This window comes from Myiozetetes cayanensis, unplaced genomic scaffold (assembly GCF_022539395.1).
Source record: "Myiozetetes cayanensis isolate MyiCay16 unplaced genomic scaffold, myiCay2020 scf1, whole genome shotgun sequence".
Taxonomy (NCBI): Eukaryota; Metazoa; Chordata; class Aves; order Passeriformes; family Tyrannidae; genus Myiozetetes; species Myiozetetes cayanensis.
Window position 1 is genome coordinate 38,615,262 of NW_026086604.1, and position 72,089 is coordinate 38,687,350.

The 72,089-nt window shown below is 38.1% G+C and overlaps 1 protein-coding gene across 1 annotated transcript; it reads left to right on the forward strand.

Moving 5' to 3' along the window:
* Positions 1 to 7,583: 7,583 nt before the first annotated feature.
* OPRK1 (opioid receptor kappa 1) lies at positions 7,584 to 39,799 on the forward strand. Its single transcript, XM_050328415.1, has 5 exons — positions 7,584 to 8,181; positions 17,443 to 17,812; positions 18,299 to 18,625; positions 32,649 to 33,001; positions 37,476 to 39,799. Exons 3-5 carry the CDS (start codon positions 18,366 to 18,368, stop codon positions 38,006 to 38,008), a joined length of 1,146 nt encoding a protein of 381 aa, XP_050184372.1. The 5' UTR covers positions 7,584 to 8,181; positions 17,443 to 17,812; positions 18,299 to 18,365; the 3' UTR covers positions 38,009 to 39,799.
* Positions 39,800 to 72,089: the final 32,290 nt, after the last annotated feature.

The window sequence follows — 72,089 nt, forward strand, 5'->3', positions numbered from 1 at the left end:
CCTTTAGATAACATATTTGATTTATATTTGATTTCATTATTAAGCTAGACTTGCATGGGATAAAAATGATAGGATTGTAGAATCATAGAATGACTTGGGTTGGAAGGCCCAAAAGGCTCTAAACATCATCTAGTCCAACCCTCCTGCTGAGGGTGACAGGGACATATTTTGCTAGACTAGGTTTGCTCAAAGTCCTGTCCAACCTGCCCTTGAACACCTCCAGCAGTGGGGCATCCACAGTTTCTCTGGGCAACTTGTTCCAGTGCCTCACCACTCTCACCATAAAAAATTCCTTCCAATTTAAACCTACTCTCAGTTTACAACTGTTGCCACTTGTACTGTCATTACAGGCCCTAAAGAAAAGCCTTTCTCCATCTTTCTTATAAGTCCCCTTCAAGCATGGAAAGGCTGCAATGTGATCTCACTCAATGAGGTCTCCTTGGAGCCTTCTCTTCTCCAGATTGAACAACCTCAACCCTCTCAGACTTTCTTCATAGGACAGATGTCCTAATCATCTAATAATTCTCTTCACCCTCCACTGGACCTGCTTTAACAGGTTTTGTAAAAGAATTCTTATGGACCTGTTGTCCCATATAGTTATTTTTTGTTGACATTTTCCCTTGTAACTGAGCTCATCTTCAAAGTCTTTTATGAATTATGTTTTTATTTTTGTTTGTTTTATGTGTTTTTTTTTTCTTTTTCTTTTTCATCATTGACTCTCCATTTCCATTTTCCTTAATCAGACATTCTTCATGTTTTCTGGCAGTTAATTTCATCCTCCTTTTCTGGCAGGTGGATCACAATTCATGTTGTAGTCTCTGCTATTGCTTTGTACCTATACAGTCATTCCTGGAAGAGAGTTCTTTCTTTCTACTGTTGCTACAATCCAGATTTCCAATGCATTCCACTATGGGGACTCATTTTTATGCATCACATTTATCCTGAAACTGGAGAAATTTCTGTGCATCTTCAGCCTCTCTGAGGCTGGTTTCTGCTTATAAAAACCTCAACATCATTGCAACTGGAGGGTCAGAAAACACTGTTTTCAGAATTCTATCTTCTCTTAATCTCTAACCTTAGGAAATTGGTTCATTTTGAAGGTGTGCCATGACTGACAGCGACACGGTCTTTTTGTGCTACATATAAAATCCTTACATTTCAGAAGGACTCAAATTACATTACTAGGTCAAATGAAGGAAACAAAATGTCACTTGTATCTTTCTTTCTGTCTTTTTTAATGGCTTTTTAAGCTGTTGGCCAATTTTAACCCAGTTTGTGAAAGGAATAAACAAAAGAACTTAATACATGAGTTGCATTTAGTGAAACTGACTGGTTGGATGGCAAAGAGAGTGCACGTTAGGAGCCCCACATGAGGGAGAGGCTAAAGAAGGAGGTTTTAAATAGGGCAGGAATTTTTCCAGTACTTCTAGGACAGCTGAATGTAGTTTTAAAGCATCTTAAAGGTCTCCATGATGATCACTGACCTGGCTTGGCTTAGATTAGTTGTTTGGGGCACGGTGCCCTATTTTATTATTTATATCAGGAAAAGTAAAAACTGACAGAAGTGAGGTACACATATTTCCTTCCAAAACAAGTACACTTCAAAATGCACTACATGATGAAGTGTTTAATAAATTTGTGTTTTCCAAAATGCCAGTTTAAGCAACATTTATTCATCAGGAATAGTGCATTTTTGCCAATCTCTTACTGCCTCCAAGTCAGTGATTGAGTGGTTCTCAGGGAATGGCATGTTGATTAACTTCAGGAACAACATGTTCTTCGACATTTTTCTTTAGAATGGAAGTATGTCATCTCTGTAAAACATGTATAAGCTAGATAGAATATATATCAATAGATAGACTATTATTCTGGTTTTCAGCTTTCATTCTAGATTAGCCACGATGATTGCATTAGTCTCATTGCAAAACAATGTTTGGTTTTTTGTATATTTTTCCAGTATTAAAAAATGCCACTTGATATCCATACTTGGTCCTTTTTTCAAATGTTAAATGCTTTATTCAATTATGTTCATAATCAAAATAGGCTTGGAAAAAATGCTTTCATACTAAATGAATGTTATTTTTCTTAAGCACTTGTGCAAGGTGGTATTTATGTGGATTTAATTAGAAGCACTCAAATGACAGCATAACTGTCCTTTCAAGTAATTTTTTTTCTTTAACAGCAGAAAAGTGATTCACCAGATTTGTCTTTTGAAAACTTACATGCAAAGTTATCCTCATAAGAGCTAGATGATAAACTGTCTAAGGATTTTCAAAGAAGACAGAATATGCAGCTTGGAAGAATTCAGTGTAGAAAGTTTCCATCTTTCATGTACCCAAAATTTCCTTAACTATGCTTCCTAAAACTCACAGAACACTGGAAATGTCAGATACAGTCATGATGGTGATGCAATCAATGGTTACTTTTCTGTTAACTAGATAAAGATCAGGATTTTCCTTCTACTTTTATTTTATTATTACCTCAGTTTTATTAGTCCTATTGACAAGTCCTATCAGAAGTACCTAGCCTGTTTGAGAAGTAGTGTGTTTTTATTTCTCCAAATAACCTAACTCTTGGATTGAAGACTAGAGAGTTTTGAAGGGAGAAAACTAGAAGGGAAAGGCAAAAAAATGGGAAATAAGCCATCAAACCAGGATATATTTTCTGCTGTTTCAAACCATCTTTGTTTTGCTGGTTCCAAAAAAAGCAGTGGTGGATCTGAAGGCATTTACAAGCAACAAATGCTTATCAAACTGATGGTGCTGCCTGAGGCAGTGTGCTATCATGGCTGTAGAAGGTTCTCCATAGCAGACTACAGAACAGCAGGCAACAAAGGAGGGTAACAAATGGAGCAACAAAATGACTCCACCAAGTAACAAGAACAGTTCCAATTGCAGTGCTGGGTACCTGCCAACATCAGATAGTGAAATCACTGAGAAGCACAGGACTTCAGAGAATCCTCTTTCTTTTTTTATTTTTTTTTTTCAAGTTTGATGTCAATTTATTTGGGTGATTTACTTCAAAGCATTTTTTAAAAATAAACTTATTAAATGTGATTGTAAAGGAGGTTAATTTTCTCATCCACCTTGCAATGAGATGGAAAATAAGTAATTTTATGGTATTTGCTATGGACTTCCAAAGTAAAAAGGCAACATTTGGGAAAGGATGAACATAATGATTGAATGTTTTTGCTTGGGAGATGTCCTACTGAGTATGGCTTGTAGAAGAAAAGATAGATTGTAAAATGGTAGTAGTAGTAGTAGTAATTCCCTGTGCTAGTAATTCCCTGTAGTCTCACTTGGAGAGCCTTGAGTCTTGTGTTTGCTGCAGGCCAGATGAATCAAAGCTTATGAAAGTTACTGTCCTGTGGTTGGATTTTGGAAAAACATGGGAAGATAATCTATGTTATTCAATTTATATGCTGATGGGATATACTGTGAAAGAAATGTTGAAGTGGAACAGGTGGATAAAAGTATTCAAGTGCTCAGAACGATAATGTCTAGTGTCTCTGTTCAGAAGCTAAAAAATAATCACAGGCTCTTTTCCTAGACTGGACTCTCTCTATGGAGCTTATAATAAAAAATCAGTTTTCCCTTGTATGTTAGTTCCTAAAGTTACTAGGTCTTAGTCTAAGTAAAGGCAGCAGGTAAACAGCCAGCTACTTTTGTCCACCTCTACCACTTTCTTTGTCCAGTCTTCCCAGCCTTATAATCTTCCTCTCGTTCCATTCCACCCATACACCTCTTTCTTCTTTACTAATTTCTTTCAAAGTCATTAAATGATTAAGGCTGAAAATTATCATAAAGGAAAAAAAATATACAAACAGATCCAATATAAAAATTTTGCCTAAATGCTGAAAAATAATGTCTTACAGAGATCATCAGCTGAGCAATTCTACCTTACTGCAGCAGTAATTTAAAAGGTTGATTTTAAACCCTCTGGGAATAGTCCTCCACTGGGAGCTATGGAAACAGGCAAGAAGAGTCTTTCTTCGCTGGTTGTAGAAGGAGGTCACTCATTTTTCTCCAGGGGTTGCTGAAGATGCCTTTCTGTTTGCTGCTGTGTGGCAAGGCAAGTGGGGCCACAAACTTGTGCTTATTTTGCTGAACTTGGTGATTTGACAAAGTGGCTTAATTCTAACAACTAATTGTAGCTATCAAAGCCATTGGAAACATTTTTTAGAGGAAGTATATTTTCTCAGTGTTTATTCTGTTTTTTTTCAGTTATCAGGGGAAGCATATTTAGGACAGGGTAAGTTAGGCATGCTTTTCAAATAGTATTAATTCTGGAAGTTTTCTCATTGATAGTCAGGCATTACCTGTCTTTTTTGAGCTTGATGATTTTTGACTGCTGACAATTTGACTTTACATGAAAAGGGGAATGATGGTGTTGGTAAAACTATACAACTCCCAGAAGATGTTTAATATTGCGTACTAACTTTTTTTTTTTTTAATTATATAACTGTATTTATGCTGCTTAAATGAAATATTTGATGGGTGTAGAACAATTTTTTTAGTGAGGAAGAGTCATTACACTCATCAGATTGGGACAAATTTGGCACTTCAGAAAGTAGAAAAAAAATTAAATTTGAACCAGGAAAGCTATCCTACCTTATCTCATATTGCATCTTCTAAACATGTCTATGTCCATATCTCAAAAGGCAAATAGGTACATAGTTGAAATTAAGTTTGGATCTCATGATGAAGAGATTGTTCAGAAACTAGTTGCAACATAATTGATTGAAGAGGAAATATGTCTTTCTTCTTAAGTGAAAAATGATGAAAGACTAAAGAAAAAAATTTGTTAAAAACAAGAACAGGAAAGGTTTAATACCTTAATACCGTGTCTGGAGGGACTTTCATGCATAGTGTTTTAAGAGCAAAAATATGTGCATCTTCTATGGTAGAAGAATAGTTATGAAGCCAACTATTTAACGGAATAAATTGCTTCAAAGACATTTTTAAATTCTGTTTCAATATCTAATAGAATTTTAAACACCCCCTCCCCCCGAATTGAATCTTCCTCAAGAGGAGAAAATTATAATTTGGCAAATGTATCTCACACTTATGGTGATTGCACCTGATAGATTTATCTGTGTCAGAATTAAATGTATCATTGGAACAAGCTGCCCAGGGAACTGGTAGAATCACCATCCCTGTAAGTGTTTAAAAAGTGTGTAGATGTGGTTCTTCAGGACATGGCTTAATTGTGGACCTGGCAATGTCAGGTTAATGACTGGATTCAAAGATCTTAGAGGTCTTTTCCAGCCTTAATGGTACTATGATGCTATGATTCTATCCTTTCTTGTTTTTTGTTTTTCTTATTTCTTGGTTGCACTGAAAAGAACATAATGCTAAACCAATTTGAAGATCCATATATCAACTTATACTTCCTAAGAGATTTTTTTCAAAGCTCAAAGATGTACAAAGTCTTACCAAAATGAGGGTTTGATAAAATCATGTGCAATTCTTTTACCTTCTGTAAAGTACAATGAAAACCAGAAAGGCAATTGGCTTTTCTCTTTTTTTTTCAAAGTTGTTCCTTATATTTTTCAAAGGAAAGTAGCAATGCAAGTGCTAATTATCAATTATATATGTATTGAGTATACTTTTATTTGTGGAAACATTTCTTTTTTAAGATGGTGTGAAATACTAAGGATAGATGTTTCCATGGAGCATGTTGTTAGATGTTCTTCTATTTTCTATTCTTATTGATCTGGAATTCTAGAAAGGACATGGAACTGTTAGAGCAAGTCCAGAGAAGGGCCATGAAGTTGGTAAGAGGACTGGAGCACCTCCCCTACAAAGACAGGCTGAGGAAGTTGAGGTTGTTAAGCCTGGAGAAGAGAAGGTTGTGTGGAGACCTCAGAGCAACCTTCCAGTATCTGAAGGTGCCTACAGGGAATCCAGAGAGGATCTGTTCATCAGGAACTGTAGTGATAAGACAAGGATTAATGGGTATAAACTGAAAGAGGGGAAATTTAGGCAGGATATTAGGAAGAAATTCTTTACTCTGAAGGTAGTGAGATGCCGGAACAGGTTTCCCAGGGAGGCTATGGATGCCCCAGCTGGATGGGGCATCCCATGTTGGCAGTGTTCAAGGTCAGGTTGGATCAGGCCTTAAGCAACCTGGTCCAGTGGGAGGTGTCCCTGCCCATGGCAGGGGAAATGGGGCTAGATGATCTTTAAGGTCCCTTCCAACCCTTAACATTCTGTGATTCTATGGAAAATAACGCACTGTTTCAAAAGGCCTGTAGGATCTATTAGGATCCTGTAGGATCTTAATAACAGGGCTAATTCGAGCAAGTCCTGCCATACTATAGTGCATAGCTTTTGATGCACTTGGACTATTTGACTCAGAGAGGTCTGATGCATAATTAGCCAGTGATGTTAACACTGTGAAAAAGCTTTAGAAAGAGGAATGACAGGAAAGCTTGCAGAAAGGCCAGACATATGATCTGCCATAGGAGAGAAAAAGTAGAGGAAAGAAGAGACTTCTGATTCTGCTTCTGACCCCTGTCTTGACTTCCATGTGTCTAGATGCACAGCACAATCTCTAAGTGTTTTCTCCATCATACAGGTGGTGAGCCTCTGTATTTGTCTCACAGCAGTATTGTGGTTCTTAAGAAGTTTGTAAAACTCTAGAATTAAGTCAGAAGTAATGTTAGAATTAATCAGAATGTATAAAATGCAGAAACTTCCAATCTACATTTTCCTTCTTCCACACAGGGCTGGTTCAGACAATTCGCTGACAGAATTTGTTTCCTCATGTCCAATTATGCACGAAACAAGGCCCACAGGGAAATAAAAGAAGGCTTGGGGAATTTAAAAATCTTCTTCCTGCCTGGACACATAATTATGATGAAAATTGGTTTAGTGTACCCCAAAAATCCATTTGGTGCATTGCTCTAAAGCAACATTGCCAATCACAGAGAGAAAGCAGTAGCTGTATGTATATATGGTACATAGGTTCAAAAATGTTGAACTTGGATCCTTTCCCAGAAGCACCTTCTCTCCAAGAGGAATTATTAATCTGGAAATGGTAAAGTCTTACTTTTCCTTTCAAGTGACAAAATCTGTAAAAGAATAATATTCATGAACATAGTGTGCAAAATAACAAATAAAGCTGACCTTCAATTTGTTAAAACAAATTGCTGTAGAAATGGTGTAGAAAGCTCACATGATACAGATATGGTTAGTATTTCACCTGATTATCACCATCTTAATACCTTAGGCATGCAGAAGTGCTTGAATTACAACAGTTTATAGTTACATATTTATTGTATTTCTTAAAATTTTTTTCCTTAAAATACATTCGTTTCTTTTAATGTACTAAGTCATGGGGTAGATTAACAGTTATGGAGTTGGAATTACAGGGAGAACGGGTGACCAGGAAAACCAGCAGTCTGAACGTAGGGCTAACAAGTCAAGGCAAAACACAGGCTCGTAATACCAGTGTCTGCTGAAACACACCATGGGTCTTCAGATTAATCACAGTGCCGAAGAACTGTAGGCTTTTTGAGCCAAACCACCAGCTGGTAATTGCACAGCAAAGGCTTATCCGAGCTGAGTTACTAAAAAGCTTCCATGGCAACATTCGTTAAAGAGGACCTTCACCTAAAACCTGGCGTGCCTGCGTGAAGCACTTTCAGGAATGATGAGACTGATCTTGTTCATGAGGGTTGGCTGAACAGCAGGGATGCCCATGAACTCTGAAATCCCTCATTTTCTTGCGACAGACAGTCCAAAGAAGAGAAAATTTAATTATAAGAACAGCTTATCTGCTTTTTTTCCCCAACATACTTAAAGAAACCCAGGAACGTGACTCTTTGCAGCAGCCTTGGGATCATTCCATTTATTTTCTTGGAGGCAACAAAGGTACAAGAGCAAAGGCTTCAAATGGTTTATTCTTGCATTGTCCACAAGAAACCTGGAGTGTCACATTGCTGTAGAAGAATAGCTCTTCTTTCTTCTTTAATTCTGTTCGCTTCCTAGGAGCTGGTCCTGTATTTTCAGTATTTCTAATAGTGGAGGGAGAGTTAATTGCAAGAGGTGTCCTTCATTGTTCCGCAAAGCATGAAGAAGAAGATCTCATCATGATCCTTTTTACTCAGAGGACCTGTCTATATAACCCAGAGCCTCATTTTCTTGGAATGAGGATTCATTCCTGAAAATATCTAAGGTAACCTCTAAAACTCTCTACTGAAATTACATATACTGTGTGATTTTTGAAACAAGACTGTGTGGTCACTGACGTGCAGCGTGAGAAGAATTCAGAATTTGCAATTATGAAATAAATATTTTAATCTTGTTACATTCACCTGACTATTCCAGAACAGTAGGACATAATTTATCTTGAATAAGTTTTTCTTTATGACTTTTAGCCTCACACATAACAATTTTAACATCATAATTAACAGACTTGTCTTGCTAGAGAACCCATAATTGTGTCTGAATTTATTGCTGACTAGCTGACACAATACATCTTATCTGAATAGTTTTTGACACTTTCCTAATTCTTCATTAATTTAAGAGGTGGATCAAACATTCTACAATCATCATGTCTGAGTATTTTTTTTTATCTACAGTGTACCAGCTCCAAGAAGAAAGGTTGCTGGAGCTCCCTCTCTTTCTCAATCTCCCTGTATGTGTGCATATACATTCATTTTCCATCTTTGGTAGTAACAAAGCCATTGAAATAAATGGTTATTTTATTTCAGAAAGAGTTATTTGCAGATCTTAGAATCATAGAATACTTTGATATCAGTGTCTTCACTTAAAGCATGCTACTGAAACAATGGGCACTAAAATACTTTTCATTCTTGATATTTCAAAGGATCTTTCCATTTACTAAAAAAAATCTTTTGGTACATAGAGCAATTAGCAACCTAAAGCAATTAGTAATCTTTTACCACAATTGAAAAGTACTTAGGAAAATTAGCTGGTATGGGATTCTAATTCATTGAAATAAAAAGGAACTGCCTTGGTGCCATTTACTTCATGAATATACTGGTAATTTATAATAATAGGTAGTTATACTAACAGTAAAAGAGGTGAAATCAGAAAAAAGGTCAAGACAACCCAGTCATGGGGTATGCTTCTGTTTAATTCCTAAGATTTTGATGAGTTTCTTTGTTCTCCTGCCAAATTCTTAATTCTCATTTGATATTGTTCTTGATGCCACTATATTGCACAGATACTTTCCGCTTCTGTAGGTTTTGTTGAGCTTGGGTTGCTCTTGCAATTTTCTCTTATAATTCTATTGATTTTCTTTTCTTTCCCCTCCTTGTCTTTTAGAAATGAAATTTGTAGCCTGGTATTTTTATTCCATTAGCCGTATTACTGAATTTAGTGGTGCTACACACAGTAAGAGATGGGATAAAACTGGACTTTGGTATTTGATGTGTCCCGCTAAATTCCCTTCTAAGTGAAGCATGAGTTTTCCAGTTTGATACGGAAATTGGCTATAAACAATTGACAAAGTGATCCCATACTCATCTTCTTCTTGTATCCTTTATTTAAACACATCTCAAAAGGCACACTTTCATCCGCTGCAAAACATTGGCATAAGTTTTCAGATTCATTTTCACACTTAATAATCAGTGGTTTAGTAACAGTGTCAAACAAGACAGTGTTAAATGGTTGTTTCTCCTCTTTGCAACATTCTATAAATGAGCTTAAATTTCTTTTTTGACTTTATCATCTAACATGCTGAAGCAAATGACTGGAAAAGGCTTAAAATATGTACCTTGCTGTTGCTTGACACTGTTGAGTAGTTCTGGTTGCTCACTGCTTGAATGAGTGTACTCTTTGGTGGGTAAAATCTGGCTGGATGGCCAGGCTCGGAGTGGTAGTACATGGAGTTAAATCCAGATGTTGGCTGGTCACAAGTGGTGTTCTCCAGGGTTCAGTACTGGGGACAGGCCTGTTTAATTTCTTTATTGATGATCTGGACAAGGATAAGTCCGCTCTCAGTCAGTTCACAGCTGACACCAAGAAGGACAAGAGTGTTGATCTACTGGAGAGCAGGAATGCTCTGCAGAAGGATCTGGATAGGCTGGATTGATGGGTCAAGACCAATTGCATGATATTCAATGTTGGATACAAAGCCCATGAAGCACTACAGGTTTGGGGAAGAGTGTCTAGGAAGCTACTCAATGGAAAAGGAGCTGGTGCTGCATGACAACTGGCTGAACATGAGCCAGCAGTGTGCCCAGGTGGCCAAGAAGGCCAATGGCATCTGGGTTTGTATTGAAACTAATGTGGTCAGCGGGACCAGGGCAGTGATTGTTCCTCTCTACTTGGCACTGGTGAGGCCATACCTCAAATCCTGTGTTCAGTTTTGGGCCTCCTACTCCAGGAAAGACATTGATGTGCTGGAGCATGTCCAGAGAAGCAATTAAGCTGGTGAAGGGTCTGGAGTACAAGTCTCATGAGAAGTGGCTGAGGAGCTGGGGTTGTTTAGCCTATGGAAAACAAGGCTCAGGGAGGACCTTAACACTCTCTGCACCTACCTGAAGGGAGGTTTTAGCGAGATGAGTGTCAGTCTCCTCCCAATTAACAAATGACAGGACCAGAGGAAACGGCCTCAAGTTGCACAAGGAGAGGTTTAGATGGGATATTAGGAAAAATTTCTAAACGGTGGTCAAGCATTGGAACAGGGAAATGGTGGAGTCGCCATCACTGGAGGTATTTAGAAGATGTGTAGAAGTGGCACTTGGGACATGGTTTAATGGTGGGCTTGGCAGAACTGAGCTGACTGTTGGAACTGATGACCCTAGAGGTCTTTTTCAACCGTAGCGATTTTGTGATTCTCTGAAATATAAGCAGGGAGAAAAACGAGCACGGCTACACAGAAGTGCAGGCAGAGGGGAGGGGGCTGTGAGGGGGCTCACCCGGGCTGCCTGTTCCCTGTTCCCGGGTGGATCTGTGGGAGTCCCGGGGCTCCGTCCCCGCTGCTGGGCTGTGCGGGCGGTGCCGCTCCCGGCGGCTCCCGGGGCTCCGGCACCCTCTGCTGTTCCTGCCCGGCGGGACCGGCTGCCGTTCCCCTGGGAGTCCGGCTCCACCCGCCTATGGGACATGCGAGTCCTTGCCGTGTGTGCCCCTGGCTGAAGGCGCTCTTAGTGCAGTTTGACAAATTTTGGGCTTCACGCTGACTCTTGTTCTCGAGTACTTGCTTTCCAGTTCTTAACCCTTTGTTCGGTGGGACTTAAGCCCAAATAACCTCAAGTAACTGATAGTTTGTTTTTTGAGCATTAGTGGTACACGAATGTTTAAGAAATCCCTTGCTCACTTCCCTCCTGCTCCTCCAGTGAGGAAAGCTGTGTCCTCCCAACCTCGTTTTTCTTGATTCTCTCCACTCTTAGCATCACTATTAATCTACTGTTCACTCCTGCAGCCCTAGGTTCTCTGTGGCATTGACTGAATGACTAGCAGGACTCGATTAGGTGGGAAAAGGAAAGGGGAAACGGCTATGGGGGCTTTAGCTTTCCCCACTTCGTCCTGGAGTTAGCAGCCACTCCGTTCCGGAGAGATCGGTTTAGTCAGCTGGTGCAGGCACAACCCCTTATTCAGAGAGCTAAAGTCACCACTCTTTTATCACAGCACTGTTGTCTTTAAGCCATTCGTTATCTATGAATGAAGGTGCCAAAAAGAGGAGGCAGAGAAGGTGGGAGGCGCAAGGTTTAGGGGCTGTGGGTGTAAAATTTTCTTTTCTCTAGCTTCAACTACATAATTTTTCTCTTGTTTCTGCCTGGCACTAGGATAAGACAACAAGCATTCTAAGTCTGAAGCAAAGAAGATTAAGATTTAGGTATCATTGGCATATAATCAACACAGTTCTTAACCCTGCTGGAAATGAATCATCTTTCTTTTTGTGTCGAAAAGGTAAAGACAAGTCTCTGCAGGAGCTTGAGCTCTTTGGGGAAAAGTCAGTACTTATCCCACACAATCCACTGGGATCATCCTAAAATGAAACGACAAGGTTAATCTTAAAGCAACTTTTATTTATTCCCGTAAAACTCATCAATCACACCAATATCATCTCCTGTGTCAGAATCAAAGCTGGGTGGAAGCTTGTGTTGTGTTAGCAGACTCCAGTTCCCTCCCTGGAAGAGTACAAGCACTTACCGGCAGAACTGTGCTTCCACATATTGGGAAGTCAACTTGCTGTGAAAGATGATTAACTGAAAATGTCCAGAGGAAAAGTTATTGTAAATAATAATAAGAGAGACTTAATTGTTTTGGTTTGTGGTTGGTTCTTTTTGCTTGTTTGTTTGTGTGATTTGTTTAGTTGGGTTTTTTTAATTAAAAAAAAAAAATCTGTATCAGATGAACCACTCTGTAGACCAGATATCTGTATCTGTTATACAGATATAGGTGGAATACTAAAGTTTTGTCCTTTAAAGAGAAGTCTTAAAAGTTGTTCTTTAGCTCACGTTCATCTGCTCTAGGCATCCTTGTATCACCTCTGGAGTCACAGCTCTAGCCTGCTCCAGAAAAGTGAGAAGTTATAAAACTTCCAGCTGAGGACCTTGATGAGGTGAAATGAAATTCAGGGAAGATGGCAAAGTGGAGATGTGCTTTGACAATTCTGCCTCTGCTCCAAGGTGCTGGCATGTGTGCCATGGTCTACTGCCAGGGAAGTGCTGCTGAGGGGAGGCAGGGTGACAGCAGAGTGAAGCAGATGGCTTCTGAACTCTTTAATCCCAGCCACTGACTTCCTCACTGCCAGTTGGCTCTTCTCTGTATGACATCTGTCATTTTTAAAGTCCTAAAGTCAGAAACTTTTCAACACTTGCCCCAGTCCCTCCCTGCAGTTGGCAGCTTGAGGGTGACTGGTCTCTCCATACCCTCCCAAAGACATTTCTGTGGAAAGTGGACGTCTTGGGACAGGCCACAGAGACTGTCCCAAGTGCTCAGTATTTTACTGAGTTGGTTTCTGAAGGTGAAAATAGAGATCTGCACCAGTAATTTTTTATAAATGTAGCACATTTTTTTAAATGTAAACTCTGCCATCTACAAGTAAAAAAAAACCAAAAACAAACAAACCTAAGTCTTATGCTGAATATTTACTCTACTGTGAACAAAATATGTGCACAAAAGATGTTTAGGTAGCATTACATATACTTTCCTATCTCTCTTTTTCCCCTTCCTTTCCCTTGCTGGTCTTTGAAGAGAGTAAAACACACCATTTCCCAAAAGCTGTGTTCACACAGAGAGCTGACATTTCTAAAGGCAGAGAGACAGGAGAACTTTGTTTCCCTGGAAACTGGAGCCACCACAAAGTGTTTCCATTATTTTCTACCTTTACTCAGGTTCACTATCTTGTAGCTTTTGGTCAATCATGTAGCAAAACCAATTATGAGCTGAAAAAGCATCTTGATAGTGTGCTCCCCCTAACTCATCTGGTCTTCCTCCCAGCCTCTAGAATAGAAGGTGACCTCTATAAATGATCCTGTATTGAAATATTCAGTGTTACAGTTCATGGCTGAACTTCAAGGTCTGCCCTATCCTGCATATTTGACTTATACCCATAAAGTGTCGTGGTCTTCTGGGAAACAATGCCAGCACCTTAACAGCTTTCCCTCAAAACCTGCATGTCCTGCAGTGATGGAGCTGGGTCTCTGCTGCAGCTCGGTGAGTGGGTGCTGCACAGAGTCATGCCAGTGATTCAGTGTGGTTCATTCTTATCCCTGAGTCAGGGCTGAATAAATGTACCAGCACACTGCTCAAGTTTTAAAGCAGTGTGCTGATACAGGCAGCTCTTTAGCTTTTGGTAAAAAAAAAGGAAAAAAAAAGACAATGCTGAAGCCTTTTCTATCTGATATTGTTAAATATCACATATCTCCCTTTCCCCATGTTTGAAAGAATTTCACTAGGATTACAAAAGAAAACACTTTACAGATACGAAATTCCAGGTTTATGGTTGCCCTTCCATCTAAATGTAACAATATTGTGGAGCTGATTTTTGGCTGAGGTAAACAGCCTGGAGAAAATGAAATCTTGAGTAAATGCACGTGTTGTAGTTCCTAAGTATCAGACAGCTGAATGAGGGGTTTTTTTACTTTTGAGTGCTGGAATTCACAACTTAAGCAATTTTCACTAAATTTAGAATGTAGAATTTGGCATATAGTTTTGTTTTCTAAATTTAATGTAGAATTTGGCAATTTGGCATATAGTTTTGTTTTCTAAATTTAAAAAGTCAAGTGATTTCTGTTATGTTTCCCAAAGCCCAGTGAGGTGAACACTGGGTCTAAACTATCATAGCAAAAAACTGGGGGGCATGCAAAGCCACATGTTGTAAGAACAGTACTGGGGGAAAAATGCAGCTGAGTGGCGAGATTATGTTTTTATGATGTCTTTGCTCTCTAAATATTTCCTTGCTTTCCTCTGAAATAACAAGACCTTCTGTTTGATGTCAGCCCTCAGAAGGAACAGGGACTTCTGGCATCAGCATGTGGACAATCTGGGTTAGGACAATCTGCAAACACTGCCTTTTTCTTCCCTAGTGACTTCAGGGGACTCCAGCCCTTTTCCACAGGACTGTTGGGAAAAGCACAGAGGCACTGAGCAGCTGTGTGTTGAATGAGAAGATGGTGATGGATAGCGGTTCTCCCTCTGCCCTTAGTTTTTCTCTTGGTATCATTGCAGGTGTTTCCAGTATCCTGCTGATAATCCAGATCTTCAGGTTTTCATCAAGAAAGCAATCACAAGAAAGGAAAAGATTATTTTCTACTGATGCATAAAATTTTGATTTGGCTTTCAAAAGACAACACATTTGCCTAGGCCAAGTACTTGTTTTCTACTCTATTGCAAAGACCTACAGTAGCCAAGAGCCAAAGTTGAGCCTCCAACATGGAACACACACACAGTTGCATTAGGCAGCTTACATGATGCCTCTGGCTGACCTATAATTTGCAGTGCTGTGGTCAGACTCCACCTCATTCCAGTCTCATGTATTTGCAATGCAAACTCCGTTAAGGCTCAGTGACTAAAGCTGTAAGCATATCTTTTTTGTGCTAACTTTGAGATCAGTGGGCAGTTTCAGCACAGAATTTAGCTAGAGAATGAGCAGCTTACTCTCCAACCACTGGTGCTTGTAAAAACTTTAAGTCTGCTATTTATCTTGCTATTTTATGTCATCTATACTGCTGATTTATGAAGAGCGATAATAGGCTTTTCTTATCCATATACAAGTTTCTGATTCACCTGTAGCAATTGCAAATGACAAAATGATTGCTCATAAGGGCTAAATTATTAATGAGTGCTAAAATACTGCTATCTTAAAGCTCTTCTGTATATTTTAATTCCAGAATATAGAGAAGTCTGGGGAAGATGTTAACAAGAAGTTGAAAATTGTCAAGTAAAGTTATGCCTGAGAAGATATAGCAGTAGTAGTTCTCTTTACTTTCCACAACTCCATGGAGTTGTGACCTGCCCCAGAAAGGGTGTAGAGGGGTAAATCAGATTAATAAATCCCTTGGGGTGAATTAGAGTGAAACAACACTGAATAATTGGTGTTTGAAAACACATATATGTAGATTTTATTTTAGAACAATTTTGTTTCAAAGGTGAACAGGTATGTTGCCATTTTGGGTATTATCATCTGCATCTATCATCTATAGCAACATGGCATAAACACAACCTTTGGGGAAAATGCGTAAGGGAGAGAAAGGAAAAGACACGATAAGGGTAAGAGAGAGTAAGGGAAAAATGTATACAGTCACCACACACAGAGTCCAGTGATGGAACTTGGTAGTTGCAGCTTCCATGTCTGTTAGTTGAAGTGGTAATCTTGATCTGCTGGGGATGGAGGAGGGAAGCCCACACACTCAAAGAAGTTATGAGTTATTATATCCATGGATAGTGTCATGGGCCATGCCATGGGCCTCCAATGTCTCCTGGGCCTGCCCAGAGTTCCTGTGAGGGGCATGGTAAAAGGTTTTTTTCTGCATTTCAGGATTGGCAGAGTATGGGCTTTGATGGGCCATGCCATGAACCTCCAACATCTTGGACAGTCCAGCACAGAGTCCATGTGAAGGGCATGATAAACATGGCTCTTCCCCCCTTTTCAGCACTTGACACCTTCAGTACCGCTGGTGGTGGGGATGGGTCCAGCTGCCTCTCCCCAGCCTGCAATAGTCCCCTGGTAAACCTAGAATGTGTAAATCATTAACTGTTTCAGTCTTTGACACATGGGCAGGAACCAATGGATTGCAGAGGATAAAATCAGGATTGGAGTACATTTTTTGTTAGGATCTCAATTCATGTTCAAAAAAATTATTACTTTTTCATGTCTGTGTCTCTGGCTCAGGGATGTTTTTGTCACATGCTTGTTATTTTGTATTTTTATCCATCTTCATTAAGTGCGAAGCTTTTAAACAGCTCTATACAGATAATAGTGAGCAGTTGCTGATGCTCTGGAGAAAATAATGACTACAGTCAAAAGCATCATCACATTTGAACAAGCCTCTTCCTCTAACAGAGGGGATTCTGTACCTTTTAAACGTTCTACATGACTTTCGACTCCGAGCAGGCGTAATTTCTCATCTTGATTATAGGTTTAGAAAAAAATTGTTTTAGAATAGAAATAGACACTCAACAAAGGAGCATGAAGTGAAGTTTCACCACTGGGAAAGGATAAAGGAAACCCAAAGCCCCTTTCCTAACTGTCTGGGCTTCACCAAATACCCATAGAAACACATCAGTCTTCTATTCTCTTCAGAGACTGTTTTTTCTGCTACACGCTTTGAGATGCAGCCAGTCTGTTTGCTCTCAGCCTCTACCAAAGGAGTAAGAACAACTCTGGGTCTTGCCTTTCTTCCCCCAGTTTGCCATTTAGAGAGACTCCTGGTGGGGATTTCAAGGTCTGTGTGCAAATTAGGGGATATCTGGAACACATATTGGTGCCGTACCAACCACTGCTTGAGGGAGCATATTAGAGATAAGCTCTGAGGGATGTGATTTCTGCACAAACCTTCTCTCCGTTTCTGGCTGCAGCTGGAGCCTAAGGAGAATGGTGCTCTGGCAGTGCTACAGGGAATTCTTGGCTTCTCACATGGTGTAGGTTAGCTTAAATAAACTAAGGACATGGTGCCCCCTTTTGCTGTGGTAGCCAGCTTCTGACTTTCTTTCAAGTTGCAGGTGCAAAGGAATAGGGGCACAGAGACCCTGTGAAAAATATTTTGGATGCAGAATTGTGGAGCTGGGCATGAAAGAGCAGATGGATCAGTCAAGGCATTTAAATTGAATATTCCTGTTTTAGTCAGCATCTGCTAATCTGAAATCCTGTGGGGTTCAATAAGACAGAAAGGATCATTGCTTGAGGCCTGGGAAAACAGGGGGAATGAGGAAAGGCACTTTGGAGAAGTGTATTAAAAATAAGCATTTATTCATTGCAGAAAGTATTTCTTGCTTTTATTTTAATTTATCTGCCTCTCAGTGTTTAGAAAGAAGTCATGTGAGCTTCTGAGCTGCAGGGACAGAGACAGAGGAGAACGTGTGCATCAGTGCAGAGTGCTACTGGAGCCCCGGCAGAGCGGGAGGGAGGCAGAGGGAGCCTGAGAGAGAAAAGGCGAAGTGGTGGGAGCCGGAACAGCAGCAATTGCTGCTGCTACACGTTTCAGCTCATGCCCGACAACCGGCTCTGCTGCCAGCACGCCTCTCCGAGGGCACAGGTGCCTCAGGTTCAAAAGTCCTAGAAGGGCGGTAGTACTTTCAGGAGCCAAGCACAGCTGCTTTATTCTTTTCTTATCTTTTCCTGCAAAGAACATCTGTTTGAGGACTCCGCTCCTTTTTCTGGACTGAAAGAGGTATTTTTTTGTCATTGTGTCTCTTCTTTAAAAGCAGGTATGGGATCAGGAAAAAATAACTGAGGGGCAGGATGTTAAAGCAGGTGTGCAGAGAGATGGTGGGTTTTTGTCTACTTCCCCTTTATAGCAGAGCTTAGGCATTCAGGAGCCCTTGCTAGGATACACTTTGACATAAATATGGAGGATGGGAAAGACAGAGTTAAAGTGTGGGGGTGGATCTGAACTGTTCCCATCTGGTTTGCTTCTCTGTGCAATCTCTGAAAGTGGAGGAAAACTTTCCTTGTGAGCTTGGAGGAGCAGCATTACATAGCAAATGTAAAACTTGCAATTATTTAATATGAATGTGATTTGCTTAAATCTCTGCTCAGCAAATTACAGTTCCCATCACAGCAGAGCTCCCCTTAACATGTACAAGTGTCAGAGGTGTTAATGTTTGGTGGCTGTGATAGCATTTCTCTTTCTTTCTTTCTCTTCCCTCTTTTCCAGCACAGTTGCCTCCTGCTGTCTGCACTTTCCTCCTGATCTCCCTCTAGCCTGTGGGGACTGTACCCCTATGGATGCCCCTGTACAGATTTTCCGTGAAGAGCTGGACTCCACCTGCTCCCCAGGGCCCTGTCGACCCCCCAGCACCAGCAGCAGCTGGCTCCTCGGCTGGGCAGACTACGACAGCAATGCTACTGGGTCCCTTGGGGATGGCCAGCACAACCACACCAGCATCTCCCCCGCCATTCCCATCATCATCACTGCTGTCTACTCAGTGGTCTTCGTTGTCGGCTTGGTGGGAAACTCCCTGGTCATGTTTGTCATCATAAGGTAAGGGGGCTTTGTGTACTGGTTAGAAGAAGTGTAGAAGACTGTCCCTAAATTTGGCAGGGTGGAGGAGGGGTGGTTTGTGGGAGTTCTCTGGCTGAACATCCATGAAGAGCTGGAAAAAAGCAACGGGAATGACCCAAACTTTTTCAGTCGAAGTGGTTTGCCTGAACATGCAGTTATAGACAGAAGAGATAAGCTGGTTAAAAGTGATAAGTCGTGCAGCCTGAGGGAAGGCGCTTTGTGCCCCGGAGCCGTGTTCATCGGCTGCCCTCTAGGGACCACAGGCTGCTGGCGTCCGAGGGAGAAAAACTTGAGTGGAAGAAAGAAACTTCTACAAGGCAGCTTTTTTCCACTGTGAGGAGACCCCAAGGGACAGCTTATGTGTCCAGTCGTGTGGACACTGATATATTCCTCCCTTGGCACCCAGTGGTTTGTTTAACAGGGTGGGGAAAAAAGGGAGATTGAAAAGATAGGAGGAAAAGCAAGGAATGTTTTTTCTTTGTTTAGCAGTGTCTAACTCCAGTTGTTGATGTTGGATTGAAGAAAGCAGAGAAGGTGCTAAAATACCTTTCCCATTGTTTTTCAGGAAAGAGGAGAAAACTCTGTGTCTGTGTTAGTGAATTTTTCACATTAAACCACTTAGTGAAATGCACCAACACTTACACTTGTGTATTGGTGTATATTTTAGCTTTCACTAAGCTTTCTCCCTCTTTTTGTCCCTTTCATTTGCAATTTATAGGCTTGTTTGGATAGTGCAGATCAGCAGGGCAATAATGAGCAACCGAGGGAACTGAAATCATGCAAATTTTTATGACTTTTTACAGTCCGTTTGAATCCTGCTAAAAATTCTGAAAAAATCTCCCACAACTTTGGAGTATTCATTGCTCAGATGAAATCAGCTTGTACACAGAAAAAATGGGTGTATTGGAAATTTTACAAAAGATGAGTTATAACCAGTTATAGCTCCTGAATAATGAAAATAAAATTTCCTTTAATTGTGCAATAAAGAAAGATACCTGTGGTCAGTTTGAAAGAACTGGTTGACCCCAGCTTTGTGATGCTGTAATTTATATAAGCCTACATGCCTTTTTGCCCTTCCTTCGGAGTAGAGATTTAATTTCTTTCTGTATTTCTGCAAGAAGAGAGGCTCCATACTTGACAGTCACACAGCTGCAAAGGCAGAGATTTTCTAAGCCATCAACTGCTAACAATGATAGTTGATTAACTGGCCTGGGCAGTGGAAATAAATCCAAACTTTGCCCTTAAAGTTAGCATGTATAGATTATACTGGTGCATATGTATTTGCTTTTTTCTCTTCTTTTGTTACTCTCCTAAGACTATTTTTGTGAGGTTCTAGATAGCTGTGGCTTGCTTTCCTACTATTTCCTATATTAGCCTGTCCTTCAATTTCCTCTTGGTCCATCTCTTGATTGCATAATAAAAAAAAATAAACAAGAATGACAAAACACCTGTTGGTTTTTTTCTTCTTCTTCTTTTTTTTTTTTTCCCCTCAGTATCTTTCTTTCCTAGGTTTTCTCTGTGGCCAATGTTTTAACTACTTCTAGAAAATTAGCTAAAATGCAGGTTACAAGCTTACAGTTTTCAAACATTCCTTATGATTTTGAAATATTTCAAATATTCATGCAAGAGGTATATCTTTGTCCTTACCTCTCACCTTCCTCCCTTTTCCCCTCACATCCATTCTCTGCATGATTTTCTCTTAGGATGGATTTTAATGACCCATAACAATGTATCCAGCAGTGATGTCCTTTTGTGAGGAAAATCAAGGTCTGTGGGAAGCTTTTGAGAGAAGATGGTAAGGGTTAGGCAAATCGTATCCCTCAGACATCCTGCATTACCTCTCCTCCAGGTGCCACAACTCTAACGGGGAATGGGGACAGATTGTGGCTCTTCTTTACCCTCCAGCTGAGTACAGGGTCTGTGTGAGGCCCCTTGTTGCAATTTCTCAACTCTCAGTTCCAGAGCTGCTCTCCTACTCCTAAACCCTGGACCGAGCAGCCATGGCAGGCACTGCTGTTCCTCCCTTTGCTCTTTTAAACATAATCTGATATTATTAGAATAGCTCAGTTGTAACTACTACAATGATCAGCTAGCCTAACTGCCTGACCCCTTCAGGCCTGACACTGAGTCACCTTTTGAGTGATTAAAAAAAGACCTCTTACGTTCTGAGGCTTTCAGTAAAATTGTTGCAGTGTCAATGCTGTGGTAGATTTAGGAGATTCCAGAGTCTTGAGATGCCCCAGGAACAGACTCAAATTCAGCCATAGCCTGTGGTATAGGCAGGCCTTTGCCAATTTCTTGCTTTACTATGGCTACAGGACTGGTCTTACTACTTCTGCACAAGTGCTACTAGAGAAGCTCATGGAGACCAGTAAGTCAGCATCTCAGCAGCTTGTGCATAGAATACTGGGTGTCCAAAATCTTTTATAGGTGTCATGGGGTGTGTTTCTGGTGAGGGGAAAAACCATCTCAGAGTTTTCTCAGAGGGAAAAATAACGAGAATGACATTTCAATCACATGGACAAACTCCTGAACTCTGAAAAGTAGCAGAGTTTGATGCAGCTCCTGTGAGGAGAGATTTGTATTGGAAGTCTGAGTGGGAATGTTATTTTAGTGTGGTTACAGCATGGCCTGTTAAACTATTTATCAGGAGACCTGGATTCTTCTCTTGGTTTTGCTACCAAGCTTCAACACTTTTTCCTGTTTTGCAAGGTCACTTCATGGCCCTGTGAATTGGTTTCCTCACAAGTACAGTGGAGATCTGGTAATCACTTAATCACTGTCTTTAAACATCCACCAACAGTTAGATTTAAAAGCCAAATTCCAATCATTAAAAACACTAATGAAGCAAGACTAGGACTATTGTAAACACCCTGAACTCCTTAGACACACGTAGAGTGGTTATTTTTACTCTGCAGAAAAGGCTCTGTCTCAAGTATGCAGGAGACTGGCAGTCTGTTCATGCCCATGGCTGTTGGCTCTCCCTGTGGTGTGGGTGGGTGGTTTTCAGGAACTCTCCCTGTGTTGGACTGGCTGTTTGGCATGTGTATCATCCCCAGGGGTCTGCTGTCAGCCAGCAGCCAGCTGCGTGGATGGACAGCGCCTGGTTCGTGCCGAGCCATGGCACATGGGATGTAACTGTTCTCCTGTTGCTGTTGCTTTTCCTAGAGGGAGAGTATCAAGAGGGAATCACGTTGCCTCTTGCACTGGTGGGAAATGCAGATACTGTGTGGGAAGAATAGTCCTCTACTATGGAGGAGAAAAGGAACCACGGAATGGGTTTCCAGTTACCAAGTGAAGTTATCTGACCTCACCTAAGTCATATAGCTATGTGGCTCTTGGCATGACTAGGGGTCTATCTCAACCACAAACATTTTCTTTTGAGATTAGCTTTGCCTCTGAGGTCTTCAAAGATATTTCTGGTGGTGAAATAGTTGGCTGAAGATGACAAATAAAACTACTTGTCCTCGGAAGCATAAGGTCTTTTTCCTGCATTTCTCCTCCCTCATGACTTTATTTTTCTAAAATTCAGTGCTAGCTTTAAACAAAATGGTAGTTTCTTCTGACAGCTGGAGGGGAAGAAACATCTTCTGACTAAAGTTAAAACTTTGTGGATTTGCCTTTATCAGAACCATAAACATACTCTGGTAAAAACTCTGAGATGTGCTGTCTTTTACCCACTTGAGATGCACTTTTTCTATGTACGTGTCTTACCTCCACTGTTCTTGAAGTTATCTACTGAGACCCGCTGATATCAACAGGATCCTAAATAGCCAACCCTGTATTTCTTCTAAATCTATATTTCAAGCTTTCAGTGAACTAAATAATTTTATAAATTCAAAAAAAGTTTTAAGACGAGGTTTTTTCCCAGATATGTAGATTGATTCCTAAGGGAAAAGGGAAGGGTTGTAATCCTCTGCTTAGTCTAATGTTGAAGAAAAAATTTAACCACTTATACATTTTTGTTCTCATGTTCATTGAACTGAATGGCATCTTACACAATAGGAAGAGTGTATTAAGAAATGTCACATTAGATTGACTCCTTTTCAAATAGTTTTTAAAATTTCTCCACCATTCTCCACCAATCATTCTAAACAAGAATCACAAGATTTTTTTTAAAAGTACAGAAAGATACATTGATTTAAATTAATAATAGATTTTGATAACACCAAAAGATTACTATTAATTTTCTTTAAATTATTATTCTAATTTTATTAAGTTATATTTGGAAAGAATATTGTTCTGAAATGAAAAATGAAGCTTCAGAAGAGTCAATATAACTGAATTACTTGTTCCCCATTGCTGACAGTTTGGATGATTTCCTTCTTTTATGAAATCACGGGTTTGGCTGCTAAAGGCAAAGGCTGAGCTGTACTATACTTCATGAAGTTTATGAATTTTAACCTGTTTTTTCCCCAATCAAACATCTGACACCTTACTAGTAGAGAGACATCAAATGGGATTGATAGCAGTTCATGACAGGACTTCAAAGAGCATCTAGCCTTGCCTCACCGAATGGAGATAATTTTGATAAGTTCTGCAGTGTTTGTCCAAACTTGACGTAATTTCCATCACAACTCTGAAGACTGATCATTACCCAAAGCTTTTACAGATGGCACAAAGACCGAGGCAACAGGAAACGTGGAAGAGGACAATTTTATAAAAGAATATTGATAGTCTGACAAGTGCAGACCACTTAAACAAAATGTAAATTTTTCTAATACTTTTAAAACCCTGATAGGCAGTGACTAAGTGAGACCTGGAATTTATAAGCGAACAAGAAACTCATCTCATGCTGATGCTGTGATAAGAATAGCTGATACTGAAAATAAGCAGGGAGAGCAGAGGAAAGGCTTTAAAGGAATATTTACTACAGACAGTATTAAAGAGAGGCTATAGCTTATAGTGAGTAATCTGTTTGGCTTCTGAAAAGTAATTTGGTATCCATCCAGACATTTCCGCTGGGCTAACAGCCAGGTAATCATTTATTTCAGAGAAAGGCATAACTGGAATCAGTGTCTGGAAGCAAGATGAATTACAGAGAGTCTTTTTGAACTGGCAGGGAGTGAAAACTCACAAGAACTTTCTGGTTTGGCTGCTGGCAAGGCAGAAAGCTGGGGACAGCTTGCCTGTTTTCAGACAGCAGAGTGGTGGGAAGCTTATGATCTTGGATGGAGCATGGGGAGGGTGCATAGTGGGGAGATGCCTTTGGGGAGGGTAGACTGGCTAAGCCCTTCTGGTGAAGAGGACAAAATGAGAGAAGAATGAGCACTCTTCATTTAGTTTTTTTCTGAGAGAGGATTTTAAATTTGCTGAAAGGGTGTTATGGCAGGAAATTCTTAACTGTGCGATTTGGATTGCCTGGGGTCCATTAAGAAGAAGGGAGCATAATCTTCCTGTCCTGCCTACTCTCACTGTCTATTCAAACCATGATTGGTTTGTCCCTACAGTTAAATTCTCTGAAACAGATGGATTCCTAAGAAGAGTTTTGATTGTAGTTACATATTTCTTTCTAAAGAAAAAGCATCCAGAAAAACTTAGATAAACTCTACTTCCAGGAAGTTTACTTCATCTCTCCGTTTTGATCCTCCCATCTGCAAATATCAGATAATTCTTGCAAAGTGTGGAATCTATGCTTTTCTCCTCAAAGAAGACTTTGTGCTATATTTATTGTTATTTTCTTTTGTGAAGTCAGAGAGACATGAGGAAACGGATGTAGGAATGTCATTTTGTCTACAGGCAAGCATGAGTGCACAAACCGGATTAGTTGTAGGGAAGGCATCTGTATAGACAGAACAAAGATACTGGAAGAGAAATGTCTGACTGTGTTGGCATTCTACAAAATGTAAAAAGGATCTAAATAAAGAATATTTAAAATTGCACAGCATTTCCGTGGTTCTTTTGGGAAGTTGGTATGCTAGCCTGTGTATTACCTTTGAAATATTTATTTCTCCTGAAGCCAGAGGGTCCAGCTCTCATTATATTCATCTTCTAATCCCCATGGAAGTGAAAATTAATTCTAGGCAGTTTCCTATTTTCAGTTTTGAGACATTATTTGCAGTGAAATCTCTGTGGTCTCCTCAGAGAGTATGAGAACACAATTTTCTTCAGTGTATGAATTTCTGCAAGTACATGGTAAGAAAGTGAGCAGAACCTTTTTTGTTTTCTCCATTTCTTATGTCAATCCACATGTGTAATACACAGTTGCTCATCTCTGCTCCAAAAGTCTGTACCATTCAGCAGTGCATTGCATGAATATCTCATTTTCCCAAATGTAGCTGTGTTGCACATGGAAAACAGAGGGTTTTATAATTCCTGACTGACGACACAGCTAAATCCACTTTCCACTGCATTGATGGTAGTCTAGCCATTGTGGTTACTGTAGGGCAACTGATGAAAGCCTCCTTGAGTAATAACAGATGGGAAGTTACTCAATAGGAGTAATTCAGATAATCTATACAATGTTCCTTTAGTATTCTCACTCAGAATTTACCTTGCTGCTGGATGACAGACTGCATCAGGACTTCCTGTTAGACATGCCTTTCAGAATGACTGGTTTGTGAAAGTGTGTGAAAGAAGAACAAGATTTCCACCATGAAAGCTACCAGCTGTGTTGTTCAGCTGACTCTGTCCTAAGGTTTTCTGAATTTCACTTGAATAATCTCTTTTGGGAATGTGTGTGTTCAGTTGGTCTGTGCTGTGTGCTTCCCTGGAGCAGGTGAGGAAAACAGATAAATGGGTAGAGTCCAGAGAAAGTCTCCCAGCTGCCTCCTAAGAGGTACTGATGACTTTACCTTCAGTTGGCTCACTACTAATAAGTGCACTTGTTTTACCACATGATTCTATACTTGTTATAAGGCAAAGTCCCTTGTCTCCCATTCAACTTTATTATAGGAGTGTTGAACAGAGATTTGTGTCTCCACATATCCAAGTGCATAGTTGTCCTGTAAAACATTCCCAGCAGTTTCAGTTGTTATTCATACCTGTGGCAAAATGGAGACCAGGTGCCTGGTTTTGGGAACAAGAGTGATACCCATACCCCAAGACCCCAGAGTGAGAGGTTTCTGAGTTTTTTCCTCATTTCTGTCCTGCAGAAACATCTAGGGTGCAGAAACATTCTTAAGGTTTAGCTGCTTCCAACCAACTTCTGCATATATATATCTACCTATGGAGATCAGAGTCTCTTCAAAAAATAACAAGGAAAGTAAGACCCTAAGAAATCTTTTCCTGGAGCTACTATCCATGTTACCTTGAGCATGAGATTTATCTTCTTTGCCAGGCAATCTCTGTCCTACTCACTTTCCTCTCCCATGGGAAGCACTTTGCCGACAGAGATCATGTCCTTCATTTAAAAAAAAAAGTAAAAAAAATTCTTGCAAGAGATAAGAAAAATGGGAAAGGTGGGTGCTATCAGAGACATTGATTCAATACTCACTAGACCAATATACCTGGGGCAAAAAGAAGGATTATGATTCTCTGCATAACATGCTGGGAACTCCCTGTAGCATGATTGATCAATGAAAAGCATCTGTAGCAGCATAAAGTTTTTCAAGAGAAAGAGTCAGTTGCTTGAAAAGGTTAATATTCATCTCAACTTACCAAAAGAGATAAAAAACATCAGTCAAATAGTCTAAGCTAATTGTCTAGGCTCTTTAATAATAATATTAGACATAATGGTTTTAGATAAAATACTAATTTTGAGAAATTCTGCATGCCCATTAATTATTTTAAGCCACAGTATAAATCACAGCACCTTGACCTCTGAGCTCTCCTGCCAAGATCATGGAAGTGAAAATTTCACAGTTTCTAACATTTTCATATTTCTTCAAAAATAGGCTCAAGCTCACATAAAATATTAAAAGCTTTTATCATAGAAGGAGGAAAAATAGTTAATTTTTTTTAAGTAATGTAACTTTTTCTTCACTTTGACCCAGATATATGTAGACTTAAACTTCTCTAATTCAGAAGCTTGTTCTTCAGCTCAAGAAAAAAGATTCCCCATCTAATCTAAATTTACAAGATCTTGTTCATCCTCAGTTTATGGCTAGTTTAGAGGAATAATAGTAGTGGTATATTGTAAGGATTTTATGATACCTTTCGACATTCAGGTAGATTATGCTCCCTGAGGGGAGAAGAAAAGACAAGACCATGCCATTTTTTTCTTTAAGCTACTTAAAAATAAGTATTTTCAGATGCCTATTAATAAAGAGAATTCCACTTTAGGATACAATTTTGTAGAGGATGATTTTTTTCAGCTCCTAACAACTTTGACGTTAAAGACAGGAAACTTTAAATATGCGCAGTAACAATGTTTGCCTTTATTTAAAGTGTTTTCCAAGGTCCTATGTACTGATAAATTCTGACTGTTATTCAACATATATAACTCAATATGAACATGGAAACTGCAAGATATAAATTTTTATATTCTTTAAACGACCTCAATCTTCATTTCATACTGGCATAGGACTTTTATATTGAATTACGAAGATCTGAGAGGTAGCTGAGCCATCCTTTCAACACATATGGGTTTGGAGTAGATCCTCCTGAGTTGGTTTTTTTTTTCCTGTCCTGGTGCAGTATTATACTGAGTGTACTCTGATTATATCACTGAGATTTAGACCTTTTCTGACTAGGCTTTTCAGCTGCTCGATCTCCATATAATTCATTCAGAGCAACCTAGTAGAACAGAGCCTGCATCCTGCTGATAGATGTTTTGGCAATTTGTTTTTAGATGTGCTTTAGCTTTCATTTTCCTTCACTGACCCAGGTATCTGCCAAAAATACGTGTTTGCTGTACCTCATTGTATTATACGCTTTCTTATCCTCACTCTGTTACTGGAGAATGTTGTAATATATTTGTTAGCTTTGCTCACTTCCCCATCTCTCTTTTCATACTGCAGGGAACATTTCATCCTATGACAGTTACAGTGAAATGGGTTGACCAGAACCTCCTTCTCAGCTTTTATTAGCTTTTCTAATGTCACAGTGTACTTTAGAATCCCATTCCCCTCCTCTGCTTGAGATAATAACTTTAAGGGGCTTTACCAGCAGATTTTTTTTCTGAAAGCATACCAACTCCTCAATAGCATGCTTCTCTCTTCCGTTACCACAATGTCATTGATACCTTACGTTGGAGGTGTGAATTCTTATTTACTGTCCTAAAAATCATATGCAAATCAAATTCTACTCCAGAAGGAAAAGAACAGTAATGATGAGGCAACTGAGAAATAGGGAACATTTTCTAGGGGTCAGTCTAAAGGTAGTCTTAAAGAAATTTCCATTTTTGGAAAGTGAATTTAACTTAAATTATAGCAGATTTGAGAATCTTATTTTTGAGAATTTTACTTTTGACATTTAAGTAATTATAATTTTAAACTTGCTTCTTAAAAGCTTCCATCTTACATCCACCAAAAACCCCACCCAAATGAAGTGTTATGTTTGATCTTGACTATTTTTCTGCAGTTTTGATATAACTTCCAGTTGTTTAAAGTCTACAGAGGCCGATGCCTGTTTGTAGCTTAACAAACAGTCTTGAGATTCACCAGCTTAAGCGATCAGAGGTTTTGCTGCCTCTTAAAATTAGATTCCAGTGGCTGACTTAAAAGAGGGACTTTCCCTTCCTATGTAGTACTAAAAAAGTTATCATTCTGTTATGAAATCTCATTATTTATCAAACCACTTCCTAGACAAGGGATTTCATATGAACAGTTTATACAGCAATACAAATATTATAATAGTCTGTGAAACTTACATCTCAAAGACACTAAGAAAATGTCATTAATTGCCATCTATGCTGTAGTTATGTTCATGTTTCCCCTATCTGTCCTGCTAAACTAATTAAAGCAGATAGCAGTATTTTTAACTTAAATGAAAGCAGGTATTGATAAATAATTTTAATTTGGCAAAGGCAGACAAGATTTCCTTACACAATCACTGTTTTGATCTTGTTCAAGTTCCGATTTGGGTCAATGGAGGGTATGGTGGGAAAACCCCAAATCACCTGAAATACTTCCTTCTATATTTTGGTGCAATAGAATGAGTTGTAGAAAAGCAGTTAAATCCCTCACCTCGAGGACTCTGTCAGGGTCCGCTTCAAAGTGTCTTGCAGCAACAGCAGTCACTCCTTTTCTTTAACTGGACTTTTGATTAAGCCTGCAAGCACGTATCTTGAGAGGCATGAAAGCATTTAATGATTTTTTAGGTGTTTAATTAAAAACACTGAAGGCCATTTGGATGATTGAGTCCGGATTCCCAAAGACATTTCTGAATTTTATGAACTTCTAAATGAATCTATGATTTAATCTATACTAGCTTACAGCTTTAAAGGCCAATATCTCATGTATACAGAGGCCAATGTTTTCAGGTGAAAGCAGTCAAGCTCTTTACACTACCATTGTGAGATTAATGAGTTTTGAGGTTGCATCAGTAAAACGTGCTTGTACTTAGAATTGCTGAGGTTAATCAGTGCAGCCTTCATCCCTGAGTTAGGTATGCATGGTCCTTCTGCAGTGCCTGGGAGAACTAATTGCCTAAACGTAATATTTGTTGGAACAGTATTTATTGGTCTTCTGCCTTCTTGTTCAAAGTCTGTCAGAGAAGGGGTCAGGTGCCTATTCTGGTGCAGAATGAGAGGGGCAAGGAGGCATCTGGGGGATGTGAACTGGGGTGGATTAGGGCAAGGCCATCTAGTCATGAAACTGCCAGGCTGGTGAGCTGTGGGAAAGGACTAGATGCACACTCGGTAAGGTTATCAAAGCAAGGATTTTTATGTGCATATGCATCCCTGAAATGAGTCAAATCTTTCACTAAGCTGTATGGGAGAAATGGCACTCTGGGGTTTTTTTATTTTCCCCATTAAATTTTCATTCCCATATACAGCTTTGATTTGGTTACATTGAAAGTTTTCTGAATGCTGATGCTGGGATGGCTCTCTATTTCTTTCTACCTGTGAATGATAAGACATCCTTCCTGTTGTATCAATAGTAGTGGGTAAAATAGTCTTTCTTGTGCATCTGTTTCATGGTCCAAAAAAATCAAATTTGCTCAATTTACACGTAAAACATAAGCTTCAGAAATGAAGCTGAAGCTGAAGATGTCTAAAAAACTAGTCCTATGTTGCAGCAGTTCTTTCCTATTCCACTGGAAGGCTAGGAAGAAGGAAAAGGGACACTGGGAAAACATTTTATGCATGGTTGTAGTATCACATACTAGAAAGAGTTAAGGTTGCAAGGAATGGGAAATGCCAGATATAAAGACTTTCAGATATTTGACTTTTTCAAGGCTAATAAAATCTTCTTTGTGGAGCCCCTGGTGGTCTAGTGGTAAAGGCGCGGCGCTATCACCGCGGAGACCCGGGTTCGATTCCTGGTCAGGGCCACTCCCGGGCAGGTGGGGCTCGTTAGCCCTTAAAGGCAACCCACCTACGTCCTAAGGACCTCGCTGCCACCGTCCAAGCTCGCTTGGCCCCGGCAGATGAACCTTAGGATTAAAGGGTGGGCTCAGTTCCGCGCACACTGTGTCTCACCTAAAAAATCCAATGCGCAGGCTGGAAGGTGTAAAGACCTTCCCCGGATCTTCGCTCGCGAAGACTGGCCATTATTATTATTAAAATCTTCTTAGATATTTTCCCTGGTTTTCTGGGAAGAGGAAAAAAAATTCCTTGGGGAAGTTTTAAAGATTTACAGAATTAATGATTCAGAAGAATGATTATTTGTGTCATTTCTGCTTATTAAAGGTCATTGCATTTTATTTAAATATCCCTGTGTTGAGTCTAGTAACTTGTATTTGACTGAAGCAGACCCTTTGCAAAGCAACACACCTTGATTTGAAGGCAACAAAAGATGGAAAAATTATTCCTTTCTTGTGTTATTTTTTTCCAATAATAATCAACTTAGCTGTTAGGAAAAATCCAGTCATTGTTTCTAAGCTGAGTTTGTCTGTTTTAGAGTTTTTTCTATTTGTCTTTGCTGTGCTTTTCCTTGAAAACTCTTCAGTACCTGCTATCTTCTCCCTGTGAGCTCTTCAGACGCTGTAATCAGATCACCTCTTGGTGTTCTTTTTGATAAACTGAATGTGCTGAGCTCTTTAAGTTACTCACAGAAAGAATCTTCTCCACTTTCTCTTCATTTATTTTTTGGTGCTTTTTATGCAACCATTCCAACTTCCCATAGCTTTTTTTTTGGCAATATGAACAAGACAACAGTTCTGAACATCTAACAGTGATGTCCATAGAAACAGAATCATCCTTCTACTACTGCATTCCACACATTTAATGGAAATTAGTCCATTTATCAGCGATTTGCAATATGAGTGTTTACTGAAGTTTTGTTCAGTCTCACATCTGAGATACACTCGGAGATGATATTTTTTTTTTTTTTTTTTTTAACCAGGAAGAAAGTTCCTAGTCTGTTAATATGTCTTACATTTGTTTCTTCTAGCCATATTCTCTCATGCTTGTATTTGAATGGTGCCTAAAGGGCTATAATTCAACCTACAGGACAGACTACCTCCCTTGCTGGAGGGCCTGTTGAGGAGATTGATCTGGTGAGAGGGCAGAAGCCCAGCCCTGACTGATAGGTTGGTATGTAGGTGAGAAGGATTTACTCTGTTTTCCCTTGCAGTTTTCTTTTCTGTGCTTCAAGCCAGCATTTGGTATTATTTTCTCAGTAAGTCCTAATTAGAGTATTTTAGGGAAAAAAATGCTATTTTTTGACATTTCACAGTGGTAATAAAATAACATTTCTGCTGATTTTTAAAGTAATACTTAATTTACATATTGGGCACATTTTGACAGCACTGCTCAACTTTTTTAAATTATTTTTTATTTTATACATTAAAGTTTTAAAGGCAAATAGATACATTGCCCTATGTGTTAAAAGGGATCATATCTTATATTTCCACTGTAAATTATAAATGACATATAGCAAAATATAGCTATATTTATTTCTGTGTGTGTTACATGTGCATGTTCTAGTTTGGGCACACACTCAAAATATGGGACTGAAACAGTTTTAAGGCAGAAAATCTGTCACTGAATCCAATGATAAATTAACAGCAATGAGCAAACACAACTGGTTGGGGGGAAGCATTTCAGAAAGAAGTGTTAGGTGTATTTCTGTTAAGGCTCTCCTTCATCCTTTGTGTCCACCTCAGAGCTGGAAGCAGTCCCACAGGCTGTCCCCCAAAACTGTCATAGAGGCAGAACAAAGCAGGGTGCCACCTCAAAAAATAGATCCTATTCTTCTTTGCAGGCTGAGGTTCTCTACCATCTGGACAAAACAAGTGCTTCATTTTGATGAAATCAAAAGATACAGAAAAAAAATATTACTATGACAATTTTTTTTCCACTGTGGTATCATACTTAAACAATAGTCATCTTTTACATTAGCAGTCATGAAAGAGTGGACTGGGAAAAGCTGATGATAAGAGAGGAGAAAAATTGGCAAGGAAGGAACAGGGAAGGGAAATGGCTAAAACTTGTATCAGCTGGCATTGTAGTGAATTCAAGAAACTATCATACAAGAAACAGTCTGGCTCAGCAGACATCACAATTAACACGGATTCTTTTTGGAGAATGGGATAACTGCTGCTTCCACAAAGCAAACCCAGAAAGCTCGCAATCACTGATAGTTAGCTGTAAGAAAAGGAAACACAGAACATTTTGATCACTTGCAAGTGTAACAATGATATTTTCTTGTAGAAGGATTTGAAAAAATAGAATTGAAACCAGGATTGGGCTAATTAGATTAAATATATTCAAATACCTGTTTTTGCCTGTGGTGAATAGCTCTAACTGCTAATGTGGGTGCTGAGAGACTGAGAAAAATTTGTTCACTATTATTCCAAAGGTCTTGCATTTGTGTGCACTTCCATTATAGATGAGAAAAGACATTAAAAAAAACAAACAAACAAACCAAAAACCTACGGTAAAGCCTGACTGATACATAACTGAATGAGCATAATCATATTTTAAAATGATAAAACCTTACTTTTTTTTTGGCAGGTACACAAAGATGAAGACAGCAACCAACATCTACATTTTCAACCTGGCTATGGCAGATGCTCTAGTTACCACAACTATGCCTTTCCAAAGCACCGAGTACCTGATGAACTCCTGGCCCTTTGGTGATGTGCTGTGTAAAATAGTAATTTCTATTGACTATTATAACATGTTTACCAGCATATTCACACTGACCATGATGAGTGTTGATCGATACATTGCCGTGTGTCACCCTGTGAAGGCTCTGGACTTCCGTACACCTCTCAAAGCAAAGATAATCAACATCTGTATCTGGCTCTTGTCCTCATCTGTTGGTATATCTGCAATAGTTCTTGGGGGTACCAAAGTCAGAGAAGGTGAGTGTGATCATTCGAAATTCAGTCTTTTAATTTCTCAATTGACATAAAATATTCATAAAAGGTTCAAATACTGATTAAACCTGGCTGATTCCTTCTTCAAAAAGTATATATAATTTCCTGACATTTTGAAATATATTGTGGAACTTTACAGTATGGCATATAAATAATTTAAATAATTTAAGCTCAGATGCCCTGGCCAACCAAAGAACAAAATGAACTTTGGAGCATTGTCTGTACTAGTATGAGACCATCAAGAACTACTAGTAGACAGCAGGGGAAAATAATCAGTTAAGTTGAAAGATGAAATGTGGGCTTAAGGTCCTTTTTTATAGGTGTGAGAGCAGTTCTGATGAATTTCTAAGAGCAGAAACAAGAATTTTTGGGAGCTTATTATCACCAGCCATTTCACAGAATTTGAAGGCATCGTGAAGAAAGGAAAAGTCAGTAGCTGGAGAGAGACAATCAAGCTAAATTATATATGACAATATTTCAAATTTTTGCTTAAGGAAGGATGAGGGTATATGTATGGCGATGTGGAAAAGCTGAGAATAACGATCAGTAGAGGAACTGGAAATTCAGACCATGGTAGGAAAGCAACTACAAGAACATGGAGTCAATGAGATATGTATGCAGACCATGTGTAGACTTTGCTTAAAATTTTTAATCCATGAAGGACTGTGAATTTAGCACCTGTAGCTGATGACTCATTACAAAAACTGCCTTGCTATGGGGTTAATTTGATTTTGAAATCCTCCTTGAGAAGGAAAGGGTAGGAGCATTTTCACACACATACACTTCATATCCACAGGCATGACCGCAGTGCAGTAGTACCTCAGTGTTTGCAAAAGGCTGGAGACTCCTAGTGATGTCCTTGGGTTGGGATCATCCTGTTAATGGATCACTTGATAAAATACAAGGCATGCATATTTATTTGGCTCATCTGAGATGTAAATAATCTTTTGAGAAAGTGTTAATCATTTCCTGAATTAACAACCTTTGCTATTTAGAAAGGTTTCACTCCTCCCAAGCCAAACGGTAAAGTTTGTGTAAGGACACTGTTTTATCTGACAGAGACAATAATGTTACGCTGTTCGACACAGATCAATGCAAAAAAGCATTTCAGTAACAGCTGCTCAAGGGCTGATAGATTTGGCTGAATATATTTAGATTTTGTTCTTGTTGTTGGTCTCCTAGTATGTAAGTGACAAGAGAGTCATCCGGAAACCCTTCTTTCAGTCCTTTGAGGGATCAAATGTCCCGGTCTGCAGTAGTGTAATTCGTCTCCCTAGTAAAGTTTTGACAGGCTCCATAAAACAATGTCTAGCTGAGGAGACGTTAACTTGCAGGCATATTTGGGGAGAACGAGTGTCTTGCTACACGTGAGATCTTGAAGGCCGTGGGACATTGAGTCAGACAGAAGTTTTGTTGGAGCATGCCTAACAAATAGAATATTCCTGTCATTCACTGTCAGCATCACATGTAGATCAAGGGGATGCTCTGAGGCCCTCAATGATTAAATGCCTTTTCCATGCCACGTGGCAAGCAGCCCTTTTTTTTACTTATGAAACAGAGACTGGTAATACAGAGCTCAGCTGGGCTAAATGAGGTTGGAAATATTGACAAATGTTTGTCAGCCACTACTGTTTATCCCTGCTTGTCTGATCTAAGGTCTCTCTTGAGCATTTAGTGTCAATTACCTTGTCTGGTGTGTTCATGAATTGCTCTGATAAATGCTGGAGGGATCTTCCCTTTTTCTGACAGCTGGAGCTCCGGGCTGAATCTTTATGTTATGTTGGCCAAAACAGTTGTTGTTTATATGCTTCAGGGCCTCTTCTAGATTCAGATTTAAGCAACAACTGAACATCAAATGAAAAGTGATTAGTTTTAAAATTCCCTCACCGTACTCAGTCCCTTTTGTTGTCACAATACAGAATTACTCCCAGGTGTGTCCTTTGGATACATTTTTCCTGCAGAATAAATTTTACGTCTGTGTAAATTTTCCTTCTCTGTCCTTAATGGAACCTTTCTTACTGACAAACTGTTTAGCTACAAAAAAAAAAAAAAAAAAGGTATAAAATTAGAGGTATTTTTAGTATTGCCAGTAAAGGTATCAAGTTCTGTTTCAACACGGAGGAATATGGATGCCTGAAAAAGGCACAATCAATGATATATCCAATATATATATTTCCCATGTTGAGATTAAGATTAATCTTAAATGGTAGCTTACTGAACACACTAAAATATATATTTACACTAAAATACCATTTAAAATGTATTTTAGTATTTTTCCTTAAATATATTAATGTATTTGGAATATTGGGCTTTCAGGGTTGAAAAGGTCAGTATGAAATCTTAAGTACTTATTTTGTGACACTGTATGTAGTTTTTCAGCTTTCCAGGTAGTAAAAGTAAAATATAAATTGAATTTCATTCTATTCCAGTGTTCCAGAAAATTATCATGATATTGTGCATTAGGAATGTGTATTCTAGTTGATATATGTAATGTTGTGAATTGTATGGAACCCATCACTGTATAATTTTGATAAATATATGAAATTATGCCAGTAGATCTGTAGAGGCCATTTTCCCTGGGAGTGTGTTTCAGTGACTAGCTGGATGTGGTATCCAGAGCAGTCATCCATGATCACACTTTGCTTTTATCCAGACCTGCACATCTGGATGCAGCTTTACTAGATGGTATAGCTGCATCCTGATATTACTGCTGCAGCTAAGCTGTGATCTACTACAAATAATAGTAATGTAAATAGTAATAGTAATTACTAAAATAATGTAAATAGTAAATAATAATTAATGTGAAAACTTCTTTCAAGATGATTATTGACATTTCTAGATTAAAATTAAGTAAAATCAACTACACTTATGAAAACCTAGATCACAAAGGGTTTAAATAAACTGACTCTGTGCCAAGATCATAAGTCATACTTTTGCTGTCATCTTAGCATCCTGTATCAGGCTTGAAAAATATGTCTTTTCAGTTTTCATCTTTCAGAATCATCCATTAGTTATATTATTTAAAATAAAACTTCAAAATATTTATCTTTTAGCTGTAAACTATTTCTATTTGAATATTTTAGTACTTAATATCGCCCAGCAACAGCTTTCTGATATGTGATCATGGAAATGTCTGTATGACACTACAACGATAATTTCTTGCCCTAGTTGTTTTTCAAAACAAATTCTCTGCAATATTGTTTTGATTTGTGAAATGTTTCTATAGCAGGGAAATGTGGCTTGATGTTTTTTTTTTTCTGACTAGTCCTGCTAGTCAGAGTCCTGTTATCTGCTGGAGACAGATATGAAAAAAGTGATGTGCAGGAGTATATTGAATCATTCTACCCTTAGATTTGATTCAATAAAAGCCAGTACAGAATAATTTATAGAGGAATGACAAATTCAATAGGGAAAAGGATAAAAAATCTAAAGAACAATGCAGTGCTTTAGAGGATAAAATCTAAGTTACAATTCAGAGTGAAAAATCCCTACGTTACCTTTATTTGTCTTCAGTAGAGTTTAACTGCTGATAGTAGTTGTAAATTTACCCCTTCTCTTGCCTTTTCATTTATCTTATTTCTTGGTTTTCCTTGTGTTTTATATGCTGGAAGGCTCCAATGAGATCAGCAAATGAAACCTCCAATATTACATTGCTTAGATGCCTCCTTGGCACAGATGGAATATTTCTGTAACATAACATCGAGCGCCAGCCTGTGACTCTGAATCCTGGCATGGACAATCAGAGTGGGAGTGGGCTGGTCTCAGCGGCCCAGATCCTGCAGTCTCTGCACAGGCTGCATTTTCAATGACATGATCTGCAAAAAGAGTAGCTTCCTTTTCACTTCATGTGTACACATACTTTATTTGTTTCGATGTGGCAGAAAAGAAGCTGTTGCCATGAAATAAGTTCTTCTGAATGCAAATACGTGTGTTCTATTTGCGCTGAAGAAGGCACATGGGAAATGATTATTACAAAATTATCCGATATGGGCAAATTCTTCCTACAGTGAAAGCCTCCTTCAGCTTCCACCATTCATGATATCAAAAATCTGTCGCCACCCACAGAAAAAAACATACGTAGTTTGATAATAATGGTGAGATTTCTGCTCCACTGAACATGGTACTCATTCTGGCTTTAAATCTCAGTGAGATTCAAATGAAAACATCTTTACAAATTTTTGTTTTTGTGATCTGCTTTTTTAGATCCTCCCATGGGAAACAAATTTTATACAATGTTATGAATTTTAAAAAGCCCCAAACTCTCTCAGTAATTTTTAGAGAGAGCTGCATAAAACCACTTTAGATGGTAACTGAAAGCTTTCCTTAGAGTGATTTAATGATAACTCCATTCATTAATATCACATTACGTGATAATAACTTCCTAGCTAATGCTATGACAATTACACTGCTTAGAATATCTAATAATAATGTAATTTTCTCTTGCTTTCTTCATTCCCAGATACTGCTAGCACAGAATGCTCCTTGCAATTTCCAGACAAAGATTACGTGTGGTGGGACATCTTCATGAAAATCTGTGTCTTTGTCTTTGCCTTTGTTATTCCAGTTCTCATTATAATTGTTTGCTATACTCTGATGATTCTGCGCCTTAAAAGCGTACGACTCCTCTCTGGGTCTCGAGAAAAAGATCGGAACCTGCGTCGCATCACCAGGTTGGTTCTTGTGGTTGTGGCAGTTTTCATTATCTGTTGGACTCCTATTCATATTTTCGTACTGGTTGAAGCACTAGGGGACGTGTCCCATAGTACTGCTGCTATATCCAGCTATTACTTCTGTATTGCTTTGGGTTACACCAACAGCAGCCTCAATCCAATCCTTTACGCGTTTTTGGATGAAAACTTCAAGAGATGTTTCAAGGACTTCTGCTTCCCCCTTAAGATGAAGATGGACAGGCAGAGCACCAGCAGAGTTAGAAACACGGTGCAGGACCCAGCTTATATGAGGGAAGCGTGTGGAACAAACAAACCTGTATGACTAGTCGTGGAAATGTCTTCTTACTGTCCTCAAGAGAGAGAGGAGTCCAACGACCTAGGACTGACGCAGATTACCACTGCAGTTTGAATTCAACTCATCCAGACAGACATTTCTGGAATATTTCAGAGATCCTACTAGTTTGAACTAAAGAAAGTTTATTATTGACAAACAAGGAACTCACAAAAATAAGCTCAAGTGAAAAGTGCCTGGCTGATGGACTGAGGGTCAGGTTTTGGCACCAGGTTTGCTGTACCTGAGCCAGTACTAAAACACATTTTTGTGGAGAGAAGGGATAGTTGTACCAGCTGATTCTGGATTAAAAAAGTTCTGGCTCTTCTCTTTACGATGCGTAACTTTACACTGAGCAACATTTAGTCATAAAACTGAGTTATGCTAGAAACTTCTGCCACAACAGTGATTGATTCTAAAGTATGTAGTTTGACAACTTGATTTGTCTGCTCTTTTGCAGTCACGAGTGTTTAGGTTTCTGCTGAACAATACCAGAGCTATAATCAATATTGGTCTCAGCTAATATGTCTCTAACCTTTGTCTGTGCTGTGGAAATCCAATTTAAGCATGATCTACCTACACACCAAAGTGATTTTATTGTGTCTGTGTATGGTAAAGAATTTTGGCATTTAAAAATATTGGGATTTAAGGAGAATTGTTAGCATGTGTTTAATCACCTGTGTGTAATATTTTCTGTGTGTGCTTTTCCAAGGTGATTGTTTCTTTATTGAGTCTGAATAATATAATATGCACTTTCAGAATGTATTTCAAACAAGAGGCCAGAAAACTTCAAATGTTTCACTTCTTACAAAACTGATGAAAAGCTGCGATACGTTTACTACGTGGAAGAAACACTCTCATTCCATTTTCAGTAAAGGGGACAAACGGACATACTTAAAAATAGTGATGTAACTTGTTTTCCTGGGTAATTTGTGAGCAGACTGAAATAAACATAAATTAGAAACTAGTGAAGTAGTACATGAACTAACTGGGTTGATACAAAGGAAATTAAATATGACTAAACGCTTTAATGGCATTTGACTGAAAATTTCCCATTTTATTGATGCTGATACTTTTCTTTGATACAGTTCTGTGAATTCAGTTTTTGTCTCTGTTTTCCTGTGATGATGGAGATGTCAAAGCATGGCTACATAAGTTACTAGCTTGCTGAAGGTAAGATTATGTTAAAATTGAGCCTAACTATCGGTCTGTAGTCCTTTTTCTTCTTGCTATTATATATTATTACTCCTGTTTCTCCTGTTGCTGAAGTTTGGAGGAATGCTGTCATTATCTTCAATGAAAGCAGATCTGGTCACCAGACATCATCCTGTCAACTTTGTTCTTTATACAAAATAACGAACAAGGCGAGTGCCTTCATTGCATGGCAAATTTTCTCAGAAACACAATCTGATTTGGTTCTATTAGACAGAAAATACTTTATGCACACCAGTATAAATCATGAGATTTTTTTTCTTCTATTCGGCAGCTCAGTTCCTGTGGAAGTGCTGTAGAAATTCAACCTTCTGCAGAACAGTCACATATTTTATTGTTAATATAGTCATGTGTGCCAAATATTTTTGGTATCAGATTGATAAATGCAGTGCTCCTACATTCATCTTGCAGTACCAAACCAATGCTGAACAGTTAGTGGTGTTCAGAGACTTCCAGTGGTGCTGCTTCTTGGAGCAGAGCTGTGAGATTCAGACTGTGGAATGTGGTACTTTAGAACTAACCCCTCTAATGTAGTCATCTTTGTTATTGAAATATTCAAGATAACCCTTTCTGGACAAATCTAGCACTTTCTGGTTGTTTCTACATGATGAATGAATAGTTGACCTCAGGCTGCTTGATTTACCTGGGGAAATGAATGATGCTCGCACAACTGATTGAGTGAGTCTAACCTCCTGTTCTGTTCCTCTTTCTTTTTTTTTTTAACACACATAGAAAGGTCTATCTGACATTTAAATGGCCAAAAAAATTTAGAAGTTTTAAGGTAAAAATACCTTGAAAAGCCAGGGTATTTATCAAGTTAAAAGCAAGTAAAATGGGAAAGAACTAGACTCTAATGAATTATTTTCATTCAAAATAACCTGTGTTCTTGTTCACGATTTGCCATTTGCATATGCATATCTATATCTATTATCCTGCACATTATGTGCAGTGCTCTGCATTGTAATGAAAAATCAATGTTCGTAATTTGCAGAAAGGAGGTTTTTAATAACATTTTCTTTGTGATTGTGTATTTAGTAAGGAGATCATTATCCCTATTATAGTGGGAGGAAAGTATGAGATCCTAGCAACTAGGCTTGAACAGCTGTATAAGAATGTGCCCTAAAGGTTTATTTCTATCATCACAGAATCACAGAATCAGCTAGGTTAGAAAAGGCCTCTGAGACCATGGAGTCTAACCCAATACCCAACACCACCTTGTCAACTAGACCATGGCCCTAAGTGCCACATCCAGTCTTTTCTTAAACACCTCCAGGGATGGTGACTTCACCACCTTCCTGGGCAGCCCATTCCAATGCCCAATCACTCTTATCTGTGAAGAGCTTCTTCCTAATGTCTAATTTAATCATGCAACATTAACAGCCAAATTAGTCTGGCTGCAGCAGAAAACTGTCTTGGAAGTTTTCATGTCAAATTGGGCAGCTTACCACTCTTCACTGAACAACGGAAGAAAATTGGTCAAGATATTTTTAACACCTGAGAAAGTACATTAAAAATAATGCTATGTATTTTCTCGCAGAATCTGCTTCCAGATGATTAAATTCCCATTGTTTGTTCAGCAGTTTCAGACTGGAATGACTAACAGGTAAACCCAATTATGGGCCAGAGGAACATGCATGGTGACTTTGGAAACCTGTATTTAAACCTTGCAAAGCCCTTCACTTTCTGCTTCTGAGAGGCAATGAGAGGTGAACACAGGGGTGGAGCTGCCTGGCCCAGTTGTTGTAGTGCTGGGTGGGGGAACGGGGTAGCAGGGATAGGCTGTGCTGGCTCAAGGCTCCTGGAGGAAGGCAACACGGGGCAGACGCAGGCAGCTTGGGAATAAGCTGTACTTGCTGCAGCCAGTCTCCCTTCCCTTCTGTTTTGGAGGCTCCGAAAATTCAGTATTGGAAAAGTATGGTATGTGGTCATTTGATCTGCTTGTGGGGTTAAATTTCAATCAACTAGTGTGGATAATTAATGTATGTGTTCCCTGCTTGTCTTAATTTAGAAATGTTTCATATGGAAAATATACCATGTCTTTTTGTCTCTGCTTTGGGGAGCAGAGGAGAAGAGCATTACCACCGAGTTATTGAAGTTTGGAAATCAAGTTCTTCCCATAAACCTCAGACTTCTGCATTGTAAAGGTTAAAAATTAACTAGGGAGTGGAGGGCTATTTCAGATTCACCTCTCTTTCCTTAAATTTAAATTCTCTACAGCTGCCACTGGGTAACCCCTACAGAATGCAAAAGAACAATTAAGTGTTAAAAAACAACCAGGAACACTGTTCAAACTTCTGTTCTTGAGGATTTCACTCACTCTACACTTTTCTGTATTAAACTTGCACCACAAGGAATAGCAGTGGTTTTGGTTTTCTTTTTTTTTATTTTTATAAATTTGTTGAAAACCCCCAACAAAATCTGTGTGCGTCAAATGTTCTTCACTTTCCTTAGTGCTAAATATCTTCAACACTACATAGAAGAGTGAACTGCATTGCATATGGTCACAGAACTAAGACTAGTATAAGATAGTTAAGGTGTTTCAAGGAAAACATCTGAGTCTTAAGTGTCAGAGGGGAAAAATGATGTCACACAAACACCACAATTATTTATCACCTTATACTCTAATAGGAAGTCTAAGGATGTATAAAGAATTTTTTCAAACAGATGTTTTTATTTGAATTTCATATTTTGGCAGGAGAAAGCAATGAGGGTCAGCTAGTAATTTCAGTAATTTCTTAAGTTTTCAACTGTGACATTCAGAGGATGTCCTAAAGGGCAAAGAAACTGCTTTCAAAAATGCAAGGTTTTCCCCTTCAGTATCTACAACAGTGCTTTGCATGTGTGAATTGGGATAATTGACAAAGTATTTTCAAAAGGTAAAAGTTTTGTCCATAGCTTCAAAATCAATATAAATATTAGTCATAAATTACTAATGTGACTGCAAAAATAAACTGCTTCTTCCCTCCTGTGGCATTCTTGCCACATGCAGACAGCAGGGTATATTGTTCAGCATCACTAGATACTGTACTTGATAAAAATATCTTAAGAGGTGAAGTTTTTTTATTGGGATTGCAAGAAAAATGCTAAGGCTGAAGCTTTCTCAGAAAGCATGTACTTAGTTTTTTTGTCTGTATGATTTACCATATTTTTGGGCCTAATGAGAAATTATGGAAATGTTACACCTGATGCCTCCTAAATGGCAATTTCATGGCTTCGAGCACATCCTTGGGGTAGACCAGGACTGAGAGTCAACTGATAATTGGAAAGCTAAGATTTAGCACTAATTTCAGATCTTCTGTTCACGTTAACATTTGGGATCTGAGTCTCTGCTTTGCTAGAAAGGAAAAAAATATTCTCTTTCTCTGAAGTGTAAAATTCTGAGCCAAGGTGCAGCAGTTTGGGTATTTCACAGGTAAAATTGTATCTTTCTTCATAAATGATTGATTGTAGTGACAATGTTGTTTTGTAGCTGTCCAGAAACCAATGAGCTTTACCTGCCTCTTCATGTACCTGAGTGAGCTGGCTGACGGACAGCTTGGGAGTGTTTTCTGCATAAAGCACTGATGTGCAAGGTGGTAGTTATCTCAGACAGCAGATTTTCATCACTCAAAGTGTTTTGATGTCCAAAAATCATCCGTTTGGCTAATGCAAAAGAGATGGTATGCAAGCACTGAGAGATGTTTGCTGGAGGGAAGGGGTTGAGCACAGGAACTGCTTCCCCTGCTGCCTTGGGTAAAACCTGTCACACTCTGTATGCAAGGACTGCTCAGCTTTAGTTTACACCACTGGAGCTTAACACCATATGGCAACAAAGTACTGAGCAGTCAATCTCTCACTGCCCACCCCTGCCCCCTCCAAGAAACATGTGGGTGCAGATAAGAATAGTTTAAGAATGGAAACAAAGTAAAATATAATAATATTAATGCTAATACTATTAGAAATAAAAGAGGAGAGAGAGAGAGAGAAAAAATAAAACCAAGACAGACAAATGATGCCCAATACAATCGCTTGCCCCCTGCCTACTGATGTCCAGCCCATCCCATGCAGTGACTGGCTCCTCCTGGCAAACTCCTCCCAGTTTATATACTGAGCATAACATTCTGCAGTATGGAATATCTCTTTGGCCAGTTCAGATCAGCTATCTTGGCTGTGCTCCCTCCTGGCTTCTTGTGCACCTGCTTGCTGGCAAAGCCTGGGAAACTGAAAAGATCTTGACTTGTGCTAATCACTACTGAGCAACAACTAAAACACCAGTGTATTATCAACATTATTCTCATACTAAATCCAAAACACAGCACTGTACCAGCTGCTAGGAATAAAATGAACTCTAACTCAGCTGCAGCCAGGACAGCCACTGAAGGAAAACAATCATAGCAGTAACCAGCCTGTTCATTCTGCTTTCCCTTCAATTCTGATTTTAACTTGGCAGTTCTCCTATTCAGTTCCCAAATTTGATTATATCTATGGCAACATCTTAGATGGGCTTAGGGATCTTCAAAAGGGAAATATCTATCTCCTTCATAAGTAAACTAGCCCTGGGGCAGGCTGGTGGTTGTAGGGATTTAGGTTGCTGCTTCCCTGCTAGAAGAAATACCAAAATATCTGCTGCTTTTTACTCCACTGCAAAGTTGAGGCAAACTCTGTAGTAAACTTTTTGGAGGTGCTAGTGTCTATTAGTGATTTAATGGTGTGAAGACTTGATAGCGGGTACAAGGCATGAGAAAATTGTATTGACAGTGACAGCAGTTGCTTAGGAAAAGTGTATGAAAGCTAGGAGATCTGAGAAATAGGAGGTGTGAACACGTGTACCCATCTACAGAGTCATAAGATCTCTTATTACTTTTAATTTATAAACCCCAATGATATATACATATTATAAAGCAATCTATATCTCTTCACATTATCTGAAATATGTTCTAAAATGTTTGAAAACAAACAATTTAGAAGGCCTAAGTGTATGGAGATAAAGTAGACAAGATGGGTACTGACATACAAAAAATTTGTTATGGTGGGAAAAAGGTGCAAGGTAAAAAGGGAGTTTGGAAGCTTCTCTGAAATGCTGCAGACTTTCTTGGTAGAGGTCATCTTGAAGAAGAGTTTTTATTACTACTGATGCATTTCCTTCCAGACTGTCTCTCATCAAAGCAAATACTTAGCTGTCTGTCTCCAAAACAGCCATTACAATTTTTAAAATACTCTGCTGTACAGGAAGGTTTTCAAAAAGCAACACCAGGAAGAAGTCATGAAGGCAGTCTGATGATAGACCTGCAACTAAATCTTGCTCTTTAGTTAATGCTTAGTATGGGCAGAAAATCTGTTGACTGTATTTATCTTCTATTTCTAAAAATCTGAAACACAGCTTTGAAAGTCTGCATCTTTTAGACAATTATTTGATTGATATGTGAAAATAACCCTGTACTGTGAAGTTTTAATGTACTTGGCAAAACCACTGTTAATTAGCCCAGGAAATGGCAGGATGCATTTTAGGGATACATACCTCCCTCTGTTTTTTCTTTCTTCTAGAAGAAGAAATTTTTATGGTCAAAAATGCCCTAATTCAAAAATGCCTTTATTCAATTGAAAATTAGCGCTAATATGCTGCCATTTGTAGTAGGTGAGCTGATATTTCGTGCTCTCAGAGCACTTTTTTCCTCATTCTGGTGATATTTCTTATCTGTGGTTTGTGTCACAGTGAAAGAAGTGTCTGGAGCGGGACAGCTCCTGCATAGAAATTAGGCTTACCTAGTGTATCATGCCTTCCTCTTCTTGCCACTCTTGCTTGAGCTCTTCTTTGCTGAAAAAATAAGACTTAGAAATTATGTAGTCATAAAGCTTTTATTTGTGTATCCATAAATCCATATAACTTTTTTTTTTTTTTTTTTTTCCTTATATGTGCCTAAAACTCAGGGATTACCTCCAGCTATATGAATATCATTAAAATATAGTGCTTTGGCCTTATGGGAGCTGTCAGATGTTACAATTCTGCCCCATATGTAAATACACACATACGGTACTCCCTGACAGATGTTTCTTGGTATGGAATTTCTCTTTTCTTGTCTAGCAGGGCAAAGTAAAATTTAGCCACTCTGTCCCACCTTGCAGGTGGTTCTTAACTGTGTCTGTGCATTCTAAAAATGTTTTGTTGCTGGTTGTGCCATAACGCAGAAGTACACACAGATTGATTCCTCAGTGTGGCCACCATAAAAGTGAGGAGCAATAATAATAATAAAAGGATCATACAGAATGTTATGAAATGAGACATTTGAGACATTTAGTTCATTTAATGACAAAAAAAATGTACTGTCTCTGGGATCAGGGAGAGAACAGAAGCCTTTCTCATCCCAAGAGAACACTTCAGTTATGGCCAAGGGCATTATTTTCACAGTGTATATACAGTGGAAAATGAAAGCTTTTCCATATAAAACTGCAACTTCCACATTCAACAAACCTGCAACACAGAGGAGTTTCCACGTGCATTTTGAGGGTGTTTTCAGCTAAACAAGGGATACAAATGTAAACCTTATAGACTCAGATTTGTGTCCTGGTTCCAGCCTGCACAGAGTTAATTTTTGCAGTAGCTGGGAGGGGGCATGTCCAGGACCTGGACATTGTTCTATCCCACCTCATATCATTGTGGAGGCTGGGGAAACGGAGTCTCTTTCAGGGAGAAGTTTCCTCCAGTCAAGGAAACATGGAGAAGGAAGTTGTCCAGTCTTGCCTATTATCAGGGAGCCTTTCCGTGTGAGTAATTTCTTCTCTTATACCTTTTCTTGTTAATATTGTTGTTGTTCCTGTTCCTTTTCATTTCTCATTGCTGTTTCCAGTAAACTCTTCTTACTTGACCCATGATCTTTGCCTTTTGTGCCTCCAATTGAAGGGGGAAGGGAAGGGCATATGGTTTTAGTGGGAGTACTAAATTGGACAATTCCATTCCTAAACCATAAGAGTTTGGCACAGGCTTGGCATAAAAAGAGCAAAAATTTGGATATGTCCAAAACTTCAGGAACAAGTATATACCTACAGGTTTCTGTAGTGTTAATGGCAGCTGGGCAAGACATAGAAAGAACGCTGCTGGTGTAGAAAATTATTTTTTATTCTACCTGCTCTTTAAAGATCAGTAGATCTTTCTCTCCACAGGCTTTGTAGTGAAAGTAGTTGCTCTGTGTGTGACCAAAACCACATTTCTGATTTCACTCTGATAAACGAGTTTTAAACAGAAAATAAAATGCAGTTAAGTCACATAGACCTAATGATAACCCTGTGAGCATCACAGCTGCAACTCCAATCCCATTAACATCAGATGACTAATATAGAACTCTTTTTATGAACTTACATGATTGACTCTTCATACCAGTTCGGGCCAGGAGCACAGTTCCTACCTCTCTGAGTAATATTAACTGGTGACATATATGTAATGTGTTACATTTTTATTCATTTCTTAATTAGTATAGTAAAAGGTAGAAAGGTTTATAAAGTGATATTTATCATTTATGTGGCTTAAAAATGTCGGACAAGCATCATACTGTTCTGTAAAAAGCATTTTGTCTAACCAAAGAGCACAGAACTTACAAATAAATAAAAATTAAAAAATTATATCTTTTTATAGCCCTTTTCATTTGGATGGATCCCAAGGTAGTTTAAAAAATGCATATAATGAGTAGAAAATTTTTCGTGCTGAAGAAATACAGCAAGATATTTAGTTATGGAGAGAAGTAAAAAGAACATTTAAGTGTAAAACCAGAGAATTTAATGTAGATTCATTTTAAGGAATTTTAGCTCCTTTCAGGCAAAGCACTGATATTGATGATGATATGTATTGGATTTGTGTGGTCAGGTTTTGGCAGTGGGGGTCTACAGGGGTGGCTTCTGTGAGAAGCTTCCCCCATGACCAATAGAGCCAGTGCCAACCAGCTCCAAGATGGACCTGCTGCTGGCCAGTGCCAAGCCCATCAGCAACAGTGGTAGTGCCTCTGAAATAATGTGCTTAAGAAGGAGAAGAAGAAAACTGCAAAACTGCAGCTGGTGAAAGGAGGGAGAATATGTGAGAGAGATGGCTCTGCAAGCACCAAGGTCAGTGAAGAAGGAGGCAGAGGAGGTGCTCCAGTCAGCAGAGCAGAGATTTCCTTGTGGCCTGTGGAGAAGACCATGGTGAGGCAGGTTGTTCAGGTTGTTCCCCTGCAGCCCACAGAGGTCCATGGTGGAGCAGATATCCACCAGCAGCCCATGGAGGACCCCACACAGGAGCAGGCGCATGCCTGAGGGAGGCTGTGACCCTGTGGGAAGCTCACACTGGAACAATTTGTGAAAAACTGCAGTCTGTGGGAAGCAATCATGTTGGGAAAGCTCATGAAGGACTGCCTCCTGTGGGAAGGACCCAGTGCTGGAGCATGGGAAGAGTGTGAGGAATCCTCCTCTAGAGGAGGAGGGCACGGCATGTACAGCATGTGATGAACTGACCACAGCCCACATTCCCTGTCCCCTCGTGCCATTGCAGGGGAGGAGGTAGAGAAAATTTGGACTGAAGTTGAGCCCTGGAAGAAGGGATGGGTGGGAAAAGGTATTCTAAGATTTGGGTTTATTTCTCATTGCCTTGTTCTGATTAGATTGGTAATATATTCAACTAATTTCCCCAAGTCTAATCTGTTTTGCCTGTGATGATAACTGCTGAGTGATCTCTCCCTGTCCTTATCTTGACACACAAGCCTTTTTTTATATTTTCTCTGCCCTGCCCAGCTGAGGAGAGGAGTGATAGAGAGGCTTTGGTGGGCATCTGGTGTCCAGCCAGGGTCAACACACTACAGGACACTATGTAGTTTGCCAGATATGACACTGCATGTTTGAGAGCTTATGCCACGCCAGAAGATGCTATAGGAGAGATTAGGACAGGTCACAGACTTTGAATATCTCTTCTGTTGATCTATATTCATTATTTGCTAGAATTTTTTTCTCCAGAATAAAACACAAAATATGTTTAATTTTAGCTCTGCCACCTATGTTTTTTGCATTGAAAGGCTTTAAAAAAACCTCAGGCGTGGCCTAGAAAGTCATATTTTTAAAGTGTTTTCTTGGGGAAAGAGGTCTTTGTGAGATGAGCATTGTGGAATGCGTTTCCTTCTCTCCCCCAAACACAAACAGGGGTCAAACTCAGTGAGAAAAAGATTTATGGATTAGTGACTTTTTATGAATTTGTGAGCTGTTTTGTGCCTCAGTTTGATATGAACGTTTCACACATTCTGGGTGTTTCAGCCTTACAGTAACCCTCTGAGATATACAATGAGTCATTGCCTTAATAAATGGAGGAAAGAAATGGAAATTTGCTACTTAGCAGGGAAGGAGTTGGTAGCTGCAGTAAGTTGCCTTGTTTATTAACAGAACTGATCTGAATATGGAATTCCTTTCAGAAAAACCTTATGATGGATGGAGGGGAAAAAGGAGGACAGGAAACCAATGGTTTTTTCTTATTTTCTGATGGAAAATTGTGTCTTGGCTGGTGGCCTTTGCAGCCTCTGAGAAGGGGAGCCTGTCCTTGATGTGCCTTTGGAAACCTCAGTATTGCCTGTATCTTTAAAGTTAAATCTGAAAAGCCTTTCAATCTAGCCTCTGAGGAATAGTGGTATTATTTGGAAAGTCAGAGAAGAGCACATATATTAGCAGGGTGAGATAACCAGTCTTTTCTGTGTTGATGCTTTCCACAAGAAACACCCACACTGCAAACTAAATGCACTACCCAGGAAATTTCTGCTTTATGGTGTTAATCTGGCATGAGTTTGCCAGAGGGTTCCCTCCATACTTTGGACAGGTGTGCTCACAGCCCAGACAGCCAACTGTATCCACAGCTTCATCGAAAGGAGTGTGGCCAAGGGAGGTGATTCTCACCCTCTGCTCTGCTTTTGTGAGACCCCACCTGAAGTACTGCTTCCAGCTCTGGGGCACTCAAGAAGGATATAGACCTGTTGGACAGAGTCCAGAAGAGCACCATGAAGGTGATCAGAGGGCTGGAGCATCTCTCTGATGAGGACAGGCTGAGAGAGCTGGGGCTGTTCAGGCTCAAGAAGAGAAGGCTGTGGGGAGACCTTGGGATAGCCTTCCAGTACATAAAGGGGGCCTACAAGAGAGCTGGAGAGGGACAAGAGCATGTAGTGACAGGGCAAGAGGCAATGGCTTTAAGCTGAAGGAAGATAGGTTTAGATTACATATTAAAAAGAAATTCACTATGAGAGTGGTGAAGCACTGGAATAGGTTACCCAGAAAAGTTGTGGATACCTCATCCCTCAAAGTGTTCAAGACCAGGTTTGATGAACAACCCAGTTTAGTAGAACATGTCCCTGCCCCTGGCAGGGGATTTGGAATTAATGATCTTTAAGTTTCCTTCCAACCCAAACCATTCTATGATTCTATTTTTCCATGACATTGAAGAAGGATTAATATGGGAATAAAGAGGGAATTTTTCTCTAAATGGTCCTAGATTGTTTTTAACTGTATTTTTATTTGTAAACCTTGCGTATATTCCTAACATGTTCCGTACTCTCAGTGTCAAGGCTCTTCATATCTGTTTTCCTCAGTAACATGTCCTTGCTGTAGTTACATATGCTAGAAAAGTATTATCCAATATCATGCTTCAAAACACATCTGGTGTTAAAAGTCAGTGAGAAATTAGGAGGTTAAATGTGAGTTTGATATGTAGTTGTTCCATTAAATCTCTGTTCAGAAGTGTGGCGGTTTTCCCTCTGCAGAGTCATTTGTCACTGCCTCTGTGGTAGAAAGGCATTGATCTTGCTAGAGCAACACTCCAGTTTTGACATGGTGCATTCTACAAAGTTTTGTAGGTTTTGCTTAAATCTTTTCCAGTTCAGCATTCTTCGTTTTCCTCAGTGGAGACAAATACACTTATGTAGCAAGTGTAATGTGAATTCCCTTGTAGATATGCAAAAAAGGTCAGATAAGAAAGGGAGTCTACTGGGAGCCATATCCAGAATTTTCAAACTTAATAAACAAGTTTAACTGCATGCTTTATTTAAACCTTTCTGCAAATTCCCACAACACTTTCCTCCTTGTCAGCTAATCTCTTCCCTCCCTTCTCTCTCTACAGATTCTCATTTCTGTTTGTTTCCTCTCCACATGGATGAGCTGTATGCAGTGAAATCAAGACTTGCATTAAGCAAGTCTTGCATTGCTTAAATGCTACACTTGTTTTTCAAGTCTGATAAATGTTCTCTTTCTGATTTTCGATTTTCTGGTTGACAGTTTGCCAGAAACTTTCTTCAGTGAACACTAGCTTATTGCTAATTATGACAGCTGACAGAAAGAGTTCCTGCCTATGCTTTTATTTTCATAAACAGCGAACAAAGCTCACCCCATCCTAGTAATTAGCATACATTGATGCCCTAGGATGCAACCATGAGAGCTATACTCATCACTGGGAAGTACTTTTTGTCAGAACTGAAATTCTTTGTAAATGTCTTTCCTCTGATAAAACTGTTCTTGGGGAGATTTCTTAGGGAAAGGTGTAATTTTTAGTGAAAACAAACACAACAGCCTCCAGAAGGGCTGCAGTTCAGATGCCCTGTGCTTACTGAGGATGAGCAAGATGAGGAGAGGATGTTTAGTACAGCTGAAAAGGGGTGTTCAGGGACTGTAACATGGATTGTCCATGTCCTAGATGGCGGCTTCATCCCTGGTTGAAACGAAATCTCTTGGCAGTCACCTTCCAGTGGCACAGACCTCACTTCTGGATAGATGTGAGACCCAGGAAAGGCACAGTAGAGATTACCTGCACTGAGGGCTTCAGGCAAACTATGTTACTACAAGAGGCTGTGAAGCACAACCTTTTAGGGCTGGGCTTCTTGGAAAGTGGGCCCTGGCCAAGCAGGGTCAGACCTACTGTGTTAGATTCTGATACCCAAGGCCACATCTGGCATGAAGCAGGAGTGAGCCTGTCACATAGCTCTGCAAAAAAGTGGGATACAGCTCTACTGGAAGAGGAACTCAAGAAGGGAACCAGCTGCATGAGTGTCTCTCCAAGTGTGGGAAGCTTTTCAGGTCTGTATTTGAGGATATTTCTCTCCTTCCCTGAATATTTTGAAGTGGTCTCGGTTTTGTTGCTACAAATTGAATTCTTGTTTTTCAGACAGCCTGAGCAGCTGCTTTCAGCTGAAGAGGTATCCTCTCTTTACAGTTCTTTATTTCCTTACTCTCATTAATAAGAGTTCATGTAGACAAGGGCTTTGATTGATCCGAGGTTTGATCATGTAAGAATTCACATTTCAACATATCATATGCCAAAGCACAGGGTGTTCGGCATAAGTGATTGTGCAAATGCACTCTGTTCCACCCACATTGTTACTTTGCTTTCAGTAATGAAGATAAATAGTATCCATGGGAAGACTGCATTGATGGAAACTGGCTGTTAATTTCAAATTTCCTTTTATCAGAAGCTATTATGTTTGTGGCACTTACAAGGAAAAAAAAAGAAGAAAAAGAAAAAGCTGGTAATGTTTTCTCCCTTACAAAACTTACAATCAAACCCTTCTATTAACAGCTCCAAGAGTAGAAAGATGGTCCTGCATGTACCCTGAGCCAGCATTTGGAAAACTGGAGCTTGCTCCCAGACGTTGTCACAGGTACTTGTTAGAAGATCAAAGAAATCAGGTGGACAAAATTTGCAAGGTAGTTTCAAGCAAGATTAATGCTAACTCCCTGAAGGAGCTGGTGCCAGTAGGTTTTAAAAATAACACTGAGGTTGTATCTGCATTTTCAGATGCCTTTATAAAGGTGGTCTATAGGATATAAGCAATTTCACATCTGTAATGGTAACACCTCTTGCTGGCTGAAGATACCATCTTGCTTTAGGTCTGACTGTGATGAGCAGGTCGGAACAGGACCCTTTCACCCAAGATATGTGATAACTGGTTGAAATATGAACCAAGACCTAATAGGAGAGACACACAGAGAAAATGTGTGAAAAAGCTCATTTCTACACATGTTAATCATGCATGACTGAGATACCACAGTGGTGGGGTGGGGGTAAGCAGGTTCCTAGCAAATAGATCTGATGATTTAGAATCTGGGTTTTATTTAAGTAATCCAACTAATACTAGAAGTGAGCATGGGGATATGTCTGGTATATGATGGGAGAAAAACTGATTAGTGGTGTATTTGCATGACCTTAATTCTGCTCAGAAAACTTAATGGAGCATAAATTCCCTATGATGGACAAGTTGCAGTTCAAGACACTGAGATTAACTCAACTGATTAGAGAATGGTGCTAACAACATCAAAATTTTGGTTTTGATCCCTGTAAGGGCCATTCACTTAAGAGCTGGACTTGATGATCTTTGTAGGTCCCTTCCAACTCAGAATATTCTGCAAAATACAACTGAAATTCTCTTCTGTAATTCATGCTTGAGACTGAAACGGTACTTGAAAATAACATGGCAACTTATGCAATTTTGGTAGTTGCTTGAGATAACAAATATGATTTTGTTACTTTTAAGAAATGACTGAAATTAAATGACAATGTATTTATCATGTAAATTATCTACCTTGATATTTGTTTAAAATGCAGTAAAACACACATCTTATTGAGGGCTCCTTCTGGTGTTTATTCCTCCAAATGTTGATGAGTTATTTATTTTGCCATAGTTTTTTTTTATTATTTTTTTTTTTATTTATAGAGCCTGAGAACAGCATAATTTTGTTGAAAGTTTTGGTTCCCTTGGAAGCATTTCTGCCACAGTCATTCCACAGTTCAGATGGGCCATTTCTGTAAACTCTGATCTTTCCAAGCACTGAGGTGGCTGTAGATATATGTTGGGTAACCCTGAAGTCTTCTGTTGGCATGTTATGGACCTTCATTGTTTAGTTTTGTATCATCTCTCACATGTGGCTTACCCTTTATATGGTACATGAGAATTTTGAGGTAGCCATTAGAAATTGGTCAGGTTTTTCAAGAAAACTTCCTTAAGACTACAGGCTTTAAAAAACCTGTTGTACCCCTTACCTCATTGTCAAGATGGGCAAGTTCAAATGTAAAGATGAGGATGTAGATAAGCTGATGAAAATCATATGATTTTGACATATTGTATACAACTGAACATCACGGAAGCACCTATATCTGCTGCTGAACATCTGATTTTCATTAAAAAAATCATTCTCTCTAGGCTCTGTAGACTCTACTGAACTTTCACTAAGAATATAGGGATGAATGCTTTTTAAAAATGGGAAATACACTCTTTTGAACTGGAATATTGAGACTATATTGAGAATACTGAGACTTATAATGAGCAGTTTCCAAGTATCTCATACAAAAGCTACTCTATTTTACCATCTTCTTACTGATTATTTGATCTTAAAAAAGCTTACCTGATTGGTAAACCAATCAAACAATGATTGGCAAACTCTCAGGACCTAATCAGAGGAAAGAAAACAGCTGGTAAAAAAGACCTGCTAAGAAACACCTTAAACACAAGCCTATGGTTCAGTACCAGAACAGAGATATTGAAACTGAGGATCTTCAATTTTTTTCTGTACCAGTCTAAACCATTATGAATCTCCAGTCATGAAACTGATGTTAAAGTAATACGTGGTATGTCAACAAATTCAAAAAAACCCCATTTAACCCACTTGCTTATATTTGTGCTGGGTTTTATGGATTTTTGAGATGTACCAAAGTTAGAGGCATGTCAAAAGTGACCTCCAGAAACTGATATTTAGTGAAAAAATGACTGTTTGTTTTTTTCAGGTTTGCCACCTCGATTTTACATTTATTAATAACTTATCCAGAACACTAGAAAAAAATATCCTGGTAATTTTTTTCTCAGACTTATGTCTTTCAAATGATATTTTATGCTGAATTATATATGTTATAACTGTAATGACACTGACTCATTTCTTTATTCAGCTTCTGTGCCAGACAATTTTTCATTTTTATACTTTATGATAATTTGTATCTCCTGACAAGTATTTCTTGCTCAAACATTTATTTACACTTAGATGTAGGATTTTTTTTCACTAAAACTTGCTACTTTTGGCTACAACCTTCCCTGTCTAATCCTTATTATTATCTTGACTACTGTTTCATCCACCTACACCATCGATGTTCTTGCGATGCTGATCTGATGGGAGTCAAACAGGAAGGGAATTTTTCTCTTCACCTTTTCAAGCTCTTTAGTTATAAATTTCCTGCCCTTCACAATGACAAATGTAAAACCTCACCAAAGCCAAAATGAGGCCTCTAAATAGGCAAAGAGAGTGAAATATGAGAGACCAATATGATTCACGTAAATTTGTTTCAGAGTCCTGGGCTGAAAAAAGCAACCCATGGACTTGTGAGAACATTACCAATGTAATTCAGAGTCCAAAGTTTCTGTCCAGGATTTGAGAATTTTGCTGAACTTTTTTGCAATACAATATGGAATCTAGTTGAATTTATGATCTCTCAAGATTACCAGAATTTTAATCTCTGTTCTACAGGGTAATTCATCTTAGATTGATGTAATTTAGTACTGTTACTTGCTTATTCTGATTTATATGGGGTTTATCTTGACTGTGGGTAATGAATGCTAACACGAAAATGCGAACATAACCATGTATACCTGGAGTTTATTTTCGACAGTAGACTACAACCACAGTAAATATTTGGGTGTTGTTTGTCTATTTGCTATCATTTGCATGCTTATCTATTGTTTTTGTTAATATAACTCTGAAAATAAATTACTTAGAAGCTACTTTTCCTTCTGGAAAAAAATTCTAAATAATAATTGTGCTACATTTCTACTGAAAAATTGTTATAATTATGCAATTAAAAAGGTAAGAGACTTTGTAAGTCAATGCCACATTGAAGACCAAGATGTTCCATGGTTAAACTTTGTACCATGGTGCAGTAAAATAGCCACAGTTCAGATCTTCCCCCGCCTGACCCCACAGCTGTGGTCCTTGACTCAGCTTGGCTTGGGTGGTTATTTGCTATAGTCACTCTCGTGATTATTAGGTGGATACACTTTTAGAGTAGAATTTAAACTTTTATTAAAGGTGAGATGAAAATAAATCAAGCTGACTTCCTGACTACATATAGGGCTAAAAGTCAGAGAACATTACTTGCCAACTAAGCTCATTAATATGGAAAATATCACATGACAGTGCCATCAGTTTTCAGAAAGAAACTTGTAATTTAAGGTTATACAAAACACACCAGTTGGTTTTCTTTTCACTCGTTGCCTGACAGTGGACTTTTGGTAAGGAATAAATCTGGCTTTAAAAGGAAAGCTTTAAGAAGAAAGCATTAAAATAATTCTCCTATATTTAACGGGCCGTTGAAGTAGGAGACATGTATGATGGGTTTATCATAAGTCGTTTGAGTGGAGACTGGGACATATTCACAAAGGCTAACTTCAGTCTGTTTGGGCTCGCTGGCTCAGGTTTCCTCAAGAAGCAACAGAAGAAGAGCCACTCACCCATCTCTGGGAGTAACACATCTCCCTTCTTTGCCCTCTAGAGCAGGCAGTGTACCACACAGATACAAGGCTCCCTGCTGCTCCTGCCTAACGAAGAAAGTGATTATGTGCAAGCTGTCAGAGCCAGAATCGCTGGAGGACTTCTCATGTCTTGTGTAGTTTCGCAGGTTGCCTAGGCAATTTTCAGCTATTATATATGTAAGAACAGCTGGCACTTTGATGAAATAAAATGTTTAATTTTAAATTATGTGGTTCCTTTTATTATTACCAAGAAGTAATGGGTGAGAAAACGTGCATTTATCGAGGTTGAAGTAAAAATGTGATCTTGGGAAAAAATGTGAGGGGAAAAATCTGAGCATACCTTTCCCAGCCATGGGGTTTAGTAATATGTTTTTGTGTGTTTTGTAATGATGATCTCTCAAGAGAAGGTCATGACAAGACGAGAAGGCTTTCCTCTCTGAAGGATTACGTAGATCCGAATACCAGATAATTCTGACAACTTCCAGCTGTCAGGTGGTTAAAATACCATGGATTAACTTCTAGGGCTAATACATGCTGTTGCAGATATGTCAAGAGAGGGACCTGATTAAAAGGCCTTAATGATCCCCTTAATACTAGCAATGATGATATCGGTGTTACTGTGACTGGATTGCTGAAGTACTTCTTCACTCTTCATGATAGAGTACAATGCAACCTGGGAAATTTGACTTTTGTATTAGAAATTTGTTTACCAAAATCAAATATATATGAATGCTGTAAATTTTGCTGAGAGGATACATTAGATTTTCCAATCTTACAATTGTCTCCTATGAAGACAGGGCAAGAGAATTAGGGTTGTTCAGCTTGGAGAAGTGAAGACTCAGGAGAGACCTTAGGAGGGGGCTTACAAGAGAGCTGGAGAGGGACTTTTGACAGTGGCATGTAGTGACAGGAGAAGGGGGAACAGCTTTAAAGAGAGCAGATTTAGATTAGATATTAGGAAGAAGTTCTTCACTGGGAAGGTGGTGGGACATTGGAGCAGGTTGCACAGAGAAGTTGTGAATATCCTGTCCCTGGAAGTGTTCTAGGTGAGATTGGATGGCTCTTTGAGTAAACTAGTCTAACAAGAGATGTCCCTGCCCATGGTGGGGGGCTTGGAATTAGATGGTTTTGATTCCATGATATCTGTCTTTTCTGTTGTAATTTTTTTTTCATGTGACAATGTGGTTAGAAATAAGCTCATACTTTGCCTACAGAAAAAAAAAAAAGAGTTTAATTTTCAGAACTGTTGTAATTTTATTCAGTACAGTATTCAAATATGGAGGGACTTTACATAAGAAAAAAAGACATACTTTAAACATAATTTTTCCAAGCTTGTGTACCAAAATGAAACACATATGTAAGCATTTCCTATATCTAAGTACACATCATTAATGAAAACAACTGGAAAACAACTACCTAAGCACGTGCTCTGGGGAAAGTTACAAGGTCATACCGTATTTCACTGAGTGGTGTGAGAAGTTCTACAAAAAAAAATTATTAAATTATTTTGTTTTCCCCACATTAGAGAAGAAACACCGAGCAATGTAGGAACCATAATTTGTGTGAGTGCACCTCAAGAAGAATATAAAAAATTGTATGTGATTTCTGTAACCACACAGGGAGTTTACAAGCTACTGTGGGATGCCTGGAAGGACACGGTACAGTTTTTAATTTAACTATCTTCATACTCAACTCACTGAAACGCTGGAAGTATCCTTAGCTTTTAGAAAATGGATGTACATTAGTGTAGTGTAGAATTCCATGAGGAAAGGACCTAAAGAATTTTGCTTCAAAAATATGAATTAATATTTAATATCATTGTTTTTGATAAGGAATTGATTAAGCAGTGTGAGGCTTGAACAAAGAGTGAATTTGCAGTGTTTGGCAGAGATGCTCTCTGCTCTGTTCACCACCTAATCTTGACACACAAAGGAAATTTCACTGATGTTAAATTTATTTACAAGTTAACTGCTGTTTGAGGGACTCATTTGCGAGTATGTTTGTTGTTTATTTAAAAATTTTTCACTTACAACAGCAGTGCTTGTTAGTTTACTTACAAGTCAGTCAGATTATGATTTTACATAAAGTGCTGTAAATAGACATTTTTAACTACATTAATGTAATAGAAATAAAAATCAATCTCCCTCAAAAAAATCAGTTGGATTGCTTTGTGTATTGATGAGCCTATTAAAGCACTTGTATTGAGAGGAAGAAGTAAAGAAAAGTAAGGTAACGCTCCCTAGGGAAAGGAGTTAATCTGTTTTTTCCAAGGAATTGCAAAGAAAAAAAATGCATAACTGATACTGAAATAAAAGATACATTGTTCTCCACAATTTCATGGGTAAGTTCATATGAAGGAACAGGGTAGAACACCTCATAAAAGAAAAAATGGGCATCCCACCTATATTTAACCAATAATATATAAACATGTATTTGCCAGAACTGTTGTCTTCATAAAGCTCAAACTTCTGCTTCTTAATCAGTAAATTTTTTGTTAGTTAATAATCTTTCTTTTATTTGTTAATTTGAGGAGTTGTTGCTAATTTTGGTTTTTTGTTGAAAAGGAATGACATAAGTCAAATATCTCTTATTATTTTTGTTGTGATTTACTAATGGGAGTTTTTATTAATGAGAGTTTGTCTTGCATAAAAAATACTGGATATGACTTGGGATTTTTCATATATTATTAAAATTTTTTCTGGGTTAATTCAAGGAAGCCCAGAAAACAAACTGCATAACATTGAGAAAGGGGCTTCTGAAAATGACTGTTTAGATTACAGTGAACAGCTACAGGGATTTCTTTTTCTAAGCACTAAGACAACCTTAATATAGCTTTGCTTAATTCATTTTGAAAATTAATTGTGTCATACCATATTGATGTCACTTTAATTTTGAATGAAACTGACCACTTAGAAATCTAATTCAGATTAATTAATGTATTTAAATTTGTAGCTAATTTATCTGATTAAAATTAAATTTCCTGAGTAGTAACACGTAGTCCAGTTCTCTTTGAGAGCTGATTGTGGAAAGTCAGCAACAGTTTCTGCAGAAATTACTATGTATAATGCATATTCATATAAGCTCTTAGATGACTTTGGAAATGCTTTGTTATCCCTGTCACATACTGTGATATTTGCAAACTGCAGTTTGTCAGCTTTTATCCTTTTCCCTACTATGAATAAAATTATCCTTGACAGGAATGTGAATTATAAACTTTATTTCTGGTGTAATATGATATTATGAAATGTACAAATGCATTTTCCATAGTCCTTGACCTCCTTTGTGGATGCAATGACCTTGTAGGAAAATCAATACGCATCTGCTTCTACAGACTGTTGGTCTTCTATAAATTTCTTTTTTCAAAGTTACCTTCACTGTTAGTTCCCGTAGACACATTTTTCCCTGCTGTTTATCTCTTTATATTAAACCAAGAAGATTAACGTTCACTCAGAACTCCATCTTTATTTAACCATCTTTACTGTCAGGTAAAGATGCCAACTCCAGGTCCTTTCATAGGCCTCATAACTCCAAAATGTCCTCTGCATAAACTGATTAAGTGTGGGGCCATTTGCTTCCAGTCTGTTTATATTTACATTGGTTTCTCTGTAAAGAGAATAGGTTCTCACCGTAACAGCTCTGTTAGAATTGTCATTCACTTATGAGTTCACCTCTTTTTATATTTTCAAATCACTGATAAACCTCAATGCTTGTGCATAAGCTTGTCCTAAATATTATCAGTTTTGTTTCCTCCATGATCCCCAGAAGTCTTACTTAATCCTCAGAAGTCTTCGCTATTTTCTGGTCATTTTGGCATCTCTTTATAACTTGGCATTCAGCTTTCCCTGCCTGCCCTGGGCAGAGAGTCCCCAGCTGACCTGGGCAGAAAGGTTTTTTTTGGGCTTGCACTCACCACTTCAAGGTGAAGGAAGGGGCTAAAGGAAACTGGCCTTATAATCATTCTCTATCACATTTCCCATCAGGTAGAGTGGGAACAGAGGAGCTCAGTGATACTTCCTCAACACTCCATACTGAGCTAAAAAAATGTTATGCTGTTTGTGGCATTCACTTCTAAATTCCTTTAGTACAGACATTTTAAAAAATAACAAGACCTTAACTCAGAACTTAACTTCATGGTGGGAAAAAATTATCTGTTTGTGAGCACACAAAAATATTATGCCATATACCTTTGACTGTAGTGCTAAGCTAGAATCTAGAAGGGTAAAAAGTTGTCTGCCATAGTAAAGCTATTAATTTCTCAAATAATTTAAATTTCTGTTAATGCTAGATCTGGTATGACTATAAATTGCTTGATTAATTTAGAGTTAATTCCAGGATATCGATATACTAAAGCATGGAAAGTTTGTTGCAGAACATCAGTTCATTCAGTTCAAAACTGTTTATGGAAAAGGATTTTTCTCACTGACAGTTTTTCATTTTTGAACCATGAAATTATTGTCAAATTTTATTGTAATATTTTAAAAAATGAAACAAAATTGGGAATCGAATGGCTTATTATTATGAAATATAGTCCTTGGTTCACCTCTTATAGTTGTATTTATTTAAATATTATTTTGCTGATCTAAATTTTACTCCTAAGATCCTTCAGTAGAGAGTGGAGTAGACTTTCAGATAATTTATTCTACCCTACAACCACTGTCTGAGAACTGCAGGATAAATCACCAGCTCAAGCACTCATTTCTGAAAAAAATCTATCTTTTATGTGGTTAAAAATAAATTATTTGAATCTTACTCCCTAATTCTAACATATGAGAAAAAAACCCCCAAACCCTCCCACAGAAACATCCTTAACCAAACCTAAGATGAAATATTTTATTTAGATAATTTCAAATGTAAATAAAAAATATTTTAAAGTAACTAAATAGCATAGTTGATTTATTAACTATTAATGATTTCTGATAGATTTTTCAGGATCATAGGCATTCTTTTAATATGAGACAAGAAATTATTCCACATCTGGCTCTAGAGCTAGCTATGTCTGCATTAGTAAATAGTGGGGCTCAGTACCAGTCGATTTACAGACTGAAACAGCTGCTGCTGAGAACCCAGTACTCACAACATACACAGCTCACTAGCCCTCCTTTTTCAAAACTTGGGTCCAACTCACATTTCTACGGCAAAGGCAAGTCAGAAAATTGTTAGTTTAAAAAAACCAAGATTGATGTGTGTTCTTCTGGGACATAAAACTCAAGCAATGATTAGCAGAGAATGGGTTCTGAAAAGCTATATCAGATTCTTATTTTGAGAAAAGAGATTTGTTTTGACCTGGAGTCTGAAGCATGAGCGTGAGGGAGTCGTTAGATCCTGTTCTTAACAACTCCAGTAGTCAGCTCTACTGTGCAATCTTGCATTCACCAAATCTGTATTCACTACTGGCTGATTTCAAAGGGAATTTCTCAGTGCACAAGAAACCCTCTCAGTCCATCTGTTCCTCAGTTTCTCTGTCTGCGGAGCTGGAATAAAAACTCTTTGAGATTCTGGCTCTCGTTTTAAAATATATGAATGCTTTGAAATTGGCAAGCTTTCCTTCCCTCTTTGCTATGAATTTTCCAAATGTAGGAGGTAAATTAATTCAGCCAATGAAACGACTACACTTTGGGAAAATTTGGGAAAAAACTTTGCTTCACAAAAGAACCAGGATGTCTGCGTGTTCGCTATTCAGCCATCTGTCATGTCTCTTGGCTATCAAATTCTCAAAGATCTGTATGATGTTCAGTTGATTTGTTGATTTCTCATGCCTCTCCATATTGTGTTATGACTATGGTAGTGCTTGGGGGTGTTGGCTTCTTGTAAAAATTTACTTGTGGTGATTTTTAGCAGCATTGTTGCATTAATTCAATTTAATTCAAATTAATTCAATTTCTACCTCATGTTGTCATATTTTATATGCTTCAATTTAATTTTTATCATCAGCCTTCCAAGAAACATGAATTTTCAGGCACATATTTGTGCTTTTCCTTTTTATCTTGCCTAGCCTTTCTCCTGCTGAGTAAAGTTTCTGAAGTTTTTAGAATGATTTATGCACTGTAGCTTACTTTCTGTGCTGAAATTTTAAGTTTCTGTAATAGCAAAATGGCAATTTCCTCCGAATATGCTTTAAAACCTGACTGAACAACATATGGAGGAGTATGTTTCAAAACTCTTTAAAATCAATGGGAGTCTTCCCATGGGTTTAGATTCCTTGTTGATCCCCTTTTTCCAAGTATATATTGATTTTCCAAGTACATCTCTGGTATAAAAGTATAAATATAGCAGCTGTTTGGTCACTCCTGACTATCTGCATTAATAGACATACATGCACTTTTTTCAGTACAATCTAAAATGTTCTATCATCAAATACAAAAGTAGGCTTGATTGTTAATAAACTGTAAAACAGAAGAACAATGGGGAGGTGGAAGAACAAGATGGTGAAAGAAGAAATACTCTACTGACTCTTGCAGATCAGCTTCATCAGTGGAGAGAAGCAGGGCTTATGGAAGGGCTTGTGGAATGGAGCAGAAGTGTAATAGAGTAATGTAGGAAAATTTTAAAAAGGCTTGCCAAAGACAGGAGCAAGGTAAGTAAACAGTAACCTGTCAAAAAACTTGATATAGTTAACTGGACACTGTTGTGACTCAGTATACAGATTTATGTCTTTTTATTTTCTTCAGTCTGATATTTTTTGGTAACATTTCATTAGAGACCCTCAGCTACTGTATGTACTTATGTTGTTTGCAGTACGGTGGGATTTCTTCTTACTCAGTTGTTAAAGCTGTCAGAAGATCGTAGATTATATAGGATTTGTTGAACGCTGTGGATCTGCGATAGGAAAGAAGAATCTCTTCACTGCTTTCTTTCCAAGGGAAACACATCTTTAAACTTCAAGTGCAAAAACATTTTACGTTTCTCTTCTGGGAGGCCTCTAGGAAAAAGCAAAGTGCATTTCTGCTTAAAACTCTGTGAGCATCATTATTTGTTTCTGTGGGCTTTGAACCAGGCAACTCAGTGACTTTTGGGAGTTACATTCAGTTGTCAAAACCCAGCATTGGCCTTGCAGCACCAGTTCCGAGGCTGTGCTCGAGAGGCTGCTGCTGACTGTCATCTGGGGTCGGAGGCATCCAGGTTTCACTCACATTGCCTGAAAACATGTGAGTGAATTAGTATATTGTCAGTGCTATACAAACCCATTATGAACAATTCGGGGAAAAAAAAAATAGAAAAAACAAGTCCTCTACTCTACATCTAGTGTTTAGTACACTGTGTTCTCAGCAGCGTTAAAAGCTTCCTGTCCTTCTCAAATGCTGTTCTTCAATGATGAAACAGAAGCTGAGGGTCTTAAATAATTGACCACGATGGTTTTTTTTCTCAGATGATACATGGCCAGGTTGAATTGGGAGGTGTTGAAAAAATTGCATTAAAAACCTAAAATATGAGGGCAGCCATTGGTGGATTTAAGACATTGGTCCTAAAGCAGTATATATTTCTATTTCTGGGGGCATTTACATCCATCCTCTGCTCTCTGTCAGATCTAATGTTTCATGGTTTGCCGTACTTAAAACACCATCTGGTCAATGCTTATTAGGTCTTCTTCATTAATCTGCATTCTGGATTGAACCTCTACAATAGCATGACAGTCCACCTCATCAAGCCTAAATTGTGGTCTCACCAGTAAAACTACGGGAAAGGTTTAGAACATATTTACTTACTTTTTAGGAGGAGATCCTTTAAATAAAGTTACTGCATGATACCTTTGCTCATTCTTAGGAAAAGGCAGCACAGACCCCTAAGCTACCGCATCAGATTTACAACTTAATTGAGGTTGGGATTTTTTTCCATGTCATCTCATGTTCATCTAATAAAAGACTAGGACGTTGCAAGGCTTATCCTTCCCTTCCACCCTTATTCTTAGGTATTTACCTTGCAGAGTGAAATCGAAGTCCTATGGCAAGCACTTAGTGTCTAAATTATACCAACACTGATTGTTGAAATCCTTCTGGGAATCTTAGAGGTCATCTATTAGATGAAGCTTGGTGAAGTAAAGTGATATAAACACTAATAAATTCAAGATACAGGTTTTCTCTTCATGATTTTTCTCTCCAACAAGTTACCTCATAAAATTGATGGGAAGTTCAAAATTTTGAGAATCCAACCCTTCTGTCATATTTGATCCTTGTTTGGTCATCAGATTTAAGAGCCATTGGGAAGAAATGACATTCAGAGGTATGTGTACATACACAATAATTTCATCCCTTTTCCTGAGACATACTGACCTTTCTTGTAACAAATTAGTCATGGCACACCATTGAGTTTTGCAAAGTTACCAAAAGTCTTAAACCAGCAGGTCCAAAGCTGAGCATAGGAAGCCTTCATAAATATGGAAGGTGTTGTCTTATAAAGACATTGTGACCATTAAATACAGCTTTCTTCAGATTCCCTTTTTTTGTTACTAAAAAAACACCCCAAAATTAAGATATTTCAGCTAAATGTAATTGAATCTTCCAGTTGAAATACTCAGTGACTAGTTGAGCTAATTATGTAATTTAAGACTGTCTAGGCTTCACATGCAATAGGATGACTGGCAGCTAATGAAAGGGAGAAGACAGTAAGATAAGAATCCACAACCTAAAAATAATGAAGGACTGAAATGGGCAATGCATAACAGTAACAAAAAAGTAATGTTACTCTCCTAATACCTAAACAAAAGAGTGACTTCAAATCTGGAAGAAATTATTTCAGCTGCATTCTGAACTCGGCCTTATATCTTTTGTTTTGAAAATATCTTCATGGAAGAATAGATGTGATAGTCATGAGAAAGGTTCCAGGCAAGGAGAAAATAGTTTTTATACATTAATGAATGGAAAAAATTACAGTTAACAACTAAAAACACGAGCCTATTAAATTTAATAAAAAATTGTTATCTTGCAAGTTTCCAAGCTTTGGTCCCTCTCAAAAAAGCAGTTGCACTTCTGCTGTGATTATTCTCAGCAATTATAATTTTGTATAGATGACTGCTGTTGAAATGGGTTATTTGTCTGTAACTACTTAACAATTTACATAAAGCCAAGACAGAACACTGATTATCAGGAACTTTTTCAAAGTTATTAACATATGATGCTGTCATTTTTCAAAAACGCAGTAGAGAAGTGCAGGCAAAAGAGAAGTTAAAAAAAATTATTTTCCTAATTGTATGTTGAAAGACACTATTACTCTGTTGAATAAAACTTAGTTAAAATAATTGTAATTATTGTTTCAGTTGTTATTTGCTGTTATGATTGGTACTTAACACCCCTTAAAGATTACACTATGCCAAACAGAAATGTCTTGAGGTGGATGAACTGTCCAAGTGACACACTAGAGAACAATACCCATTCAAGTTTGTCATAATTTTGCATATCCCCTTATATTATATGACTTCAACTATGAGGTCTGGTCCACTTCAAGGTCCTTTCCTTCCTGGAAATAAGTCAATGGGAGTGCAGCTGAGGCTGAAGCTGATCTAAAAACATGGGTTTGTGTGGGCACCAACGTGAACTTTTTCTACATGGTGGTGGGAATGAACATGGCAGGTCCCTAATAGCATGTCCCAGATCTTTTGGGCTTTAAAGGTTTGCTAAAGCTCTATGTACTAAAGTATATCTCTTAAATTTTCACAAAGAGTAAAAACTTCCTTTATGGCCCTATTTTGATTTTTATTTGTTTCACAGTTTAATACCATCACGAACAAAATACAGTGTTAGAGTATTCATAGCATGCTGAAAGCAGTCACAACTGGCTCTCCTGCTCTCAAGGGGTAGGAGTGAAGAGCAGATGATCGAGGTCACATCAGTTCCAGGAGGTTACTGTAGAGAGGACAAGGGGCTGAGTGGTGGTGGAAGCCCAGAGAGGCAGCTTTGTGGTTCAGTACTGATCGCACAGGTTTTGTCACTGCCATTTCTGCCCATCCTACTTGGAGCCATTCAGGCCTACCCACACACTGTTGGCTACAATTAAATATATATATATATACATATATATATCAGGCATGACAAATAGACAGGATTTGTTACACAATGTGTGTGTAAAAAACCAGATTTTGTGTTCTCTCTTCCAGTGACTGAATTACTCGAGGCACAATAAGTCCTGTAATACTGTAGTCTGATGTAAATAAATAAAAGTCCTCTTTCAGAGCAATAAAGATGAGGGTAAATTTTACATCAGTGAATCCCACAGCTTATGGTAAATGGAGTCCTGACATGAAGTGTGTCACAGATCAGGAATTTGATGTGTTTCATAAAAATCATGATTTTTCAAGTTTTCAGGCTTAGGCCTGCCTCCAAATGCAGTTGAGTATCTGCTGAGCATCTGAGGAGATTGGAAATTGCAGGATTTTACCACTTTGCAGAAACCAGACTGTTAAGAAAAATCAGTGACATTCTTTTCACTTAATGCTATCTTTGTGAAATCATGTTAAGAAATAAAATTTAGACTCCATCCTTTCATAAGTTATGTTGAATTATTAAAAAAAAAAAAAAAAGAAAGCAAAAAAGCAACCTAGACAGAATTTGTTTCTTTAACCTCCCTGCTTTGGAGTGAGATATTTAAAAGAGGTTCTAAGACTCCAGAGAAATCAAGCAATTAATAGTTGCTGTGAGAGAAATGAATAATTTAGTCACAAGTCCAAAAGCTGCTGTTTTTTATTGTCTGAAGCGAACCCAACACAGATACAGAAGCAGAGACAAGAGTTTTTTTTTAATGGATTCAGAGGTGTCAAACTCTTGTTTCTGGAATAAGACTGAAAAAAGTATCTTGCCATGTAGCAGAAAAATATGGTCAAAAAAAGAGTCCTGCCTGTTGCAAAATGATCTACAGCAAGAGGACATGGAGGATAGGAAGCCATTTCCTTTCATTTTCTCAGTTATTATTTTATTCTTTATCTATTTCTTTATTATTTACTTCTTTAATCTCTAATAAGAATTAAAAAAAAAAGAAAAAAATTAACTGAGTGCATTTTATAAACATTTAATAAAAATGGTTGTATGTCTCCATTTTCTGTAAGGAAAACTATATAGCGTTCAATTCAAAGGACAATCTTTGCACAGCAAGTTGTGCTAGCAATTTGAAGAGATTAAGCTGAAATGGCATTCTACTAAGTGCTTCAAAGTAGGAAAGAAAAAAAATTTCCCACAGATATTCTGTTTTTCTTTTGGTCAATAAATTCTGGTATGAGAAATCTTAACACTGTGTACTTTCTCTTTCCAGTGATTTAAAGAGGTTTGCCCAGAAGCACATTTTTCTGTGAATTCTAATTGCTTTAGGGTTTGTTTATGGCTTTGGGTTTTTTTTTGTTTTGGTTTTTGTTTGTTTGTTTTGTGGTTGGTTTTATGGTTTTGTTTTTGTTTGTTTGTGTTTTTGTTGTTGGTTGTGGGTTGGGGTTTTTATGGGGGGTAGAGGGGAGATTTGGGTTTTTTGTGATGATCATACACCACAGAATAAGTTGTTTTCATTTGATTGAAAGGTGACTAAACCAGAAGAGTCTCCTTGAATAATCCTGGACAAATTGCCTATGTGTAATGCAGAAAATTATATTTATTGATATGGATTGTCTTGCAATTTTTCTTGCTGTCCTTTAAGTTGGTGAAGTTAGTAACGTGTTATTGTTTTCTATATTGGTAATGTGGTTTTATTTTTTAATTAGATCTCCCTTCACATATTCATCTCATCAACCAAATAGGAAGAACAGGAGGTTTTTAAACTCTGAGGTATCACAAATGTACTGAAATAAAAAAAAATAAATCTTCCTTGGCTTAGACAAAGTGAAATATTTTATTTTTCCCTTATTATTTATCTTTTTTTCAGAAGAGAGCATGCATTTGCAATAGGTTTCTAAAGATACCAGAAAAAAGATCAATTGATTGAATTATAAATACTATTTTTCTAAAGTGTAAAGTGCTCATAAGATGTAGAGACATGACAGAGAAAGAAAGAGAAACAAAACAGAAGCACAAAGAAATGGAATGAAAACTGCAGTGAAAAAAACCAAAACAAAATAAAAAACCCCAATGAACCAAAACTAAAATTTTAATATAACATTGTCAGGAAAAAAAGCAATTTAGATGGCAAGAAAAGGAATGTCTCGGTATGCTGTACAAATATAAAATTAAATACTGCTAAATTGAAAACCAGCAAAATAACTGTGACAACATAACATGATGTTGAGACACCTTTTTACTGCAATACGAAAATATATTTCAAAGGGAATCACAGAAGGAAAAGGCTTGGAAGGGAATCCTTAATTCTCTGCATGGGAAATTATTAGAGGAATTTTACTGATAGTGAAGGGGTACCCAACGGGCCATGAAATTATTAGGAGAAAATTATTTAAAAAATGAAGAGTTTATGTCTCATATCAGTTGAAATCTTTTGTGTGTCTTTCTGCTTTGCATTCTGTTATTAAGTAGAAAATCTTAATTTTCTTGCACTTTATTGTAAAGAGTGCTGTATACAGCTAATTAACTTTAAATGAAAAATACTCATCTGTAGAAACACTCTTAATATTTAGTTATTTGACAACAGTTCTTCTGTAAATTGAACATCTTATTTACTAATACAGGTATAACATGAAAATGAAATAGTTTTCCATCTCAAAATCTAGTATATTTTTGTACCTGAAAGCAGTCAGCCAGTTCTGTCAAAGGTTCATCTTCTACAATTGTAGAAAAAAATGTTTTATTGAAATTCAAGAGAGCTTGTAAGGATCAAACGATACTACTGCCAGAGGCAGAGGAACCATATGCTTTAGATCCACTTCCATTAATTCTCAGTCTGTCCTACTCCTCAGTTATTTTAGAAAAAAATTCAACTCCTACTGTCTTTTAAACCTGGCTAACTTGTTTCCTCTTCAGAAGTTCATCTTACTGACTCTCTTTGTCTTATATTTTTCTTAAGCCTTTTTGACTTCCAGTGGTTTCTCTCTTATCAGGTAGATGGTTCACTGACATTAATAATCTTTATTCTCCCAAGAGGAATGCCTCCTCCTGGACATAATCTTTGTCTCTTCCCTTCAGGACCTCCATGTCCCATGGGTGTTTGAGCATTATTGCTCTTCTAAGTACTGCTCTCCATGTTTCAGGAAAGGAAGAAGAGTTGCTACTGCTTTGGGTATTTAAAGACTGCCAGCATCTAACCACTTCCAATGTTGTAATCCCGGAGCCTTATCCCAGAAAGACATTTGCTGCAAAGAAAACTTTCCAGGACTGGATAAAATCTGCTGACTAGGGAGTGGGAGAATATAAGCATACTGCAGATCTCTTGAACAAGTGAAAAAATTTTGTTCAAATGCAGAGAGAAAGTCCATGCCCTTTGATAATGCAGAGTCATTTTTAGACCTGTGTTCCTCTGATTTGGAATAGTACTTTCATTTTTCAAAACCTCAAGATGTTCTCTTCTGCATTCTTATTGCAAGGGCAGCTGAGATAGTCTGAAGCTGATGCAGGTGATATAGGTGACAGATTTATCTAATGTTGTTGATATAAAAATCCATTCAGCAAATTCAGGATCACAGTTTATTTAACCTTGCTTTTGGTATGCTGAGACCACACTGCAATATGCCATTCATTTCAAAAGAAGTGAGTTGAATCCACAGTTTGTTGAAGTCTGGAAAGCCATTGCTTATCAGAAAGAAGATAATTTTTTTTATTGATAAGTAATTATCTATGATTATATTCATTATCAGGAGTTGAGAAATAATTATTTAAAAACACATTATTGGGCCACATAAATCTTTAGTGTAATTTTGTTACAGCAGTGGAAGGATATCTGAAACACAATTTGCTATAATATTCAATATTTCAATATAATTGCAGAAAAAGTTTAGTTTTACACAGTTTTAAAATAAGTAGTTTTAAATAAATATTTTTCTTAGTTTCTATGTAGTCTTCTAAATTAGATGCTTAAAAATAGAAGCCTAGATTTTTACGATGAGGGGGTAGATTTGAGATCTGGATTGAGATATTCTGAATCACCTTTGGAGCCTTATAGACCATATTAGTTCAACTATTGAAATTAGTTTTTCTGAGAGTCTCCTCCCTCTTTCTACTTATTTTCCCTTTCCTGCTGTTGCATTATAATGCCTCTACCTTCCTTCAGCCCTTGCTCTTACCCCTTACTCTTAGTATAACTCACCTATTCTACCAAAGCTTCTTTTGACATAACCTTTTTAATTAAAGGCAGGTAAAGACTAAAGAGATTATATCTTTTTAATGCACACCTTTTGATATTCATTCAGTTTGGTTAACACTGCAGTAACACTTTGTGGGCAGGAATTAAAATAAAAGAATGCAATGTTTATAAGCAAGTAGTAAACCACAATTTTTGTCAGCTTCTGTCAAATAATTATTCACTTGTTGACACCTTTGGAGGTCAGAGTGGTCTTCAGACAAGCTGGTGACTGTTTGAGGAGATATGTATTAATATCTTCTGGGAGTGTTGATGCTCATTCCATTTCAGACTGTCTGTTACAAAGAAAAGAGAAAACAATTCAGCTTTTCTGTTCAGGATACTTAAGAGTAAAAAATTACCAGGGTCTGATATGGCAAAAATAAGTTTAGACTGTCCTATTTCTGTAAAAAAGACACAGTGTTAAAAAGAAAAAGGAAAAAAAATAAAATAGAACTTATGTAGCAAATACAAAAGTATTATGGTGGGTTTTTTTGTTACTTATGAGATGATGGAGAGAAAATAAAAAATAAAGTGAACAGAAGGTTACAATGAATACTGAAGATTGACAGTTTCATAGAAGAGCAGCTGCAGTTTGTTGAAAGTTCATATATGTGGTATTGGTTAGGATCAGTAATACAGTATTGTAGTAACTTACATCTGGATTTGTGTTATGGATCTAATTCTCATTGAAATTCAGAGAGGGATGTGTAACATTCATGTTCTCTATTTTAACAGAGGTTTTTTTCAGTCTTGGTAGCAAAGTCATGGAATTTATTTTCATTTTGTGAAAACAACCCGGTGCTCAAGAAAAGAACCAGCTATTATTATAATAAACATTTAGAAATAGATTGTAAATAAGGGCTTCTAGGAGCTATGGCAAATTATCCCAGCTGTGGAAATACTGCTTCTATTAACTTCAAGTGATTATTATCACTGTGCAAAACACAGCACTCCTAAATGGCTGGGATTTCTAAAGATCATGCTCTCTTCTCCTCTTTGAGCTCTGTTGAGGAAACACTTTAAAACATTTTAAAAATTGGGAGAAGACCCAAACCTTTGCCTGCTTTCTCCCTTTGTCTGTGAGCAAGCAACAGATAGTGAGAAGACAGGGCAGCAACACATTCAGACTGTATTTATGTGGGGAAATAGTAATGATGGCAGAGGTCAGAGAACAGAAAGTCCCAAGCCAGAGCAAGGCTGCCTGGCTCTGTTGTGCAGTTCAAAAGGGAATAAAATGACCCAAGGGTCCAATTTTACAGTGGTTCCTGATTCAAAAATAAGAGATGATTCCAACAGTTTTACTAGCAGACCTGAGCAGTTTTGAGCCTCACAAGACAAATAGAAGGAAAGGATGGATTTACTGGGGAAGAGGTTAAATTATGGCCTTTAGGTTCCTCTTCCAGTTAAGAGGAGGGGTCATGCCTTGCTGCTAGCCCCAAGTGCCCTTTAGCTTGCAGTCAGGTAACAGCAGCATCTTCCTCTGAGAAGGAAGATGGGGTTTTGTTAGAGGAGAGAGCTCTTCTTGGTTAGATAAGTTAAAGTAATTGTTAAGCTTTTGTCTTCTCAGCCCATCAGTTTGGGGGAATGAATCAGCTACAAAGTAGAAATGAAATGGAAAAAGATGATTACAAAAGATGATTATTTCCTTAAAAAAAAGATAATTATTTCCTTGAAATAGGAAAAAGCCAAAGTGTTATTCAAGATCCATATTGTAAAAACTTATTTCAGTGTGCAGTGAACTGCGAATTCTAATTGTAATAATTTCTGTTGAGTTATAGTTTATAATCACACTTAAAAATTACTCTTTTTATAAAAAAGAGAAAAAGGGTAACATATTTTAATTGTTAACAAGCTGATTTATCTGATGATCCCGGTAATTTTTACTTTTTTTTATTTCCCTTGTCAAGTACTTTCTGAGTGGAATTATATAAAAATGTGATTTTTTTTCATGTTTCATTGCTGGAAAGGAGAAAAACAAATGGATTAAATGTACTGCTCTAACTGAAAATAAACACTGTGAGAAAATTTCTGATTAAATAGACACTACCATTTTTGAAGATTTCTGAAGATTTACGTTTATGTTGGTACTATTTAGGATTTGGGTATTTTTTCTCTTTTATTAATCAATTGAAATTTTAGAAGACTGGTTGAGAAACTTCATTGTGAAGTAGCCTTGAAGAGAAAAGGAGTCCAGG

Excerpts from the sequence above, each read along its gene's own strand:
- OPRK1 (XM_050328415.1), top strand. The coding sequence starts at position 18,366 with ATGGATGCCCCTGTACAGATTTTCCGTGAAGAGCTGGACTCCACCTGC. Across the intron at positions 18,626-32,648 it reads GTCATGTTTGTCATCATAAG|GTACACAAAGATGAAGACAG; the intron begins GTAAGGGGGCTT and ends TTTTTTTGGCAG. Across the intron at positions 33,002-37,475 it reads GGGTACCAAAGTCAGAGAAG|ATACTGCTAGCACAGAATGC; the intron begins GTGAGTGTGATC and ends CTTCATTCCCAG.